The 60,339-nt window shown below is 31.6% G+C and overlaps 4 protein-coding genes and 1 long non-coding RNA gene across 9 annotated transcripts; 1 reads left to right on the top strand and 4 right to left on the bottom strand.

Moving 5' to 3' along the window:
• The first annotated feature begins 5,421 nt into the window (after positions 1 to 5,421).
• LOC146923909 (uncharacterized) lies at positions 5,422 to 7,781 on the top strand. The gene is made up of 2 exons (XR_015009924.1): positions 5,422 to 6,392; positions 7,306 to 7,781. It is a non-coding gene; the product is annotated as an uncharacterized LOC146923909 (long non-coding RNA).
• A 14,626-nt stretch (positions 7,782 to 22,407) lies between these two features.
• LOC146923908 (uncharacterized) lies at positions 22,408 to 27,886 on the bottom strand. 3 transcript variants are annotated; one of them, XM_085708999.1, is made up of 7 exons: positions 25,595 to 27,886; positions 25,048 to 25,123; positions 24,512 to 24,683; positions 24,235 to 24,345; positions 23,467 to 23,684; positions 23,135 to 23,359; positions 22,408 to 23,024 (listed from the first exon to the last, which is right to left on the bottom strand). In XM_085708999.1, exons 1-7 carry the CDS (start codon positions 25,774 to 25,776, stop codon positions 22,749 to 22,751), a joined length of 1,260 nt encoding a protein of 419 aa, XP_085565125.1. In that variant the 5' UTR covers positions 25,777 to 27,886; the 3' UTR covers positions 22,408 to 22,748. The 3 variants fall into 3 exon arrangements, with proteins under 3 accessions (XP_085565125.1, XP_085565126.1, XP_085565127.1); XM_085709000.1 differs by having other exon boundaries at positions 24,235 to 24,339; XM_085709001.1 differs by lacking the exon at positions 24,235 to 24,345.
• Positions 27,887 to 28,030: 144 nt separating this feature from the next.
• On the bottom strand, positions 28,031 to 30,512 carry LOC146923907 (FtsJ-like methyltransferase family protein). The gene is made up of 3 exons (XM_085709002.1): positions 30,090 to 30,512; positions 28,620 to 28,881; positions 28,031 to 28,521 (listed from the first exon to the last, which is right to left on the bottom strand). Exons 1-3 carry the CDS (start codon positions 30,417 to 30,419, stop codon positions 28,397 to 28,399), a joined length of 717 nt encoding a protein of 238 aa, XP_085565128.1. The 5' UTR covers positions 30,420 to 30,512; the 3' UTR covers positions 28,031 to 28,396.
• A 2,967-nt stretch (positions 30,513 to 33,479) lies between these two features.
• LOC146923906 (telomere repeat-binding protein 4-like) lies at positions 33,480 to 38,417 on the bottom strand. 2 transcript variants are annotated; one of them, XM_085708998.1, is made up of 9 exons: positions 38,370 to 38,417; positions 37,233 to 37,376; positions 36,501 to 37,149; positions 36,031 to 36,246; positions 35,865 to 35,944; positions 35,483 to 35,712; positions 34,703 to 35,044; positions 34,565 to 34,628; positions 33,480 to 33,941 (listed from the first exon to the last, which is right to left on the bottom strand). In XM_085708998.1, the coding sequence occupies exons 2-9, from the start codon at positions 37,311 to 37,313 to the stop codon at positions 33,762 to 33,764; spliced, it is 1,842 nt and encodes a 613-aa protein (XP_085565124.1). In that variant the 5' UTR covers positions 37,314 to 37,376; positions 38,370 to 38,417; the 3' UTR covers positions 33,480 to 33,761. The 2 variants fall into 2 exon arrangements, with proteins under 2 accessions (XP_085565124.1, XP_085565123.1); XM_085708997.1 differs by lacking the exon at positions 38,370 to 38,417 and adding an exon at positions 38,091 to 38,306.
• A 10,912-nt stretch (positions 38,418 to 49,329) lies between these two features.
• Positions 49,330 to 52,430, bottom strand: LOC146923905 (receptor-like protein 7). Of its 2 annotated transcripts, XM_085708985.1 has the most exons (2): positions 49,574 to 52,430; positions 49,330 to 49,504 (listed from the first exon to the last, which is right to left on the bottom strand). In XM_085708985.1, exons 1-2 carry the CDS (start codon positions 52,411 to 52,413, stop codon positions 49,468 to 49,470), a joined length of 2,877 nt encoding a protein of 958 aa, XP_085565111.1. In that variant the 5' UTR covers positions 52,414 to 52,430; the 3' UTR covers positions 49,330 to 49,467. The 2 variants fall into 2 exon arrangements, with proteins under 2 accessions (XP_085565111.1, XP_085565112.1); XM_085708986.1 differs by having other exon boundaries at positions 49,465 to 52,430.
• Between the last annotated feature and the right edge of the window lie 7,909 nt (positions 52,431 to 60,339).

Here is a 60,339-nt window from a genome sequence, read left to right as displayed (position 1 = left end):
GCTGTATATGTTATATAGATTTAATTTTTTTTGAGGGATTATATTATAAGAATTTAATTTGTTACATTAATGTCGACGTAAACTATTTTTATACATGTATCTGATTATATTTCAACATATAGAGGTTGTAGATATGAGAAATTAAACATGATCAAGTGATATCATATTTTAATTTAATTAATTGAATATATGTGCATAAAAAAGTTATATTGTTTAATTTTGGGGAACTTTTTTTTTGTTTACATAGTCAAAATATAGAAATTAACTTGGGTTTATAATTTGATTTTCATTTTGACAAGTCATTGTAAAAAAATATGATATTGTAAAAAATGACAACACAAGGAATTCTAGTATCACACTCTTTAACATACATTCAAATACACTCTCTTTTTTTGGTTAAAATTCATATAAGTTTCACTAATTTTTTTTGGGACCGACGTAACTTGATGGGACTTATATGAATTTCAAGCAATAAAAAGAGTGTGGTAAAGGGTGTCTTCTTAGCATTATTCATCACAACAATTCATATATCTGACTTTCAAATTAGATAAAATAAAAATCAAATATTTTTTATAATTCGAAGGTTATGATTGATTGGCAGTCTATTTTTTTTAACACGTTGGATATTAATTAAATTCTATATTTTATCTGCCTTTTGAAAAAAATAAAATAAGACATTGGACTTTATTGTTGTTTATATTGCAGATTTTTGAACCGGTGTTCCCCATTATTCCAGAAAAATATTGGATTCATACCATAGAAACTTACAAATGTGTGAAATCACATCTAAAGAAGGTGGAGATTACGGACTTCAAGGGAACTAGAAATGAGCTTAATGTGATTACTTACTTCCTCCTTATAGTGGGGAGACCTTAAGAAAGATGAGCAACAATTTACTTATAAATAACGAGTTTGCGACACCCTAAACCTCAAAATAATATTTCTAAAATTTTTAATTTTGGCGTCCTTTACTAATAAAAATCCGAGTTTTCAAAAAAAAAATTCACTATAGCAAATTGTCTTGTTTTCTTTGCACTACTTAATTAGAAAAAGAGAGGGAAATCAAATCATGAAAGATATAAATACAGGGGAGATTCTTTTTTACCTGGAGAACAACTCAACTTATAGTGCAATGCATGCTACTACTCAGATTCCGCATAAGTATTTTATGGCTAAAATTTGCCTCAAATGCATGAGGGTGATGTGATTTCTTTTGGCATGAACACGATTACCTAAAAATTCTTATTCATCCATCATATTCACAAAGGAAGGTTAACGTCTAGAAGCCAAAATCCTGTTTGAAGAATAAATATTTTATCATGAACACTATCCATAACATGTTTCACATTTTTAGACAAAATTTGTTCAGTGTCAAAATTAATTGAAATAACTTTTGTTTGCTTTTGGACGAGTAATTTTCTAACAAATAACATGCATATCATGTAACTTAATATCATGCTATTATTTTGGTAATATTAAATGAAAATGTCATGTCCTGTTTAGTAACTAAATCTAAGATTGTTCTCGTGAGCTTAACTCAGTTGATAGAAATAATGCATAATATATGTATATGGTCCAAGGTTCGAACCCGAACCCCGGCCACACAAAAAAAATAGTAACTGAATCTAGATTCTATTTTTATCGATACCTAACCAACATCTCGAAAGTTGTTGATAAACATTTATAAACCAAATCACTATTTGTTCGGTGTGGTAAAGTTTATGAAGAGAATTCTCTCTCGTATAATGAACTTCTCATGTGTTTGGTAATTTAAACAGCCTTATTACCATATTTTAATATTTTAATGCAATGAATATGCTTTATGACTCTTGATAACATTCATTTTTTTTTTTTTTTATGCGTTTGATTCGCTAAAAGCTAAGTACTTAGATAGAACAACACATCTTAAGACAAACTTTTATTATATTGATTTTTTTTTGTCTTGTATAAAAAAAAATTTGTCAGATAGTTTAGTGGCTATTGTCTTATATAAAAAAAAAAAATTTGTCAGATAGTTTAGTGGCTAGAATTCTCCTTTTTCAAGATTCAAGAAAAATAAGTGGAGTGTCCGGGATTCGAACCCCGGCCCCTGCATATAACAATGCATGTCCCTGCCAACTAAGCTATGCTCACAGGGACGTCTTATAGTCCCTGCCAACTAAGCTATGCTCACAGGGACGTCTTATATGATATTTAGTGGACAAAATACTATTTTGGTATTTTAACAACTTGTATTTGAGACAAAAAGTTGTGGTGTTGTTTAGCGAGGGACAAAAATTTAAGTTATTGTTGTGTCCTTTGCCCTCCAAGTTTGACATGCCCGTGAAACAATTTTACAATCAAACATATGGTACGAGTGAAGTTGTCATATCCTGTCATTTATTTTTTAGCAGATGAAATATATCTTGTAATTTTTTTTTTTGGTCATAAATCTTTCTACTTCGTGTTCTTGTGTTGGGTTCAAATTTGAATGGTTAGTAATTTTTTTAAATACTGCTAAATTTATTAATCAAACCATTTACCATAAGAGGTGCTGCATGTTGGGAAAAAGAATACACTTAGTAATCATTCAAAACTTTGGAGCAACCATAAGCTATATAACACCCTACGAATAACAAGACATTCATATAAATGGTATTCAAAAATCATTCATAGAAAAGAGTGGTCATGACTTCGTTGGTGGCCCTGAATCATCTAGCATTTGACTCAAAATTCATCTATAGCATTGTTTTTCAGGTGTTTTTCACATTTCCAACATGCATCTCAAATTCGTTTCGTGGTTTCTTCAAATAGTGCTCACCTTTAGCTACCGACACTAAATTTGATGAAGTGTTATCCTCACTTTTCAATCTTCTTTCTCCAAAAATTAATGATTTTCCTGACAACTAGTTAAAAACTAAAAAATTTCTTTTCGTATATCAAAACATGTTTGATATGTCTATTAATGCAACTCTTTCTTGATAAAGTTCCCACACCCTAGAGTTTAAGGTGTTGTAATGTGACCCTTGTGGATATCAAAGATATGTGTGGGCTTTGTGGATCCCATCAGGAACCACCAGCTTGCCACATGTTTAAGGTTTGTGAGATCTCATCCCATATTTGGTATACTCCCTCCGTTTCAAAATGAGTGTCACTTTAGCCAAAAAAAATTGTTTCAAAATGGATGTCACTTTACATTTCCAATACAACTTTAATTTTTTTCTTCCAACTTTACCCTCAATAAATACTCCAACTTTTCTCTTACACAATTTTCAATGCAACTTTAAGTTTGTCTTTTTCTTATAAAATAAGGGCAGTTTAGTAAAAGTGTTATGTCTAATGATTATTTCATTTCATTCCTTAATCTGTGTGCAATTGGCTAAAGCGACACTCATTTTGAAACGGAGGGAGTAGAATTTTTAGGTGGCTCGGTGGGGAGTGGGTCATGTCTCCAAATCTGCGTCTCTCTTATTGATATTTACTCTTTAGGATAGAGTAACATTGATTTAACATTCAATGGTATGGGTGATATAGATACTGCAGAATGAAGTTGTGTTCTAAAACTTGGTCTTGAGTGTTTATCACACCCTTTTCTCTTATGCTAGTGTATGTTTGTGTGAAATTGTGCTAATATATGAATATGTAATTAGTTGTAAGATTTTGTTAAGTGATTTTGAATGTGTTAATTGTGTTTAAGTTAGTTGTGAGACTATTAAAATCGTTGCCTAATTATGAGAAATTGATCTTGGGAGTTTTGAGAAGGTGGAGAGTGACTTAGATTTGAGAAAAAAATGTGTTTTTGAGTCTGTCGCTTAGGCGAGGCTATAGCTTGCGCGAAGTTAATGTATTTATTCATTTAAATTTCTATAAATTTGTGTGCGCGAACGTCTTGTGCACATCCAAGGTGTTGGGGAATACAAAATAAAAGCTTAGGTCATTCTATTGCTCTCATACTCTATAGTCTAAAGCTTTAATTCAATTCAAACATTTCAATTGTTGAGCGTTAGAGACTTTACTAAACTGTTGGATTGATTGATTCCTCTTTTTAAGTAAACTTTTTGTCACATCCTTTGTCAATTGGTTTATAGAGATACTCATTATATTACGATTCTTATCCTATATTTGTTGTAAAATATGACATTATGTGTCCATGTAATTATTTTTTTGAGTTTGCTATATTTGTTATTGTAAACTATGGAACTTTTATTTATGGTATAAACTATTGTAACTTAAACACTCATCTCTTTGCTTGTGTTTGCACGCTTTTGATCGCGCAAACACTTTCACATGAAATATGTGAAGAGTAGTGATGCTTTGAGAAGTTATCTTTTGTGAGACTTTTTGATTGATCTATAGTGCCAAATACTTTTTCTTTTTGGATTTTGTTTATTGTCGCTCTAATAGTGATGGCAAAGGAATTTTTTTTTTTTAAGGAGCAGAGGAATTTGTTATCATGTACATCTTTGCTACTTTGCTATTTTTGTACTTTGATTATGTTTATTTTTGAAACAATTACACGTGATACTCTAGTTTATAAGAAAAATGTAGCACGTTAACACACATCAATAATCGAGTTTAATTTAATTTATCATAAAAAAGAAATAAATTAACCACCAATGTATTCTTTAAACTATCACTTTCCTTTTAATTTGGCATCTAAATTATATAAATATAACAAGTGGCTTCATAAGATAGTAAATATTAAATTAACATATTTTATAATAAACTACTTATTATATTTATATAATTTAGAGTAAATTATTGCCGGGCCGAGATTTTTGGTTAGAGACACTTCACATTCTCTCTATGTTCTCTTTCTACTTCACTCATCGAGGAAAGGTGGTTATATGTCATTTTTTGACTTAGAATCACCCCTCTGCATTTTTTTTCTCTTTCTTTCAATCTAAATAAGTAGTTTACACATATATCAAGTTTTTTCTTTTGTGTTTTTTCGTGATTTCGTCGTCTAAGTGTGGTGTTGTGTTGTTCATCGTCTTGTGCGACATTGTTTGATTTTGGTTCTTGTTGCGTTGTTCGTTTGGTTCCTACTGAAAGACTGGAAGCATGAGTATTCTGGTGACTTGGATTTTATCATCATATTATTTGTAGGTATTTTGTTGTTTTATGCTATTAACGTGAGTGTTGTGAGTTTGTTCACATATTCACATTTTATGTTTTTAGCGATGTTTAACATGTTATTATATCTGATGTACTCTGAAATGAATGAATATCGTTTTTTTTTTTTAAAAAAAATAGAAATTAAATCGATGATATATTCTAAAAAAAATAAAAAATTTACTAGTTAAATGGTGGAAGAGCATAGAGAGGCTAACCCAATTAACAAATGTTGAATGAGTCTATCCATGCTCCATTAACCTTTAAAAGTACAATAATATTGGAATATAAAAGAGTCCATAAAAGGTTAATAGAGGGGTAAACAAGTAAACTACAAAACTAACCAATCAAATTACAATAAAGTTGGGAGTTGAGTTGAAACCCTAGTTGAAGGACCTGTCTGTCTTTGTCTGTCAGTTCTCCCTTTGAAAATGCTTATTGAGAACGCAATATACATTCTCCAATTCTAAACGCCAACCCATTTCCTTAAAATAGATAACTTTTGTTTTCCCAAATCTCACACATCATGTGATACTATTATTCTCTTCCATCTGAGGTATCAGATCTGGCTCAGACAGGTTTTAAGTTTAAGGTTGTTTTTGGTACCTAGGATTACGATGTGTAACTGTACCTCTCTCTCTCTCTCTTACTGGCAGATCTTTAAGCACCAACCAATATCGATCTTCACTTATTATTACTAACAACCACACACTCATCTCGTTTCTACTTCTATATATACATCATTTTTCAACCTTCTTCATATCACTCACATCTCTCAACCCCTTCTTCTCTCTAATTTATGATTTTCTCATCATTTTTTATGTTTGTAATTTTTTCCTTTCAAGTTTTTTAGCAATTATTTTCTATCCTTACATGCTTTAGGTTTTAAATTTTTTTTTTTTTGTAAGAAAAGTTTATTGATGAGAGAACTATTAGGGTTAGGGTTCCTCTACCTAATTACCTTTTTCTCTTCAACTTCCTCCTCTCTTTTTTTCCGATCTTGTTTGATCTTGTCTTATATAGCATGAATGGTGACCTAGCATGACAATCATGGAGAGATCTGATGATGAGATGATGAAACCAGTCGTTGATCGCTGGTGGAGCATCATCAGGATTCACAAGGTTTTAAGGGGTTTAATTTGTTTTGATTGTTTCAAATATATTAACCCTTTGACATATGAGAATCCTGATGATGCTGCAGCTGCAATTAATGACTAATACTGCTACAAGGCTCTTGATCTGAAGGATTTTCAGCACACATGGGTGGTACTATGTCAGTTTGGAGCAAAAAATAAAAGGTGAAGCCAAATAATTATGTCAATTTTAATTTGTTTTCGTAACAGGTTGATATTTTTAATTTGTTTTCATAATAGGTTTATTTTTAATTTGTTTTCATAATAGGTTGATATATTGAGGTGAAAAAATCATAATAGATTGATGTTTAGATTTTTTGTTGAATTTGACCGAATCACAAAAGTCATTTCGGTAAAAACTATACTTTAAAACTTCAACAACATCACGATGTCACCATTATTTTGTTAAACTCCCTGTAAATCCAAACATCCACTATATGTATAGAGGAATTTGCAATGTTATAAACAGTGGTTGCGGTATGGTCCTTCATATTGTGGAGAGTTGTCGTCAAGTATACGATCTTCTTAGTTACATTGTGATTTGATGTCCCCTCACTTTAAAAAAAAAAAACTTGAGATTTTGCATATCATCTAATTAATAGTTAAATCATTTTTCAATTACTTGTATTCTCAATTTTAATTAGATAGTAAGAGATGCTAATGTAACCTAGTCATGGTAATTCATGAATATAGTTAATTAACTCATAAGCATTCTTTAGTTAGTGTAAATAATAATGATAATGATGTCAATGGTGTATCTGATAATGAACTGTAATCCCTGATAGTCAGGCATTTGTATGTACTGCAAGACACACTACCCTGTGTAGCTCATCAGCTATGTCTGTACCATGGTTGAACTTTTGTGTACTATCATAAATCATTAAATATGCTTTAGTTTACTTCTTGGATATTTGGGGTCACATGATTATATTTCTCCTTTATCTCAGATGTTTGTACATGACCCGTTTTAACTTTTACATGATGTATGTCTTCTGTCATATGCATAATGCATTATGCAATATATGTTGCTCATGTCAGTCATTTTGATTTTGATACTTGTGTGTGCTGGAAAATCTAGTACTTAACCAAGTGGTGTATGTGCCGGTTCCTATTTGATGCTAGTGGTGTATATGAACATCAGTTCCACTGCTTCTTTTGTTGTAAACCGAGTATCGAGGGTTCATAACTGGCTTAGTCACACACGGTCCTCGGGTATGATCACGTGGACCGGCAAAAATGTCTTCAAGAGTTTCAACTTTGCTTCGATCCAAAATTCAAACTCAAGACATCTGGTTAAATTTGTGTAATCTCATCACTACAAGTAAAATGGGTGTCATCGACACGTCCAAAGGTGGTCAATAATGAAGGAAAATCGTTGGTAATGAAAGTACTGTTGGATGAAATCAGTTCCACTTGGTACCTCCAAAAGTGGTCAATAATGAAGGAATATGCTTTATATTTTTCATAGGTTAAAGAACAGAACAGTGTATCAAATTATAATCAAGGAAATTAAGATTGTGTTTTACTTTTACTGTCTTGGAATTGTTTGGTTAATTTTACAAGAGGAACTGTAATCTGCTGTTGCTTTTTTTTTTTTTGGTGGTGTAGTTCTACCAAAATATATAGATGATTTAATAATGTTAATATGTGTTATTCAAAAAAAATATAATGTTAATATGTTATACGTTCATCTTATGAAAACTAATTCGTTCCATTTGATTTCAACTTTTTTTCAATAATATAAACATCTCTTCAAAGAGCTCAACTCTTCTTAATATGCCACTATATCCATGTATGCATCTTATGTCATATATTATACTCCATTTGTTATATTTCAATTGATGATTAATAGGAAAAATTGTTTCTATATAGATCGTCTCAAAAAATATTATTGATTGTACCATAAAACTAATATTATTGTTAGATACATAGTTACATCATAATTCCTTCAAAAAAAAAAAAAAGTTACATCATAATTCCTATTTATCTTACACATTGTCATGGGACTAATTAACTAATAATTCAATAAAGTCTTAAATTAAAACGAAATCTCGTGTTGTTTTTTTTTAATGGCAAAATGAATTTATCAAAAGAGTGATAGTACAAAAGGGTTCTCGAACTGTTACATGGTAGAAAACAAACCGAAAAGAAAGAATAAGAAAAAAAAAACAACCAATAAGAACACAATCAACAGTAAAATAGACACAACCAGATATACTTTTTTTTTTTCTTTTCTGTTTTTCAAGAACAACCAGATATACTATCAAGATTTTTAACAGATATTTTTATTTTATTTTTAAGACATACAACCAAGATATTAAATCAGTAACAAATAGCCATTTATTCCCCCTGAAAAAAGCCATTTATTCGTTTAATAGCCATTTAAAAATTTAAGTGACGAAATTACTCTACCCAATTTCAAGGATCAAAATATTAGTTTTCTTCAAAAATATTTAGGGCATAATTGAATTAACTAATGAGAAAGATAATTGTAAATGGACAATAAATAAAATAGATATTTGATACATTAAGAAATAATAAGTATGATATAAATATCTATAAAAAATGATATAAATATGGGTTTTGACTGTATTTTTGTCAGCGATTTTTTTTCTGTGTAAAATTACTTTAAATAATACATAAAGAGGAATACATTTTTGTTATTCTTCTTAGTCATATTCTTTTTCTTCTCTTTTGGGAGAGATTATAAAAAAGTGAGAAGTAAAAGTTTTTTCGAGTTCTACAAATGAAAAAAAAAATGTTATCATAACAATTACTAACATATTTACATTTATTTATAACAAAAAGAAAAACAACTTAAATGCAACTTTGACCCCAAGTCCCACAAGATTGTTCAATTTTACCATCCTCAGTTTCAATTGCTCAATTTAAGCCTCACATCGCACATTTCATAATTGTTTGATTTTGATCCCAAGTTTTAATTGCTCGATTTTAACCCTCCAAATCTACTCCCTTTGCATTTGCTAGTCCCAATTGATTTTATCCATAAGTATAACTTCTCTCTCTTATGAAAAGAAATGAAGATGCTAGAGGTGTGGCAAATATTATTATTTTTAGGGTACGTGCAAATTTACAAATTATTATAGTGTACAGATAACTTTATTAAAATGCAAAAAATGTACGGATACCATTATTGGTATGCTAGTGTTTCCCCTTTTTATTTTACTTCCGTATATTTCACCATCATATTGTTTTTCTATAGGAGCACCATTCAATAATTTTGGTTCAAGAGAAGAAATCGTACACGGGGAACTTATATGAAAGGAACAGTGAAAATATTTGATAGGGCGAGTTTTAGCATGGGCAAATTGATAAATTTCCCCATCTTAAATCAATTTTGTCTTACCTGTTATCAACTTTACTCTTTGTTATTTGTATTCCAACTTATTTGTTTTATAATATCTATTCCCAGCCTCATTCTCAATAATTGTTTTAAAATGAAAACATTCCCTTCTAAATTGAAATTTAAAATCATTTCCGAAAAATAAAAAATTCAAAAAATGTTCGTTTTATATTAAAATAATATTAATTTTTCAGAAAAAATAACATCCCTGTTTTTAGTAAAACACGTTCTTTGAAAATAAGCAGTATCCCTTTGGTTCATTTTCTGTTGAAATAAATATCACTTGGTTCATAAAAAATATTAAATGTACATCATTGAAATTCATGATATTTGTAATATAGTTATTAAAGTCGTCATTATTAATTGATTAATTCCATTTATCATTATTGATAGTTTAACTGGTTTGAGTTTTTTTTTTTTGGTTACAAGGCTAAACTGGTTTGAGTTAAATATTAAATGAGTTAGAGACTCTGAATTTAAACTCAAACAAATGAGTAAATATTGATCTAATAACGTTTGTTGATTTTTTTTAAAAAAAAAATTATAAAGAAACATGAAATATTTATTTTAATAAAAAAACCAATTTTGTAACGAAAACTAAAACAACCCACTTTTCTACTTGGTCCAAATCTATAAATCTATCAAAAGTAGGTGATTTGTACAATTTTAAAAAATAGCACATTAGTTTTTTAATATTAATATCCATCCAAGTTATAGGTAAATCATCCAAGTTATAGGTAAATATTTGAGAGCAATCCTATCCATTGGTATTTATTAATATTAAATCAATGGCCATTGTTAAATTGACCTAAGATGGGGAAATATGCCAATTTCCCCATGCTAAACGCTGCCATTTGATAGACATTCAAAACTAAATTGTCATCTTAAGAGAAAGAAATAGAGAGAATGATGTGATTAATGTAATATATTAATGATGTAACGGAAGGAGTAAGATGAAGATAAAATAGGAGGTCCATGTTTGTATTATGAATGTACTCAAACTCTCTTCTTTATTTAAAATTAAGGTTGAGTTTGGTTTTTTGCGGGGCCAAGTACCCCTTGTACTTTTCCCGAGTTGTGGGTTAAGTATTACTCTTTGTACTTCTCTCCTTTCCAATAAAATTGGTTGTTCAAAAAAAAGATGAAGAGAAAATAAAGTGTTAAATGAGTGCATGAGAAATGACAAAACATATTCATAAGTACAAATCAAGCACAATGTGTGCAAGAAACTAGGAAAGAAAATACAAAGTTGGGAAATACACGGGCACAAGGTGTTTTTTATTTCCTTAAAAAAAAAAGGTGTTTTTTATTATCATGATAAAATAATTGTAATTTGATTTTAAAACTCAGGTTTGTTATAATTTTTTGGTCAAATGTTGAACTTAGAGCAACATTAGTATAGATTGCATCGCATCTATTCATAAAAAGCTATGATAACCTTGTGTTTATGTTCTTGTTGGTGAATGTGGATATCTATTTTAATTTCTATGTTATATTTATGTTCATTTCCTAATACCTATATTAGATTCTGAAATCTAACATGCGATTGGTTTCAAGATTGTCGATCACCGTCAAGTATAAACTTTATGGATTCTACTCCATAAAGTGGGTACTTAGTAAAGTAAAAAAAATCAATGGTTAATATAGTAACCACCTATGATTAATTATGCATGTTCATAAAATTTTAATCATTTTTTATAAGCAGATGAATTAAGGGAAGTACAAGGGGTATTCAATCTCATTATAAAATAGTGTTAACTTCTTTGAAGAGAAGACAAAGGGTTAGAGCACATTGAAACAATCTTTAGCTCTAGCTCTGGTTACAAACCAAGACCAATATAAAATTTTAATACTATCTTTTTTTTCGACAGAAAATTTTTAATACTATCTAGAACAGGGTCATTCTTAACATTTTATGGGTTTTAGGCCAAATTTGAAAAAAGAGTGATCTTATATAGTATCATTTCTTTTATAAATGATAAATAAAACATACATTAATCATGTCGGTTGACATCGCAGCTATGTTGCCACCTCAAGTCATTGTAATGTTTTGAAATACCAACTATGCTGACACCTCAAAACATTGTGTGTTAAATACACATCGTCCTATATATTATTAATAAAAAATAACAACAAAATAAAAAAAATTTGGAGGGTTGAACCAAACCCAACAAAGCTAAGTAAAATACGCTTCCTTCACACTTAGTAACATGAAAAACTTTTATCATTTATCAATAGAATATGATGTTACTTAAATAAAAGAGCAAATAATCACTTTAGTCCCTGACTCTGCACCTCGCTGTCACATAGGTCCCTGACTCATGATTAAATACAAACAAGTCCCTGACTCTACACTTCCGTTATCACTTTAGTCCCTGCCGTTAAAAAAATCTGTTAAGTGATGATGTGGCACGTTGACAAGGAGTATGACGTGTCACAAGGACTAAAGTGAAAGTAAAAAATGGTCACTTTGGTCCCTGAATCGAAAATCAATATCCTCAATTTACTGTTAGATCCCTGACTGTGTATACTTACTGTTAGTTAGGTCACTGAATCGAAAATCAATATCCTCAACTTACTGTTAGGTCCTTGACTGTGTATATTTGCTGTCAGTTAGGTCCTTGACAGTATAAACACGAAATTTCACTAAGATCCTTAGCAAGTTGTTAGTTTAATCTCATGTTAAACTAACATGAGATATTGATTTCACTAAGGTCCTTGTCAGTAGCATGTTAAACTAACAACTTGCTAAGGATCTTAATGAATTTCGTGTTTACTGTCAGGGACCTAACTGACAGCAAATATACACAGTCAGGGACCTAACAGTAAGTTGAGGATATTGATTTTCGATTCAGGGACCTAACTGACAATAAGTATACACAGTCAGGGATTTAACAGTAAATTGATGATATTGATTTTCGATTCAGGGACCAAAGTGACCATTTTTTACTTTCACTTTAGTCCCTGTGACATGTCATACTCCCTGTCAGCATGTCACATCATCACTTAACAGATTTTTTAACGGCAGGGACTAAAGTGATAACGGAAGTGTAGAGTCAGGGGCTTGTTTGTATCTAATCCTGAGTCAGGGACCTATGTGACAGCGAGGGGCAGAGTCAGGGACTAAAGTGACTATTTACTCTTAAAAAAATCACACAAGACCAAATTTAATGTCTCAAGCATGAAACTTCATTATGAAAGTCATATTATTATATTATGAAATCTAAATACAAATTCAAGTTCAATTCAATTTGAAACACCAAAAAGCATCCTCAAATTATAAAGCAAATTTAGTCTTTAGTAAGGAGTAGAGATTTTGTGATTTACGTGTTGCTTCTGCGTTTTACGTTTTACTTATAAGTTTTGCATTTTCGCCGATGAAATGATAAGGAGATTGAAATTGAAAGCGATGGGTTGGGGGTGTGAAAATGAAATGTTGCTAACTTGTAAAATAAAAAGGGTGAAGGGCTACTGGGCTGAAGTCTGATAAAATGTTGGGGCCTCTTTGTGAAATTTGCTATATATACCCCCTCTTAAAGAAGTATTGATATATACACCCCACCCTATAAAAAAATTAGGCCCCAAACGAGCATGGAACCTAGGTCGCCGCACCCCCGACCCTGTCTAGAATAACTGATATGTTACCCACAACACTCTTAAACAATATTTGGTTCATCATCAACCATAGACACCATAAAGGGGATAACCAAATCAAACATTTCCATTTTTTATGAATACTTTTGTAAGGGTTCTGAAATTGAGAATGCAAAATATAGATAATGGTAAGTTCATTATTAATTCAAAGATAAATTTGATAGATGAGAACCCAATTAGAGTTAGTGTTCTTAATACATTAAAAGAAATGGAAATAGAAAAGAGGATTAAGTCTAAGACTTAAGTCAATACTCTACTAGAGAGTACCAAAGAGTATCAAAGGGAGAGAGAAGAGATTTCATCAATTTTTTTCATACCTATTATTATTCATCATTTCCCTATATATGCACAATCCAAGCTTCCTTAATTTTATGATCATTAGTCACATGTCCATTTGCCTCAACCAATTGTGTTATGCCTAGTGTATTTTCTCATATGTTATTTTGAATCATAACATCTTCCTTTCACCATCTTTGTGTAAGAAGTGCAACTCTACTTCATTACATAAGGGCATTGTTACCCCTATCCACGAGCCTACCTTTTCTCAAACTCCATTTGAGCGATTGCATGAGAATCCAATGTGTGATAGATTTAGGCTCCATGAGACCGAGCGAACTACTAAGTTGTGGTTGCCGTGTAAATGCCTCTTATGTGTACGTTAGACACTCCGATGCTCAAGTCAATGCTTGAGCAAGAAAGAAGTTAAGAGATAGAATAATGTGTACATCGGGAGATTGTCTAAGTCTCCTTATATAATGGAGGCTCATGTTGTCAATTACTTATGGATGAGAATCGTTGCTCGACGTTAATGGATGGCGAGATCCGTAATCGTCGAGCTTTACATAATGGTGGTGATGGGAGCGGTTACTATTCAGTGTTTGAATCGTCGCAGTGTTTGCTTCGAACACACCTTGTTGTGATGGGAGGGTGTGAAAAGTGTAATGGGTTCAAAGTGAATTGGGCCTAGTTGTTGGGTCCTGGACTGCGAGTGGACGCCTTTGGGCAATCCATAAAACCTATTATGGTGTTTCTTTTGAATAATTTAATGAATCAAGATAATGTTCACAATGTGTAAAGTTCTCATTGAAAACATATTTGAATTTTCATTTGTTTCTCTCTTTGTTGGTATGATGATTCATCTACTTGATTGATTCTTCTTTGCCCTCTCTGTGTTGATATATTGGTTCCTCTCTTTAATTGTCTTCTTTTGTTTGATTGTTATTCTCCTTATTGGTTAATTTTTTTATTGTTCTCGTTCTTATTGGTTTTTTATGTTTGATTAATTCTTTCTCTATTGCTTTATTCTCTTTGATTTATCATATCCTTATTATTTCTCCTGGTTGGTTAATCACCTCCCTATTGGTTTCTTATGTTTGATTGTTATTCTCTTTATTGGTTCTTTTGTTTGATTGCCCCTCTCTTATAGGCTTTTTTGTTTGGCTACTTCTCTCTTATGGTATGATTTGGTTCTTCTCTATGATGATTTTCTCTCTTTGGCTGTTGCTCCTCTCTATGATGGTTATTCACTTTGGTTGCTCCTTCCAGTTGATTATTACATTAGTTGGTTTGGTTTGATCTCTTATGTTCAAGGGGAAATTCGTAACAAGCTTAAACCTTATTAAGTATTTTTTTTTTAACAAACTCTCGATGCTTGATGTTGTTGCGTCGTGAGTTTGAGGGGAGATGTTAGATATTATGTTATTGTGCTCTTGTTGTTAGGACTTTTAGGTTAAGTTTAGTCTAGGTTTTTCTATATATTCGATTGTAACCCTTATTTTGTTAATGAAAATCCATCATGCCTCCTTTGTTATTCTCTCAACTTTTTATATTTGGGGATCCTAAGCTATTTAGAATGTTAAAATGATGGAGCGATGTTGGAGTTAACCAAAAAGTGGTGGAGGATTTGTGTAGGAACATGAAAGGGGAAGCGTGAGGACCTTTGTGCTGAAAGAGAAGAGTTGAAAAAGGGAGTCATGAGTTATTTTGAAGATCAACGTTCAAATGCAGAGAAGGGATTAAGACCAACGTTGAACAAATTAAGATTTAAACATATTGATGTTGACAATAAATGTTAACAATGTTTGTTATAATATATGGTATGAATTTATCTTGATTTTTTGTTGCTATTGCAAGTAACAATTGACAATTGAAATTCATGGTAAATAATGTAGTGAAAGGTTTAGGGTTAGAATAAAAGTATAATTTGATTGATGATGATATGAGACTTAAGAATTGCATTGTTCCTAGATACTGTTTAGAAATGTTGCGTGTGACTACAAAAACTGGTAGATAAATCTGTCTAATTACGATTATTCCAACAACAGTTCAAATAATGCAATGAATTAAAGCAAAAATCATCGATTTATAATTGCTATGGTAAAATCTCAATCATATAAACTTGCATAAATACAAATATACAACCACACCTACCACGCTGTCAATGAAAAGAAAAACTAAGATACCATTTCATACTTCAATTACATGAGAGCAACTAAGTAAGTTAAATTTGTGAAGTTCTAAAAACTACAATTAAAAATGAAAAACACTATTTCATAAGTATAGAGTTAAAACTTAGATTCCCTTTCCCTTATAGGCAAAACTTTAAAAATCAGCTCCAGATCATCCAGATCAGGGTGCTGGAAGTAACCATTCTTGGGTGGGACCTTCTTCTTCGTTGAATAAACCACCGGCTTCTTTTTCGGTGCCGAGGGACACATCGTCACAACCGGTATCCGACAACCACTGTGTTTTGGTGTCCGGCAACCTTCTTCAATCTCCAATCTCATAACCATTTTTTGAAGTGTTTTTTTTTTTTTCTCTTTTGTCTCTGAAAATATAAAAATATGAGTTTGTAACTTGCTTGTTATTTATAGGTACGCGGTTTAGGAGTTCCTTGCTATGGAAGTCGTAGAAAAAACCGCGTAAAAAGCTTCTATTGGAATCTAAAGAGAATCCACGTGGCAAAAGAACCGTGTTTCTGGTAGTGTATATGGGGTGTGGGACCCAAAGTGTTAAAGACATAAGATTCTGCTTGATTCTAGTTGTTTCCGAATTGATCAAAAGTGTACTAGAAAAGTTTTGTGTTGTGTTTCAAATTTAGGCCACATGTTTTGTTTTGGCGGGAATAATTTAGATTAATGGGTTTGGTTGTACCCATTTTGTAGTGTATGCAGTTATATGAACACACATTTTTCACAACATACGGTCACACTATAGTGTATGCCATATAAATATGATTATATGATGAACAATGTTTTTTTCTTTGTGATCTTTTTTTTTTTTAATATGGAAATAACAATTTGTAATACAAAATTTGAATTGTGTCGTTAACTAATTCTACAACTTTGTTAAACACAAAATTGTATGTTTTTAACATAAATTTTAATAATCACTTTGACTATCTCATTAATCACAAAAATACACGTCATTAATAAATTATTTTACATAGTTTCAAGAAAATGACAAGTACATATATTTATGTAAAATAAGTGGTTAATACTTTGCATATTTGTAGTTAATTAAGCAGTAAAAGTGGTTAATGAAATTCATGTTATAAAAGTGATTAACAACTAATATATACTCCTAACCTTAATCAAATATATACTCCTAATGTTTCGGTTATACCTCCACCAATCACATTCTATATAGCTGGATGTCTTGTAGATAACGGAGATCTATTTTATCCTTTAACTTTTGATGTCTCGCTCTATTGGCTGATGAAATATCATTACGTTCTGATAGTGTGCGTGATTATAAACATAGCTCTTGCCTCTCAACTAGAATCTATGTATGTTCCTATTCGATGTCTCGTAGATGAAAAGTCTATGCCTAGCTTTTTCTAAATCAAAATACTGATTTTGGAGTGCACGTCGGAAAAACATTAAGTATGAGAACAGAATCATCGATCTAATGAAACAAAATTTATATATAACCATCCAAATCAAGTATTTACATTGGAATCATAGCTTACTACACCTAATCCCAACACAATGAGATGAAAAAGAGATGGTGTTACATCAAATGACTTTAATCTTCAAGTCTCCAATGATCCACCTTGCTATGACCAATTGTTCCTCTTCTTCCCCTGTGGTTTTTCTTTGCCCTCTAATGGAAAAAGAAGAAACTCACTATGATCTGAACTACGCTCACCTTGAAAAAGATGAATTCCAGAAATGAAAGAGAAAAAAATCTTATATTTAGCTTATTTATTACTTTTTATTTAGCTTTTAGGACAAGTTATCATGTTTTATGTAACTTAGTTTACATTTGTACAATACAACCTGTTTTACAGTAATATGTGATCCTTGGCTGCATCAACCAGACTCTTCATTACTCCTCAAGACCTTTTTGTTTTCTTGCTCAGTGGTGGCTGCAACTCTTTATGTGTATCCCTCCTCAATGTCTTTCCTTCCCTCTCATTGTTCCATATCATATAATTTTTAATTTGGCTGTTACTCCTCCTTACTTACATTAATTGTTTTCTAACAGCATCCAAAAAATTTACTCTTTAATTTGTTCAATATATCACAAACACCATATTTGCTTCATCCCCCCAACTATTATCCAGTAACCATTACATCAACATAATCCTTTTGTCTTTGTGTTTTATAACTATAGTTCAACAGAAAAATAACATTTCTCAAAAGAAAATTGACAACCATGGCAACAAAATTTTGCATTGCATAGTTTATACACATATTTCACAACACAAGCCTTTATAGATTATATACATAATTCACTAGAGCAATGCTTGTTGCTATTTCAAAACCATAGACAAAAAGCAGCTTAGCTAAAGTTTGAGTCACAAAAAATAGGGATAACCATTGGATGTGTGGGCAATAGCATTGCTTCATAAACCACAAAAAGACTTACCCAACAACAAGTCTAGTCATTAATTTACGTTCTTCAGTTAGCAAATCGACCGAACGACAAGCATTCAAATCACCTGGGAAAAAGGGATACTCGGATGTTTTTTCAGTCATTTCAAAAGCTAAGTCCACTGCTGCATTGTTGACAAAAGAGTAGTTTGATAGAGGTTCTGAATTTACACAGTAGTAGTCACCACACACATTAGGTCTCTCTTCATCCCTCTTCAGTGCTCTTTTGGATCATTGTTTCTTTAATTTTTTCCTTTATCTCCTTGCTTTCCTTTTCATATGGCTACATGAAAAGTAATTAGAAATGGCAAATTTCAAACATCATTTGTTGCAAATATATGAACTTTCGACTTTTAATCGATATTATTATGTCCAATTCATTTACTGTACCTGTTTCTCCTTGTCTGACAACTTGTTCCAAGCATCAATAGCCATGTCTACAACTTCTCTGCCACATATGTCCTGATGATCAGCTTTTAGACGAGCACATTCCTGCTTGAGGAATATATTATATCCACTCTGACCTATTGGAGCACGTCTCCGTTTCTTCTTTTCTTTGTTATTTGTGGGTGCTTGTTGAAACACTTGATGTTCTTCATATCCAACTCCTGCTTTAAGTAAGAATCCAAAGTATTGCAGCATAAGCACCTCTGAATTCACACGAGCTACTTTTAATCTGAATTTGGATTGCCAGAAGTCACACTCCCGTGACTGTACGCAGTCAAGCACATCGGGGGTCGTTCGATCAAGATGGGCTGGTCCATACTTCAAACTCGTGTTTTAGATTTATAAAAAGAAATCAAAATCTGCAAAGAAATTGGACCACGGATCTTGTTCGAATCACCAACGATATGGTTGATTTTGGTTTCACATAATCCAAATCCCGTTAAACTCTTTCAACAAATCATTGAGTTACTAAAGTATACTCATGTCTACAGTGCAGCTAATAAATACATAAAGTAGCAAACGGTTTTGGAACTTTAGTAAATTCAGTAACCAAAGTGAATCGATCGGTTGTGTTCAGTTACCAAATTTGTATTCTGTTATGATACTTATTTTGAGTCGGTATAGTTTGCTAATTACTAATTAATTAGTGTATACAGACACTTGAGTGCATTCTTTTTCATTCAATCAGTGAATTCAGTTTCCCTCGTAAAAATTGTATCTTTATAACCAGTAATTTGATTAGAGTAGTCCTCGGATATCTTTGCCACCTTTGCATAATCTTCATTGTCCACTAATTGAGATAAACTAAGGGTTGAGTTCTGCTTCCTTTCACCTGAACCTTAGAAAGGAGAATTTAAGGTTAATCAAAACATATTCAACTTAAGATAATGAAGTTACTGAAATGAAATGTATTTTGTTATGTCCAATTAGTCAAGTAAAATTATAAACTAAAACTTTATATCGAGAAAACCTATATAAAACTGTATATCCTTGCAATGGTAATAAGATCAAATGTAAAGTGTTTAGTCACACACACAAAGAGACACATATCCTTAGTGTAGGTATTACTCAAGTGACACTCTAATAACCTAACAGGTAGAAGAATTTGATTATCTATCGTAACCTATATAAACCGACACTTCAAATTAAATACCCAGGGTCTAACACATACATATCTTTTTTTTGTTACTAACACATACATATCAAAATCATATCTTTTTTTTGTTACTAACACATACATATCAAAATCATATAATTACGATTATTACGTGAACAACAGTTCAAATAATGCAATGAATTAAAGCAAAAATTATTGGTTTATAATTGCTGTGGTATATCAATAAAATAAACTTGTATAAATACAAATATACAACCACACCTACCACGCTTTTTTTTTTTGTCAATGAAAAAGAAAACTTAAAAACAAAATATAAAGATACCATTTCATATTTCAATTACATGAGAGCAACTAAAAATTTGTGGAGTTCTAAAAACTACAATTGAAAAAGAAAAACGCTATTTCATAAGTATAGACTATAGAGTTAAAACTTAGATTCCCTTTCCTTTATAGGCAAAACTCTAAAAATAAGCTCCAAATCAGGGGGATTGAAGTAACCATCCTTCGGTGGGGCCTTCTTCTTCGTTGAATAAACCACAGGCTTCTTTTTCGGTGCCGAGGGACACATAGTCGCGGGCGGTATCCGACAACCGCTGTGTTTTGGTGTCCGGCAACCTTCTTCAATCTCCAATTTCATAACAATTTTTCAAAAGTGGTTTTTTCTTGTCTCTTTGAAAGTATACAAATATGAATTGTTACTTGTTATTTATAGCCACTTGAGTCCCTTTCTGAGGAAGTCGTACGTAAAAAGCTTGTGTTGGAATCTAAAGAGAATGCACGTAAAGACCGTATATTTTGCAGTGTATGGGGTGTGGGACCCAAACTGTAAAAGACATTAACATTCTCTTAATTCTATTTCTAGTTGTTTCCAAATTTATCAAAAGTGTGCTAAGAAAGTCTTTGTGCATGTTTCAAATTTAGGAAACAAGTTTGGTTTTGGACATAAGACAATATTTTTTTGTTTGATGGACGCGTGTTTAAAGTTAAGTGGTCTGGAAAGACAATGTACGGTTGAATTACATTGTTCTCCTTTTGTTTTGTACACCACTGTCTAGGCTGGCAACAAAACCCATACTCGTAGGTAGCCGCTCGAACCAAACCCATTTTAACGGGTTTTCCCCGCTTTAACCGAGTTTGGGTATGGGTTTGGGTTTTTCCCAATTTCAAAACATGGTTACGAGACGAGTTACGGGAATATAGATACCCACCCTGAACCCATACCCAAACCCGTCTTGAAAATCAATTTATTACCCCTTTTATATAAGTATAAACCGAAATTTTACATCATTTCACTCATACAGTCAGAGTCTCAGTCTTTTAGAAATCATTATAACCCCCTCCCTCCAAAAAAAAATTCTAAAAACACAAATTTCTATCCACCGCCTCATTCTTAACTTCTTGAAGAGCTAAGAAATCAACCTTATTAGCCAACCTTCTAATATTTAGAGTACAAACAATCATTGATCCAGCTTTTCAACCCCCTCCTCATCCTCCGGAGCCTTCTCCTTTCTTCATTGCTAGTAACACCAAGATTCATCCATACATTGTATAATCTATCCGCTTCAGCTCTATATAACAAGGTATTATTTAGGCAATCAAATTGATCCTCATCTTCAGTTTGCATCACTTCTAGAGAGGAGATGGGCACCAGAGAATGGTTCTTTCTCGTCAACTTTTTCAGGGTAGCCTCCTTCTTGATCAAATTAACACACTTCAAAAAAAGGGAGATAGAACCTTCGTGCTTGAAACTAACCAATGATATTGAGCTTAAGTCTTGGAAATATTCATTTTTTTATATAGATGAAATGATAATAGTGATTAGAAACTCATACACACAAGTGGAGAATTTAGGATTCGAACTCCGGTCAGTATCCAGCCTACTAGTTTTACCGGTTGATTTAGAACTAGTGGACAATTAAAGGGTGCGTTTGTTTCAGCTTTTAAAAAAATAGATTTCGTGTTAAAAGAATCTAGAGATTTTAAAAAAAAAAATCTGAAGTTATTTTTGTTTGCCTACTACTACCCATAAAAATCTATTTTTTTGAAAAAAAAAAAAAAAAGAGTTTTGACTTGTACATGTGTTGTCTCCTTGTTTTTTTTTTAAAAAAAAAATAGATTTTGAGAAAAGATAATCCTAATAGCTTTTCATTTTAGGGTCAAAATAGATTTTTTTTGATAAAATGATTTTTCTAAAAATCCTAAACAAACACTTAAAAATGAAAAAAGTGATTTTTTTAAGGGAAAAAATCTGAAACAAACAGGCCCAAAGTCGTGGAAATGTTAGTTCAAGTCTTGGAAGTATTAGCTCAAACGATATTCCAACTCTCTTAGATATATAGGGTCCAATTTATTATTTTAACAATTGATATAAAACATTGTGAAATTGGTATCTTGTTGCTATCATTGTTGATAATATACATCTTTAAATATATTAATTGATGTATCTCCTTGTGTGTACACAGATAAAAAGAAAAGTGGTATATACTTCAAGAGGCCATCAATAATGTGAATCAACTTCAAGAACGTGCAAGGGAATTAGAAATTCAAGAGACCAGACCTATCAGTTTCATTTTCCAAATACAGGTTTCATCCAAATTTCTATCCAAAAATAATTTGTGCAAATGTACAATTTCAATCCCCATCTGTTTTCTAGAATAACATCAACATACTCATTTTATCTGTTTTATAATTATAGTTCGAAAGAAAAATAAGATTTCTCAATAGAAGAAAATTGACAACCATGCCAATAAAATTTTGCATTACATAATTTATACACATATTTCACATCAAAAGCCTTTATAGTTATATACATAATTCACCAAAGCAATGCTTGTTGCTATTTCAAAACCATAGACACAAAGCAGCTTAGCTAAGGTTGAGTCACTTATATACATTGTTTATATACATAATTCACTAGACCAATGCTTGTTGCTCTTTCAAAACCATAAACACAAAGCAGCTAAGCTAACTTTGAGTTACAAAAAAACGGGATAACAGTAGGATGCGTAGGCAGTAGCATTGCTTCAAAAACCACAAAAAGACTTACCCGACAACAAGTATAGTCACTCGGGTTCCCCAGTTGGCAAATCTAACGAACGATAATCATTCAAATCACCTGGGAAAAAGGGATCCTCAGATGTTTTTTCTGTCAGTTTAAAATCCAAGTCGACCGCTGCGTTGTTGCCAAAAGAGTAGTTTGATAGAGGTTGTGAAGTTACAGAGTAGTAGTCACCACACACAATAGGTCTCTCTTCATCCCTCTCAAGATCTTCAGTGCTCTTTTGGATCATTGCTTCTTTAATTTCTTCCTTTATCTTCATGCTTTCCTCTTCATATGGCTACATGAAATGTAATTACAAGTGGCAAATTTCAAACGTCATTCATTGCAAAATATAAATCTTTCGACTTCTTCTATTCGATATTATTATGTCAATTTCATTTATCGTACCAGTTTTTCCATGGGGGACATCATCTTCCAAGCATCAATAGCCGTGATTTTTCGGTCACCTTTAAACTGATGATCAGCTTTAAGTCTAGCGCATTCATGCTTGAGGAATATTTGATATGCACTCTTCTGTCCCCTTGGAACACCTCTATGTTTCTTCTTTTCTTTGTTATTGGTGGGTGCTTCTTTAATTTCTTCCTTTATCTTCACGCTTGCCTCTTCATATGGCTACATGAAAAGTAATTAGAAATGGCAAATTTCAAACATCATTTGTAGCAAAAATATAATCTTTCGACTTTTAATCGATATTATTATGTCAAATTCATTTACTGTACCTGTTTCTCCTTGTCCGACAACTTATTCCAAGCATCAATAGCCATCTCTATGATTTTTCTTCCACCTACGTCCTGATGATAAGCTTTAAGTCGAGCACACTCCTGCTTGAGGAATATATTATATCCACTCTGTCCTATTGGAGCACCTCTCCGTTTCTTCTTTTCTTTGTTCTTTGCGGGTGCTTGTTGAACCACTTGAAATTCTTGATATCCAACTCCTGCATAAGCACCTCTGACTTCATATGAGCCACCTTTAAACTAAATTTGGATTGTGTGAAGTCACACTCCCGTGACTCTACGTAGTCAACCACATCGGTGGTGGTTCGATCAAGATGGGTTGGTCCATATTTAAAACTCTTATTTTAGATTTATAAAAAAAGTCAAAATCTGCAAAGAAATCTGGACTGCGGATCTCTTTCAAACCACCAACGATATGGTTGATTTTGGCATCACAGAATCCAAATCCCTTTAAACTCTTCCAACAAATCATTGAGTTACTAAAGTAAACTCATGTCCATAGTGCAGATAATAAATACATATAGTAGCAAACAGGTTTTGGAACTTTAGTAAATTCAGTTGCCATAGACCATAGTGAATTGATCAATTGTGTTCAGTTACCAAAGTTGTATTTTTTTTATGATACTTATTTTGAATCAGGTATAGTTAGCTTGTTACTTATCAATTAGTGTATACAGACACTTGAGTGCATTCTTTTTCATTCAATGAATGGATTCAGTTTTCCTCATTAAAATTGTATATCTTTATAACCTGTAATTTGACTAGAGTAGTCCTCGGATATCTTTGCTGCCTTCTGATAATCTTGCTCGTCCATTAATTGAGATAAACTAGTGGTTGAGTTTTGATTCCTTTCAACTGGACCTTATAAAGAAGAATTTAAGGTTAAACAAAACATATTCAACTTAATACCAAAATGCAACATAAAAATAATACAATGAAGTTACTGAAATGAAATGTATTATGCTATGTCCAACCAGTCAAGTAAAATTATAAACTAAAACTGTATATGTAGAAACTGCCAATTAACCTGTATTGCTGCCAGTTGCAGTTTGAGTTGCAGGAGACCTGTAGAAGTACAATGTCTCAAATTTGTACAGAAGCTCTTTATATAGCTTTTCAAGTTGATCACATAAGGTTGCATTGTTTCCTTCCAGTTTTAGAGCAGAAACAACTTCACCCCATTTCTTTTCTTGATCAACCTGCAGCAATCATTCAAGAGAATGCATAATAACATATTCGAAAATTCATACAAGGATATAGTAAATTGAACAAATAAAACATATTTGGATGGATAAGCTTGATCTGCAAATGGAAGCTACATATTTTTTGGTTTCCCACATACAGGAGGAAACCTTGTTTGAGGCTACGTCGAAAACTAAATGTGGACACCACTCTCAGAGGAGATTCGAGCTTTAGTTTGCCGAGACTAACTTTTTTGCTAGATTCAAACCTTGTTGGTTAGAAGCTACATATATAATATGTACACATGCATTTCTAAAAAAATAACATATAAAAGATACAACAATACCATGTCAACAATGTGGATATAACCAAACAATATACCTGGTGATAACCTCCTCTTTTCGTGACCTCCAAGTAAAACAGGTACAAGTCAAGGGATGTTTTTCGAACATCAAATCTGCCAAATAGAATTGGAAAAAGAGGTGCATGAATCATGATGATTCATACATTTTATATATCCATAAAAAAAAATTAGTTTAATTAGCATACACCGAAAGTATAAGGTTGTTTTACACATACATTGCCACGTCAATTAATGAATATGACAAGTCGTGTTTTCATATTCATTAATTGACGTGGAAATAGAATAATTATTAAATTCTTTTATTTTTCAATAATTTCATGAAAAATTACATATAATAACATTTCATGTTTCATATTTGACATCATTTCTACAACACATGAGAAAACCAATAGACTAGAAAAAGACATTTGAATGCATGAATACTTTTAGCAACAAAAACAGAACAGTAAAGAGAATGACATGCAAACGGAAAAAAAGAGTGCCAAAACAGAACATGAAAACCAAAAAAATTGCAAAACATAAAAATGAGAAAGAGATTAAAGAAGGAGTAATGAAGAAACTAACATGAGATTGAATCCAGAAGGGTCCAAAAGCTCAGTGAGCTTACGATGGAAGCTCTCAGTGAGGATATAATATGGAATCATCTCCATCTCTAATTCCTTTGCTTCTTCCATTGATGAAAAAATCTCATTTTCATTTTCATAAGGAACCATCTCCATCACTACTAATTCCTTTCCTTCTTCCATTAATGAAATTAACTAAACTTACTTATTGGAATGGAGAGTTGAGCTTTCTTTATGTGTATGGACTTATATATATAATATATTATACAATCAAAAAGTTGACAGCTACACCAAATATGTGTCACACTTCTGATTTTTCTCCTCTTTTATTTCTTTTCTTCAACTATTATTATTATTATTACTAATAATTACTATTCTTAATAATTTTTTTAAAGGATTATTATTATGATTATCATGTGAAAATACATTACAATACAATATATGCTCCCTCAATTTTAAGTGTCGTTTTAACATAATTTTTATGTTTCTATTCCCAATGTGTTAGAATATCGAACCTAGGACGTCACAATTGAAGAGCTAATGGTCAACCAACTGATTATAGGGTAACTGAATTTTTTGTTCCTATTTAAGTGTTGTTTTGATAGTTTAATAGTACAACTTGTCAATTATATCATTTCTCAATTAGTCTTGCGTCTTTTCAATAAAAACTAGTTTTCTAAACAAAGTTTTGTTTTGTTCTTTGCAAATTTAATCTTTCTTGAAACTAAATTATGTTTCCTATAATAATGGTTCCATCATATTCAAAAAAGATTTAATAACCAATAAATTTATTTAATACGTTAAAAAAAATTGATAAATTGAATAGTTGAATTTTGCTGAAATAAAGAATAAAGAAAAATTAATGTGAAGTTTATTTTGCTTTATAATTGTTAAAAAAAAAAAAAAAGGTGCAATTTTAGACTATCAATTACGAACTTTAAATTTACAATCTTTTGTTATGAAAAAGAGATGACGTATCAATTTTTATTGAAGAGATGGAATGTGTGAAAGAAGGGAAAAAAAATGAATTTATTAGAAAGAGAGAAAAAAAGGATATTTTTGAGGATGGTGGAGAGCTTAAAAGAAGGGATAAGATGCTAATCAATGTATATTAAATTGGGTTGCGACTTTCTTCACATCAATCTAATATTTGTTGGTAGTAACAAGTAAACTGTGAAGGCTTTGTTAAGATTTTGAATATAACTACAGAGAAATGGGTAACTTGGAATACACTCCTCAAGTCTCCAATGCATTTCACTGGCACATGACCTCTTTTTGTTATTTTGGCTGTGCAGATCCTGAATCACATTTATTGACTTGAATGACATTGTTTGATATTTGGAGAAATTGTATTGTAGTAATTCACATAATTGGACATCATTTAAGGCTAAGAACAAAGACTAAGGACCAAACTAAATGATATGATAAGTAATTTTTCATAGGATAGACATGGGAAAAGTTAACTTAAGTGCTTTTTGAACTAGTTATAAGAACTTTCTCCATTGGACCTAGCATGTAGTTTGGCACACAAGTAATACCATAAGTGCTTAAATACGCTTCCTGTCGTTCACAACCAAGACTATTGCTGTACAGCAGATGCACAAACAAGAAATCTAGGAACTATTGCAAATGCACGATGCGACAGAAAATAAAATAAATAATAAACGAGAGTGCATTGCTAGCATAATTCTTAGAAACATTGAGTTAGGACTACTTCAATGTAAAGCTAAGATGGGAATCTAAATTCAGATTATAAAGAAACAAAAAGTTTCAAATCATTGTTAAATAACTAAACTAGCTAAAAAAATTGTAAGTTTTTGACGAATCAATTTCAGGCCCAAATGCAGCAGATTTGAAGGAAGGACACTTATATCACAAGAGAGAGACACAAAAATTCAGATTTGTTAAGCTTTGGAAATGGGATTATGAACTGTAGCTTGTAAAGAATCTAGAAGAGAGCCAAAAATTCAGAAGAAACATGCATCATTGGAAAATAGAGCAACAAAGATGATTGAGAGATGTAAGCTAGTGTTTCAACCTCATCAGATTTAGCAATATACAATAAAATGTTATTTTCCAACATAAATACATATTGTCTTACCAGTTACCACCCTTAACAAAACAGAAGGCATTGAAGAGTTAAAGTTCGAGAATTATATCAGCATCAAAACTTAGATGTAAATTAATGAATTTCCCAATTGTACATTTCACATTAAGCAGTGTTGTCAAATGCAGATTTGCAGAAAATGACAGTTTGCTCAATTTATGCCCTATCGTGCTATTTGACAACACTGCATTCCAAAGTTAAAAAAAACATCGAACTATGGTTATAAATTGCAGAATTTGTAACATGCTCATGCCAAAAATTCACCAGGACAAACCTCATGAAACAACCTCTCTCTTTTGATTTGGAAAAGAGAGCAAAAGAGATGTAAGCTAGAGTTTAAATCTCATCAGATTTTGATTGAGCAAGAGCAATAAACAATAAAAATGGTATTTTCCAATATTAATACATAATCTCTTACAATCCATTACAAATCAAAAGGCAGTGGAAAGTAAGAGTTCTAGAATAATGTTAGCATCAAAACTTGGATGTAAACTCATGAATTTCCTAATTACATGTTTCACATTACAGCAGTGTGGTCAATCCTAGATTGCGAAAAATAGGGGGTTGTTTAAATTTTTCTATGCCAACCTGCTATAGCTGCTACAGTATAGTGCTATAACACTGCTATAGCCATTATCTGACAAAACTGCATTATAGAGTAAAAAACCATCGCCAGGACATACCTCATAAAACAACCTATATCTTTATTTCTGGCTTTAAACCTTGGCATATCAAATAGATCTCTCTCGACGAAGGTCTTGTGGCTTTAGGTCTCAGCCACACCGACTTTGTAAACAATGGTTTACAAATCTGGTTGATTTCTGCAGCAAAGATATTAAAATAAAATTTATTAAATAACATATACGCAACCAAATCAATGGACATACGCTTGTTTTTATTCGACAAAAAATGAAACCACCTTTAGCATCTTCACTCTCCAAAAGCTTGACTACAAGATGGCCACCAACTCTTAACAATCCCCCATCATCTGAACCAGACGGATCACATCGCTCCTTGACCTCGTCCAGATTATCACCATCAGAATTGCAAACAGAAGCAACCTTGCCAACAGCCAAGTCTAGCGCTCGCATCCCTAGCTCAAATGACAAAGCTGCATCTTTAGTCGTGATTCCAGAAACCAACGGACACATGTCTGAAAGTATTACAGAAAACCCTTTTTGCTGCACAAAGACAAATCAAAGATGCAATGTAAGGATTCAAACATTCTTAATGAAATGGGGAGAGGAATCTCTTGAACAGAAAATGAGAAAGAAAGAATACATTTGCATAACTGCTTGCATGCATATGTTCTACTTGTATGTAGCATTTAACTCCTCTAAAACTGCAATTCACTCTAGACTAGATGATAAAGTAATCTTTGAAGCATAAATCAATTATTGATGTCAAACATACATTATTAAAAAAGTGATTAAGGGAAATACTGTCAACGTAAATTTGTTTTGCACTGAATCCGATCATAACTCGCCAAGATAATAAACATGTAAAAACTTTTATTTAAAAATGTATGATATGATATGGCAAATTACAGAATTGTGATTGGATGTTAATGTAAAAACTTTACACTTACGGTGCATATCCCTTAATCCCATGAAAAGAAAATATTGAAATATCAAACTTTGACCTATTCATCAACAGCTAAGAACTTAGGATGACTTCTTTTCCTGTCTCTAAAGTGAATTGCTCACATAAGATTGGTCAAATTCTAAAATTTAGCTTCTCTTAAGTAAATAACAAAGTGAAAAAATTATGGGCCAATGTGCATGTTGGTCAAGTTCTAGAAATTCAACACAATTATGATTAGTTACGCATCAAAATATAATATCAGTCATTAATTCATATCAATAGTTGATAGATAAAACATCTAAGTTGATTTTTGAAATTGTATGATTGGAGGGAGTCATAACGTGGCTTGGTGGTACAGGGCCAACCCAATAATTTTTCCTTAACAGTCTATAAGTGGAACCTAAAGCAAGGTTGAATATACAAGGCCTTTTTTTGTTAGAATATGAGGCCGTTTTGCTTGTAAAATCTAATGAAAAATAATATTTTGTTATTGGGCCTAAAGTGAGGGCTTTAGTGGCCTTACCCTTGAGCCAGCCATGTGGTGGTACTGGTTGTGGGGATTCAGGGATTGAGACGTATAAGCCATATCCACTAATGTATGTTTGGTTCCACTTTTGAAGGAGTTATAATTGATTCTAGATGTGCAGAATTGTTTTTGACATGTTTGGTTTCTCTAGAGTAGAATTGATTATGCCTCTAGAATTGATTCGACTCATGGCAACGTGTCAGTATCGTGTCAGGTGTTTGCGTCTCAAAAACAAAATCACTAACTAATACAGTTAAAAGAACGGTCTAACTGACTAACCTTAGGAGAAAGGTCTCTAAGATGTTGTTTAGGAAGAGTCATAACATCCGCCGCAACGGTTTTGACCCTGGAATCACAATGAGTTGTCGGAACCTTAACTTTCTTATGATCAATGCCGAGAACGAAGCCACCGTTATGGAATGGACCCAAGCTTTGACAAGCTACCTGAAGCCATGAACCGGGAGCACAACCCAAGTCGAGAACGGATGAACCGGGTTTGATTAATTTGTGCTGTTTTTGGATTTGAACTAATTTGAAAGCCGAGCGAGCTACGTAGCCGAGTCGTTGAGCTTCTTTGTAGAAGAAATCTGGTGCTCCGCTCTTAGCCATCTCTCCATTCACTGTTTCCGCCCTTCCTCCGCCGTGGCTCGCCTGAGGTTTAAGGTTTTAATTTTAAAGAATTGGAAATGTTCAAATTCCTCATTCTTAGAGATTAAAAAAAATATTTTTTTAATTAAAAAAAATGTTATTTTGTGTCTTTTTGAGAGGATGTTATCTGCTGTCTTATTTTTTTTGGTACAATTGTGTCTATTTATCATAATAAAATTATATATTTTTTTGAATATTAATATATGCTGGGGTCGGGGTTCGAACTCTGGACACTCCACTTCTCCACAATTAAATTGTGTGAGCTCTAACCACTAGGCTATTTGACAAAAAAAAAAGGTCTTTTTAAATTAAGAAGAGGTCTTAACTTTAAATACAGTTTTGAAAATGAAAGAGAGTTAAATCTCTTAAAGAGTGTTTTGTTGTCTATTATGATTATGATTTTATTTAGGGGGATATTGGATTAGGATTCTAAGGGATTTTAAAAGACTTTTTAATTATGAAAAAGTCTTGTGGTATTCAATTAAGACTCTTTGCAATTTAAAAAAAGTCTTGTGGTATTCAATCAAGATTCTTTGTCATTTTAAAAAAGTCTTGAGGTATTCAATCAAGACTTTTCATCACTTAAAAAAAGTCTCATGGTATTCAAAATCATTCAAATTTCAAAGGATTGTTTAATAAATTAGATTTTGATGGATTTTGTGAGATTGTCTAGTGAAATTTTAACAAAAAAAGTCTTTCATGAAGACATAAGATTTCTTGGGATTGTTTTTCTTTAAAAGTTTTTACTATCCCTTTCTTATCCTTTCTTCCTTCTCTCTTCTCCCTTCCCTCTCTCCTCTCTTTTCTCCCTCCTCTCTCTCTCCCTTCTCTCTTCGTCTCTCTCTCTCCCTTCTCCCTTCTCTCTCTCTCTCCTCTCTTTTCTCCCCTCTCTCTCCCTTCTCTCTCTCTCTCTCTCTCTCTCTCTCTCTCTCTCTCTCTCTCTCTCTCTCTCTCTCTCTCTCTCTCTCTCTCTCTCTCTCTATATATATATATATATATCTTCCTCTATCTCCTCTCTTTTCTCCCTTCTCTCCCTCCTCTCTTCCCCCTCTCTCTATCTCTCATAAAAATAAAATAAAAAATAAGAGTATGTATTCAAAATATTATGATAGAGAGTGTGTTGTAATCATTTCTTTTCAATTAGTCCTTAAAATTCATAAAATCTTTTGAAATCTTATAAATCCATAAAACCCTTTAAAATCCTTTAAAATCTTATGATGTAAATCCATTGAAATCCAAATTGAAAATCCTGATTGTCTTTTAAAATCATGAAAGTCATTAAAATCCTACAAAATCTTTTAAAATCTTTGAGACTTTTTTAAGCAAAAATTATCCTTCAAAATCCTAATCCAATACACCCTCTTAGTTTGAGATATTAGTTTTATAGTTGTGTGTAAACCGCAAAGAACGCTTTATAGTCAACAAAACTATTAAGAATGTTTTTGAAAGAATTAAGGTGTGCTTATTGAAAAATCACTTTTTATCTATAGGGAACATTCAGGTTTATTTCTAATTACTACTTCTGATTTAAGGTTGATTTGAAATTATATTTATAAAAATGTCTAATTAAACCTTACAAGTTACATTGGCCTAAAGATATTAGGGAAGTCTTCACCATACCATTCATTCTCAGGTTTACAAATTAAGAGTTTTCTTTTTTAAGTTAAGAGATTTTGATTTTACAATTCCTGAATTTAAAGATCTTCATATTTTTGAATTTGGAGAAAAGAATGGAAAAATAAAATGGTCCCTAATTTAAATTATTTAAGCAGTGCCCTCAGGACAATGGTTAAGAAATCTACAAATATCCCTCAAAAAAAAAAAAATCTACAAATATAAATTTTGTTTTGGACATATAAGATGTTACCTTTATTCAAGTAATAATTACACAACTTTTTCATAAAAACTTACTTATTTTGTATGCTTAGACAATGTCATCTGAACATTGGTTAGCATTCTCCATTATTTAAAGGTAAAATGCCCCTTAAAATTGCAACTCGTAGGCAAAATACTCCTTGAAATCTGTAACTTATATAAGCAAAGTTTGCTCCATATGCTATGTCATCAACATGAACAAACCATTATCATTTAATGTAACACATCAACAACCTCAATAGAGGTCTTTGACATAAGCAACATTTTGATTGACATACATTATTCAATTTATTTTTTTAAAGACCAAAAATCTATATTCATGAAAAACTAACCAATGCGATAGGTGCACCAACGATAAATAATACAATTGCAAAGTATGAAGCATACGACCAAAGTTAAAGCTAAAACTAAGACAAAAACAAACTATCACCACCTAATTCAAAACAAACCCAGAGAATAAAAAATAGCATTCAAGTTAAGGATCTCCAACAAATATTAGGATGTGTCCACAATAATAAAGTTCAAATTTGAACATGTTAACATGAATTGAACATGTTAACATGAATTTTGAACCAACACCAAAACCACAATTTAATAGTTTCTGCAATGTTACCCAAGACATACTCTTTATGTTGAAAGATAATGTTATTTTGAGCTTTCTAGATAGTTCACACTTCACAGAGGAGTCACTTAAACCACATGCAACACTTCGTGATGCACCTTCAAAACACAATTCACCAAAAGACTTGGCATGTTCCAAGCATAACCAAAAAAGTTCACTCTACATATAAATATTGAGAATATCAAATAACCACAACTACTAACACAGTGTAACTCTAGAGATTTCTCCACAGCTTACAAGATTATCCATTGTCGGAAAATCACATTAACCTCTGCATAGAGAAACCTCCAATTGAACAATTTTGTTTCATGCAAAATCATGCATTTATTTGATAGAGGAATTTGGAGTCCCAAGTTGACTATATTTACAATTTCAGGACCCAATTTGATGGTTTACTCAAATTTCAATCTATAAAATAGTGTATATTGAAAATAGTTTTTTTAAAGGGAAAATAGTGTATTGTGAATTCGTATGTCAAATACTAGTAATAAAATAATGCAGCAAATGAAAAGAAAGTATCCAACTGAAGAAAAGCAAGGAGATTATTTTCCTTTTTCTTCATTATGCTGTCATGATCTTTTGACAATTCTAAATACATACATTCATGAAATTTGTTAATTACAAAAATAAAAGAACACAAACTCCAGTTACATTACAGCCATCTAGTTCCTTATTTAGTTACAAGTTGCCAACCTGTTTAAATTTAAGGCCAGCAAAGAATTTGGTAAGGAAGGAAATTACATGAATATGAAACAAATGTACAAGTTTGTTAACCATAGTTACAAGTCAACAACGTTAAAGTCTTTCTACATAATCACAAGTGGTTGGACAACATTGTTTTGATGCTTGACATGCTGCTTGGATTGGTGGATAGACCAGTAAGCATGTGCAGCCAAAACCCTATCCAATAGCTCCTGAGGAACTGGCTGTCCTCTCCTTTGTTGAGGAGAGATTTTTGCAGTGTGCACTAAAGTTTTCCATTTATCCTGCACACAAACCAAAAGTTCAAGTCATCAAGAATTAAACAATGTTACCATTACAAGGTATAGCTAATGGCCGGTGTGCAGGGTGTGTGAATGTTGTAAACCGCAAGTACCGAGTCTGATATTTATGATAAAAAAAAATTACAACATAGCTAATGATGTGATAACCAAAAACAACTGCATAATTCTATTTATTCTACAAGATATTCAATATAAAATGCGACAAACTTTGTAAAAATGCAATGCAACTACGATCAAAATAAGGAAAATGTTATGGATGTTTAGATACATTGACGTGAAAGAACAATAAATTTAAGGCTAGAATTGTTTTCTTTTCATAGAAACTATAAATCTTAGTTTTAAGTTAGATTTGGCGATAAAAGCATTTCTGCTTGAGAAGACCTAAGCATGTCAAATAATGATCAAAATCATTTGTTTCTAAATTCATTTTTACCTGTAACAAAAGTGAATCCAACCTTAAACTAAAATGTCCCGTCAAAACCTCTAAAGGCAATATTGTACCACTTTTCCATTATAGGTGTTACCTCATCTTTCTCTTTAAATTTACAATGTAAAGTAAATAACTGTTTCAGTCAAAAGAATTAAGATATGATAGAAGGGAGTACCTTCAAGTCTACATAAGTCCTATGGTCTGCATTCTCAAAACATCGCAGCTTTACATCACGCCACCTGCATAGTTTAAAAAAATGTCAGCAACCCACTTTCGCTGCCTAAAAAGACGGTGAAGCTGATAACCATATTACCTGCCAGTTCCAACTTCCTCAACTGCATGAACAAGTGCTTCAACTTCAGACACAGAAAATGGTCTCCTGGTTCGACGCTGTACAAGCTCGGATGGTCCAGTGTTCTGATTCACGGGAACAACAGTTAATGCCTCAGTACTATGAGCTGGAACAGAAACTAGCGCTCCGGAATCTTGTGTTAGTTTATCAGATATAGTGTCAAGTTTATCAGATATAGTGTCAGCAAGGGAAGAAGCTGATTCATGGTTCATGTCAACAAGGTCACCGCCAGTATTTGTAAGCAAGGAGGAACCCTGTTTGGCAACAGAAATCCCTGAATCTATGGAGGGAGTTCCTAGAGACCTAGACAAATCCAATTGCAAAAATTAGATAAAGATATAAGAATTATTCAATTGAATGGAGCTGAACCGTAATCAAATTTCTTCAGGATGAACACTGACCAAAACCACAAGCCACTTAGTTTATTGCCATTAAAGGCCTGTTCGGATTGCCTTATTTGAGTTCATGTACTAGCATAAGTACTTGTTACTTTGTGAGACTGTTTATGACATGTCTATAATTTGTGATTTTGTTCTCAGCTTTTTTCATCAGCTCTCCATGATAGCTTATAAAAACAACTTATAGCTTATATTAAAACAGTTGGAATTTGTTTTATCTTTAGTTATAGAAAAAGATTATACATAAACACTTATAAGATAAACACTTATGTTATATGCGCATAACTATGTTGTTTATCCAAACAGAGTCTAAGCTAAGAGAAACTGTTCAACTTTCGCTCACCTGGTAGGCTGAGATGCTACATGGTGAGAAGGATCACCAGCACAAACAACTGGAGAAGCTTGAGAAGAGCTAGGCTCCAACACGAAACCGAGTTTATCTATATTTTCTTTACAAGATATACCAGTCTGACGAAGAGTTCTGTTATCGTCTCCAACTTTTTTCCCCTTAACAAGAACACCGACATGCACTCCACCTCCTATTATAGTCATCACCGCCTCCATAACTGTCCTCTATAAAAAAGTTAAACAATAAAAATAAAGTGATGAAAATAATGCATCGCATTGCAACCCCTCCAAACTATTGATGAAACTAAATGAAAACAGTAGTAAACATATTAAACTTAATATAATAAAATAAAATTAAAACCATTCAATCATCATACCTTTAATGAAGCAACAGTTGCAGTTTCGGGAACGTCAACGTAAAGTTCTGGAATCCTGAATGACTCGATGCGAAACTTTACTGTACGCAAGGACAAATCATCAATGCCAGTAGGATGCAAAGAACATATGCTAACCAAAACTAATGAACTCCACGCAATAAATTACCATTAGAATCCTTAGAAACGCGAACTTTTGCAGATGAGCCACGGTTATTTCCTCCAATTACTTTCTTAGGGGAATTGGATACACTGAATCCTCCACCATGAGTTAGCATCGAACCCCTGTCTGATAATTTCTTCCTCTTCAACAGAGTGTGACACTGAGATCTTTCGAAATTGTAATAAGTCTTCCTCTTATGACTCGAGGGTCGCATTCCATTATCTACAAATTACACATTCTTTTCAGTTCAAAAAAAAAAAGGAAAAAACTTGGGAACAATGTTCTAGACACTGAGAGTAAAATTGTCACCAACTAAAAGGGTGCAAAGAAAAGCTGTCTTGGTGAGAGGAACGGTAAGAACAGGACTTGCGGTACTGCATTTAAGTTTAGTCCAAAAAAAGAACAGCCTAACTCATAGACATATATGTGAAAGATAACAAAGCATGACATTGCAGACAATTTGCTAAACACCTTACCATAGCGAGAATGTTCACAATCTTTCAACTTTGGAGCAACCTTCCAGTGTTTGGAATTGGAAGTCCACCGCTTCCTAATTATTTTGCGTGCAATGTATCGTGAAGGTCTAAAAGCCTTCGGTTTGGTGCAAACTTTGTTGCACCTAATAAAGTTTTCGTCATCATCAATAAAACCTAACTTACTAGCATTCCTCCCATTCCTTGAAAAGGAAGCATTGGGAAACAATTCCCCACAAAATGGGGATTTAATGTTACCGCTCAAGTTGGCTAAAGAAGGAGAATGAACAGCAGATAATCGCTTGAAGCCTGAACTGTCAGCCTCGTGATGGTTTGAAACTTCTACTAATCTATTAGTATTAGAATGATTTCCAAACCTATTCTCCAATTTGAAAATTTCAGACTTCACATTATTGTTGGCAGAAATACATTCTAGTATACAATCAGTCCCAGCACTCTCAAGATGTTTCTCACTGTTCTTTTCTTCACAACTTCCATTTCGAAATCGCTCTTCTGTTAACGGTTTAACATCAGATGCATTGCTAGAAGTGGAACTTTCACTCTCCTTCAGCAACTCGCCGGCTAAAGATGCAAGTAGTTCAAAAGCACAAGAGTGGCCATCCTCGACTGGTTTTTTGAACGCAACCGTCCTCTGAAGAATTTCAAACTCAAGTAAAACACCATCCAAACAAAAACAGGTAAAAATCAATTGCAAGAATTGCAGCGATTACTTACTCTTACAGATCTTGGACATCTAGGTACCTTAGGGACCTGATAGCCCCTGAATCCATTACCGAGTCTCTTCTTCAACACCATCGCATGAACATTTATCACTCGTCAATTCATCAAAAGCACAAGTGTATCAGATCCTATCTATCTCTGTCATAAAATTGAAGATTCATATATCAAGTCAAGGTTCACAAATTGGCAGACCAATCATCCACATCATTTTTTTCGATAATACAAGTAATACAAGTAGGAATAACATCAACACTTAAATGTAACCAACATCTTAGCAAATAGAGAAATCGGCAAATTGATCGCAAAGAAGCACTATCCTAACACAGGTTGAGATGAATTACAACGAAACAAATCAGATTCCATCCAAAATTAGTACACAATGAGCCAATTTCAAACTAATTAATTAAAATAAATCAGACACAAATCAACTAATAGATGAACCATATGATTAAAAAGTCAACACAAGCAAAAGTACAAAGAATTATAAGGCTGCATAAAGTAGATGCACAATAATTAATTTGCAAGACAAAAAGTAGATGCACATTAATTAATTTGCAAGACAAAATATCAAAAACACTAAACATCTCAATTATGATCTTAAAGTTAGTAAAGTACTCACTAAACCTTGAATTTCAAGGCAAACTAACAACATGAAGAAAAAACCTCAAAATTCAACACCCCACAAAATAAAAATCAAAACTTTACAATAGAAAAATCAGTTTCACAACAAACATGGTCTAATTTCCACGATCGGATCTCAAATTCCAAATCTTTCCATCATGGGTACCCAATTACATAAAAAACATAACCGAAATTGATAATCCAGAATCCTTAAAATAACAAGAAACTAACCTATCACCCTTTGTTTGGTTGAATTTACGATCAAGTAACAGAATTTACAAGAAAAAACATTTGGGTTGGAGAATGCAAATCAAAACATAGAAAGTAACGAAAAAATGCAAAAGAAATCTATGGATGCAAATCCCAAAAATCCTCTTTTTCTCTTTCTTTCAAGTTATCAATTTTATATTGTAAATATTAAATAATTTGTTTTTTTCTTATGAGAATGATTGATAGATAAACATAAAAGGAATAGTAGAATTTTTGGAAAGAGAAAAACAAAACCCTTACCTTACCCTACCAAAGAAAATATTAATAAACCACGCAAACGCAACAGTTACAACCTCTGAAAGCTTAAACCCTTTTTTAATGTTCTTTTCTTTTTCTTTCTAATTTCTTTGTTACTTTTTGACCGAACAACTTGAACGACCTGTTGCAAGATTTGTTATATTTCCACAATCGTATGTACACGTGGAGTTTTCTTACTCTTTTAATCACTTCATATTAAATGCCACGTCTGAAATGAAGTTTTCTTACTCTTTTAATGACGTCATATTAAATTCCACGTCGGAAATACAAGTGTTTAAAAAATATAGTATAAATCAAAATTGATTCAGTATAGATCCTTTTAAAGTTTAATTTTTGTTTTTGGGATAATAGTCATTTTAGTACTTAAATGTCTAATAAGTAGCAAACATTAATCTTTATTATATCAAAATTTTAAAATAGTCTGCAATTCGTTAGTCGAAATAGTCTCTCACGTTAAATTAGTTCATCAATGATGACATTAACTCTTTTCATACTAGTTTAGAGACCCGGCGTTGCCCGGGTTAGATATTAAATCAATAGTATATACATAAAGTAAGGTTTTTTATGCCACATGTCACTTCCACATTCATTCTCAATATTTTTATTATTTTTTCTATATTATTTAACATAAATATCTCAACAAACTTTTGATCTTATGCACTCAGTATTTTTTATCTCAACAAACTACACATCAATCAATCAATAGTATATATATAAAGTAAGGTTTTTTATGCCACATGTCACTTCCACATTCATTCTCAATATTTTTATTATTTTTTCTATTTTATTTAACTTAAATATCTCAACAAACTTTTGATCTTATGCACTCAGTATTTTTTATCTCAACAAACTACACATCAATCAATCAATCAATCAATCAATAGTATATATATAAAGTAAGGTTTTTTATGCCACATGTCACTTCCACATTCATTCTCAATATTTTTATTATTTTTTCTATTTTATTTAACATAAATATCTCAACAAACTTTTGATCTTATGCACTCAGTATTTTTTATCTCAACAAACTACACATCAATCAATCAATCAATAGTATATATATAAAGTAAGGTTTTTTATGCCACATGTCACTTCCACATTCATTCTCAATATTTTTATTATTTTTTCTATTTTATTTAACATAAATATCTCGACAAACTTTTGATCTTATGCACTCAGTATTTTTTATCTCAACAAACTACAAATCAATCAATCAATCAATCAATAGAATATATATAAAGTAAGGTTTTTTATGCCACATGTCACTTCCACATTCATTCTCAATATTTTTATTATTTTTTCTATTTTATTTAACATAAATATCTCAACAAACTTTTGATCTTATGCACTCAGTATTTTTTTTTCAACAAACTACACATCAATCAATCAATCAATCAATAGTATATACATAAAGTAAGGTTTTTTATGCCACATGTCACTTCCACATTCATTCTCAATATTTTTATTATTTTTTCTATATTATTTAACATAAATATCTCAACAAACTTTTGATCTTATGCACTCAGTATTTTTTATCTCAACAAACTACACATCAATCAATCAATCAATCAATAATATATATATAAAGTAAGGTTTTTTATGCCACATGTCACTTCCACATTCATTTTCAATATTTTTATTATTTTTTCTATTTTATTTAACATAAATATCTCAACAAACTTTTGATCTTATGCACTCAGTATTTTTTATCTCAACAAACTACACATCAATCAATCAATCAATCAATAGTATATACATAAAGTAAGGTTTTTTATGCCACATGTCACTTCCACATTCATTCTCAATATTTTTATTATTTTTTCTATATTATTTAACATAAATATCTCAACAAACTTTTGATCTTATGCACTCAGTATTTTTTATCTCAACAAACTACACATCAATCAATCAATAGTATATATATAAAGTAAGGTTTTTTATGCCACATGTCACTTCCACATTCATTCTCAATATTTTTATTATTTTTTCTATTTTATTTAACTTAAATATCTCAACAAACTTTTGATCTTATGCACTCAGTATTTTTTATCTCAACAAACTACACATCAATCAATCAATCAATCAATAGTATATATATAAAGTAAGGTTTTTTATGCCACATGTCACTTCCACATTCATTCTCAATATTTTTATTATTTTTTCTATTTTATTTAACATTAATATCTCAACAAACTTTTGATCTTATGCACTCAGTATTTTTTATCTCAACAAACTACACATCAATCAATCAATCAATAGTATATATATAAAGTAAGGTTTTTTATGCCACATGTCACTTCCACATTCATTCTCAATATTTTTATTATTTTTTCTATTTTATTGAACATAAATATCTCGACAAACTTTTGATCTTATGCACTCAGTATTTTTTATCTCAACAAACTACAAATCAATCAATCAATCAATCAATAGAATATATATAAAGTAAGGTTTTTTATGCCACATGTCACTTCCACATTCATTCTCAATATTTTTATTATTTTTTCTATTTTATTTAACATAAATATCTCAACAAACTTTTGATCTTATGCACTCAGTATTTTTTATTTCAACAAACTACACATCAATCAATCAATCAATCAATAGTATATACATAAAGTAAGGTTTTTTATGCCACATGTCACTTCCACATTCATTCTCAATATTTTTATTATTTTTTCTATATTATTTAACATAAATATCTCAACAAACTTTTGATCTTATGCACTCAGTATTTTTTATCTCAACAAACTACACATCAATCAATCAATAGTATATATATAAAGTAAGGTTTTTTATGCCACATGTCACTTCCACATTCATTCTCAATATTTTTATTATTTTTTCTATTTTATTTAACTTAAATATCTCAACAAACTTTTGATCTTATGCACTCAGTATTTTTTATCTCAACAAACTACACATCAATCAATCAATCAATCAATAGTATATATATAAAGTAAGGTTTTTTATGCCACATGTCACTTCCACATTCATTCTCAATATTTTTATTATTTTTTCTATTTTATTTAACATAAATATCTCAACAAACTTTTGATCTTATGCACTCAGTATTTTTTATCTCAACAAACTACACATCAATCAATCAATCAATAGTATATATATAAAGTAAGGTTTTTTATGCCACATGTCACTTCCACATTCATTCTCAATATTTTTATTATTTTTTCTATTTTATTTAACATAAATATCTCAACAAACTTTTGATCTTATGCACTCAGTATTTTTTATCTCAACAAACTACACATCAATCAATCAATCAATAGTATATATATAAAGTAAGGTTTTTTATGCCACATGTCACTTCCACATTCATTCTCAATATTTTTATTATTTTTTCTATTTTATTTAACATAAATATCTCAACAAACTTTTGATCTTATGCACTCAGTATTTTTTATTTCAACAAACTACACATCAATCAATCAATCAATCAATAGTATATACATAAAGTAAGGTTTTTTATGCCACATGTCACTTCCACATTCATTCTCAATATTTTTATTATTTTTTCTATATTATTTAACATAAATATCTCAACAAACTTTTGATCTTATGCACTCAGTATTTTTTATCTCAACAAACTACACATCAATCAATCAATCAATCAATAATATATATATAAAGTAAGGTTTTTTATGCCACATGTCACTTCCACATTCATTTTCAATATTTTTATTATTTTTTCTATTTTATTTAACATAAATATCTCAACAAACTTTTGATCTTATGCACTCAGTATTTTTTATCTCAACAAACTACACATCAATCAATCAATCAATCAATAGTATATACATAAAGTAAGGTTTTTTATGCCACATGTCACTTCCACATTCATTCTCAATATTTTTATTATTTTTTCTATATTATTTAACATAAATATCTCAACAAACTTTTGATCTTATGCACTCAGTATTTTTTATCTCAACAAACTACACATCAATCAATCAATAGTATATATATAAAGTAAGGTTTTTTATGCCACATGTCACTTCCACATTCATTCTCAATATTTTTATTATTTTTTCTATTTTATTTAACTTAAATATCTCAACAAACTTTTGATCTTATGCACTCAGTATTTTTTATCTCAACAAACTACACATCAATCAATCAATCAATCAATAGTATATATATAAAGTAAGGTTTTTTATGCCACATGTCACTTCCACATTCATTCTCAATATTTTTATTATTTTTTCTATTTTATTTAACATTAATATCTCAACAAACTTTTGATCTTATGCACTCAGTATTTTTTATCTCAACAAACTACACATCAATCAATCAATCAATAGTATATATATAAAGTAAGGTTTTTTATGCCACATGTCACTTCCACATTCATTCTCAATATTTTTATTATTTTTTCTATTTTATTGAACATAAATATCTCGACAAACTTTTGATCTTATGCACTCAGTATTTTTTATCTCAACAAACTACAAATCAATCAATCAATCAATCAATAGAATATATATAAAGTAAGGTTTTTTATGCCACATGTCACTTCCACATTCATTCTCAATATTTTTATTATTTTTTCTATTTTATTTAACATAAATATCTCAACAAACTTTTGATCTTATGCACTCAGTATTTTTTATTTCAACAAACTACACATCAATCAATCAATCAATCAATAGTATATACATAAAGTAAGGTTTTTTATGCCACATGTCACTTCCACATTCATTCTCAATATTTTTATTATTTTTTCTATATTATTTAACATAAATATCTCAACAAACTTTTGATCTTATGCACTCAGTATTTTTTATCTCAACAAACTACACATCAATCAATCAATAGTATATATATAAAGTAAGGTTTTTTATGCCACATGTCACTTCCACATTCATTCTCAATATTTTTATTATTTTTTCTATTTTATTTAACTTAAATATCTCAACAAACTTTTGATCTTATGCACTCAGTATTTTTTATCTCAACAAACTACACATCAATCAATCAATCAATCAATAGTATATATATAAAGTAAGGTTTTTTATGCCACATGTCACTTCCACATTCATTCTCAATATTTTTATTATTTTTTCTATTTTATTTAACATAAATATCTCAACAAACTTTTGATCTTATGCACTCAGTATTTTTTATCTCAACAAACTACACATCAATCAATCAATCAATAGTATATATATAAAGTAAGGTTTTTTATGCCACATGTCACTTCCACATTCATTCTCAATATTTTTATTATTTTTTCTATTTTATTTAACATAAATATCTCGACAAACTTTTGATCTTATGCACTCAGTATTTTTTATCTCAACAAACTACAAATCAATCAATCAATCAATCAATAGAATATATATAAAGTAAGGTTTTTTATGCCACATGTCACTTCCACATTCATTCTCAATATTTTTATTATTTTTTCTATTTTATTTAACATAAATATCTCAACAAACTTTTGATCTTACGCACTCAGTATTTTTTATTTCAACAAACTACACATCAATCAATCAATCAATCAATAGTATATACATAAAGTAAGGTTTTTTATGCCACATGTCACTTCCACATTCATTCTCAATATTTTTATTATTTTTTCTATATTATTTAACATAAATATCTCAACAAACTTTTGATCTTATGCACTCAGTATTTTTTATCTCAACAAACTACACATCAATCAATCAATCAATCAATAATATATATATATATATATATATATAAAGTAATGTTTTTTATGCCACATGTCACTTCCACATTCATTCTCAATATTTTTATTATTTTTTCTATTTTATTTAACATAAATATCTCAACAAACTTTTGATCTTATGCACTCAGTATTTTTTATCTCAACAAACTACACATCAATCAATCAATCAATCAATAGTATATATATAAAGTAAGGTTTTTTATGCCACATGTCACTTCCACATTCATTCTCAATATTTTTATTATTTTTTCTATTTTTAAAAACCAATATTTTATTTAACAAAAATCGGGTTTTCGGGCTACTTGATCGGATTGCTCCGAAACATCCCCAGAAAATCAGAAAAAATTCAAGGACCATGACTCCCATAGAAGGAACTTCTTACGGGACTGCGCCCCTCAAAATCCAAAATTCCATCGTTTAGACCCATTTTTTATTTTTATTAATTTTTCATATTCTCATAAAAATCCAAAAAAATTTCGATTAGTTTTATTTGATTTTTAGAATTTTCCGGTACTATTTTTATATTTTTATGATTTTATTTGACAGGTTTTTAGCATTTTTTTACTTAGTTTTTTTGTTGTTTTTAAAAGGAAAACTCAAAACTGTTGAAATGTGAGAGAGTCTGATGACTGATTATACATAAGAATTGTCCGGATTAAAGGCAATAGGGTGGGAAAGTAATAGTCCATGTTTAAAGGACCCAAAACTATTACCACTTGGACTAATTCATTATTGATTTTGTTACACTTTTTATTCTTGCATTGGACATTCATCTCATCATTTATATTTATTTTTAATTTTTTTTGAAATATTTATATTTATTTTTATGATATTATTATAATTGTAAATTTAAATAAATTCAATCTAATATACTGACACGTGTATTCGTGGACACAAACTTATAAAAATTATTTAATATCTAACCCGGGCAACGCCGGGTCTCTAAACTAGTAAGTTTTATAAATTTGTGTGCACGAATACACGTGTCAGTATATTAGATTGAATTTATTTAAATTTACAATTATAATAATATCATAAAAAAAATATAAATATTTCAAAAAAATTTAAAATAAATATAAATGATGAGATGAATGTCCAATGCAAGAATAAAAAGTGTAACAAAATCAATAATGAATTAGTCCAAGTGGTAATAGTTTTGGGTCCCTTTAAACATGGACTATTACTTTCCCACCCTATTGCCTTCTCCCGCGCCCTGCGAAATTTTCAAAAATGCCCTTGTGCATTCCGGATTTTAAAATTCGAATTCATGTTTACTATTTCGAATTTTATAATCCGGACAATTCTTCTGTATAATCAGCCATCAGACTCTCTCACATTTCAACAGTTTTGAGTTTTGCTTTTAAAAACAACAAAAAAACTAAGTAAAAAATGCTAAAAATGTAAAAATAGTACCAAAAAATTCTAAAAATCAAATAAAACTAATGCAAATTTTTTCAGATTTTTCTGAGAATATGAAAAATTAATAAAAATGAAAAATGGATCTAAACGATGGAATTTTGGATTTTGAGGGGCGGAGTCCCGTAAGAAGTCCCTTCTATGGGAGAGATGGTCCTTGAATTTTTTCTGATTTTCTGGGGAAGTTTCGGAGCAACCGATCAAGTAGCCCGAAAACCCGATTTTTGACTAAGAACAGGTAACAATGACCCAAAAACAAAAGGATGAGAGTTAGGAAGATTAATATTGTACCTAAAATGACTATCCATGTTACAAACATGTTTAGAATTTGTGCTGATACAGTTCGGATTATATATATTGAGAATGAATGTGGAAGTGACACGTGGCATAAAAACCTTACTTTATATATATACTATTGATTGATTAATGTGTAGTTTGTTGAGATAAAAAATATTGGGTGCATAAGATCAAAAGTTTGTTGAGATATTTATGTTAAATAAAATATTGGTTTTTAAAAATAGAAAAAATAACAAAAATATTGAGAATGGATGTGGAAGTGACACGTGGCATAAAAAACCTTACTTTATATATATACTATTGATTGATTGATGTACAGTTTGTTGAGATAAAAAATACTGAGTGCATAAGATCAAAAGTTTGTTGAGATATTTATGTTAAATAAAATATTGGTTTTTAAAAATAGAAAAAATAATAAAAATATTGAGAATGAATGTAGAAGTGACACGTGGCATAAAAAACCTTACTTTATATATATACTATTGATTGATTGATGTGTAGTTTGTTGAGATAAAAAATACTGGGTGCATAAGATCAAAAGTTTGTTGAGATATTTATGTTAAATAAAATATTGGTTTTTAAAAATAGAAAAAATAACAAAAATATTGAGAATGGATGTGGAAGTGACACGTGGCATAAAAAACCTTACTTTATATATATACTATTGATTGATTGATGTATAGTTTGTTGAGATAAAAAATACTGAGTGCATAAGATCAAACGTTTGTTGAGATATTTATGTTAAATAAAATATTGGTTTTTAAAAATAGAAAAAATAATAAAAATATTGAGAATGAATGTGAAAGTGACACGTGGCATAAAAAACCGTACTTTATATATATACTATTGATTGATTGATGTGTAGTTTGTTGAGATAAAAAATACTGAGTGCATAATATCAAAAGTTTGTTGAGATATTTATGTTAAATAAAATATTGGTTTTTAAAAATAGAAAAAATAATAAAAATATTGAGAATGAATGTGGAAGTGACACGTGGCATAAAAAACCTTACTTTATATATATACTATTGATTGATTGATTGATGTGTAGTTTGTTGAGATAAAAAATACTGAGTGCATAAGATCAAAAGTTTGTTGAGACATTTATGTTAAATAAAATATTGGTTTTTAAAAATAGAAAAAATAATAAAAATATTGAGAACGAATGTGGAAGTGACACGTGGCATAAAAAACCTTACTTTATATATATACTATTGATTGATCGATTGATGTGTAGTTTGTTGAGATAAAAAATACTGAGTGCATAAGATCAAAAGTTTGTTGAGATATTTATGTTAAATAAAATATTGGTTTTTAAAAATAGAAAAAATAACAAAAATATTGAGAATGAATGTGGAAGTGACACGTGGCATAAAAAACCTTACTTTATATATATACTATTGATTGATTGATGTGTAGTTTGTTGAGATAAAAAATATTGAGCGCATAAGATCAAAAGTTTGTTGAGATATTTATGTTAAATAAAATATTGGTTTTTAAAAATAGAAAAAATAAGAAAAATATTGAGAATGAATGTGGATATGACACGTGGCATAAAAAACCTTACTTTATATATATACTATTGATAATGATTCATATGATAGTAAATAAGTATTTATAAAGACTAATATGACGATAAGTAAGTATATTGAGAAACTAGTATAACAATATTAACGATATATTTTAACGTAAAAGACTATTTTGGCTAATATAATGCACAATCAAAGACTATTTAAAAATTCTGATGCATCGAAGAATTATTATTGTGACTACCCGTTATATATTTACAGGGACCAAAATGACTATTGTCCCATTTTTTTATCAAACCTTCATTTTTTTTTATACATAGCAAATCACCATTAAAACTCGTAAATAAAAGTGGAAAGGTCAGAGTTTAAATCTTGGTCATTGCATTCGGTCTGACAATTTTGACATTTTTACCGTTTAAATTTTAACTTTTGGAAAATTAAATTTAACAAAAAAAAAACAATAATACGAGAATTCGCATCTAGCTGAGGTATATCCATCCATCCTTACCTTAGTTGTTGTTCTAATTCTCTGAGTTTCTGTGGTCTAACTATTTCCGTGGTTGATAAACTTTTTTCTTTGCGATAATATAGTCAATAAGAATTCTTAAATTATTTATTATTGTTAAAATATGACTTTCAAAATCATACTTGACATTGGGTCTAGTATTTTATTATCAATTCAATCAGGTTAATATTCAAATGATTTTTTTTTATATATATTTGTAACTTTTAGTTGAATTTATATACACTGTCAGTGTAAAAAAGTTTCAAAATGATGTATTATCACATAAATTAATGAGATATGACAAATCATAATTGTGTTTTGTTAGGACTACTTTGGTGGAAATCTTCAACCAATAGATAAACTCAACTCAGAGATTAGGAAAAAGGTAGTTTCCATGTTATAGTTTTTCACTTGTTACAAGACTCAGTTTCTAGGTTCTCTTTGGATAAACAACTGAATTAGTTGCTTTTGTATTAAAAAACTTCTATAACAAAAGATACAGTAAAGTTAAACTACCTCAATATAAGTTCTAAATTGTTTTCATAAACTATATATTCTCGAGAACTTATGAAAATAAGTTAAAAACAACTTATAGACATGTATAAGATGTTTGATAAGTCCTTCACTGTAAAGTACTCTTCATTTCCGCATTCTCAAGAAATTATTCAAGCCTACTACCATTATATCGAAAATGATCAAGTATAATAACACAGAGAATCAAAAACTCTAACTCCATTTTCATCCTGGAAAATCCAAAACATGAATGAAATGCTATAATAAAGGCCAGGGGCCAAAGCAAAAGTAAATGTCAGCTCTAAGTTGCACATTGAGTAAATGATGATATGATTTCTGTGTGTTTATGCATTTGGTATCTGAGATATTTTGTTTAATCTGAATTTTTATTACTTGAGTGGTTTAGTTATTTATTTGCTGCCACTTGGTACTTATTATGATTTACAATGTGATATTCACATCCTACTGCAAAGAAATTATAAACTATTAATGTTATTCGTTTTTTACTGCAAAGAAATTATAAACTATTAATGTTATTCATTTAACAGATGTTACCAGTGCCTAACATTTAATCCTGGTATGCAATTATGGCAGCAGATCAATCTGCAAAAAGGAATGAGTTGCTCATGCTGCTGCCTGCTAGTGTTGGTCTAGGATTAATTTAAGAGCATAACAGTGTCAATACATTATCTTATCACTGCTATGGATTAGATTAGCCGAGAAACAAAAATGCATGGCATAATAGGAAACAAGTTTCAGTGATCGAACATTGCATCTTCCGACTCTGTGATGACTGTGGATAATCCAGAAGTTCTTACCTCACTTTCTGGCTCAAAAACTTCTTCAAATCGGAGTTATAAACAATGTTATGTAATGTAGTACTAATGTACTATGCGCGCGAGTGTATCTGGTGAACATCCACCAAAAGAACAATAGGCTCACAAACATTCAGACAGTAGCTAGATAAAAACATAAAAATAAACTTGGAATTTTATTACATAACACATGTTGATGCATGCACATATAAATCAGAACAAGTTTAGAGTACAAACTTATAAGTTAACTAAAAATCAAACTAGCTAGATCAAATAAGAATGACTAGATAGATTGTCACACATCAAAACTTATTTTAAACAGAAAGTAAAAACTAACACACAATAGAGAATGCTTCTTCAAAAAAAACACACAATAGAGAAAATAACCACAATAATAAAACTATGACATTTGCACCATCTGATTCATGGTTGGACCATTGTTTCTCCTCACTCTTGTTCTCCTATTCACTCTTCTCTTAGGATGACCACCAAATATCATCACAAGCCATCTAGGCTTTCCAATTAAAAACATCCAATATCCAAGGCCTATTCCAAACACAAATCCACATCCATATCCAACTGCCACTGGTTTCCATCCAAATCTAAATTTCTCGTCACTCCAAATGTTGCTGGCTGATGGTGGAGAATGTTGTTCCGGTCCACATTTCTTTGACAAGGGTAATCCACATAACCCCAAGTTCCCTTCATAGGAATCATTTGTAAATGTATTGAATTGCTTTCCTTGAGGTATTTCACCCACAAGATGGTTATTGGAAAGATCCAAGACTTCAAGACTGTTCAAATTGGTTAATTCTTCAGGAATCATACCGGTGAGAATATTTGACGAGAGATCAAAAGATTCTAAGTTTGTCAATTTTCCTATGGACTGCGGAATATGACCGGTGAGTCTGTTATGGGAAAGGTTAAGTCCTATGACTGCATCAAGCTCTCCAATAACATCTGGAATCTCTCCTTCAAATTTGTTTCTTGATAAATCAATACTTACAAACATTGTTGGAATTTTTGTCAATGTCATTTTGATGCCTTTTGTCGTCACAGTCACAGAATCATAGTAACTCGCATTACCTTTAGTATTGTCTACATGATAACTCAATGTCATTCCCATATAATACAAACTGTCATCATCCTTAACTTGGGTAACTTTCTTCATGGCTTCAAAATATTTTAAATAGGCTTTTGGTAGCGGACCAGTAAAGTTATTGCCTGAGATATCAAAAATAACTAAACTAGGAAATGGATGCTTGATCTTTAAATTGGCAATGTGACCATGCAACTTATTGTCTCGCAAAACCAGCACTTTCAAGTATTGGAGAGTTTGAAGCCAGACAGGAAATTTGTCTTCCATTTTGTTGTTGCGAAGATTTAAAACTTGCAGGTTTTCGCAGTGGGACAAAGATTTAGGAAAGTACCCTTCTAATTGGTTGTCATTGAGATTCAGAGTAATAAGTTCACAGGACTTTGAAAAGTTATAAGGCAAAGTGCCACAAAAGTTGTTCATTTGTAAATCCAAAAGTTGAAGGGATGATAAATTAGCAAGACATTGTGGAATGTTACCAGTCAAATTGTTGTGTCCCAAGTTGAGAAATTCAAGTGAACTGACATTGCAAATTGACACAGAGAGGTTACCAACAAGTAAGTTAAAACTAAGATCAAGGTCACCGAGCTGGTCATTATTCCTTGAGATTTGGTCTATTGATGTGAACAAGTTTTGAGAGAGGTTCAAAGATCTTGATGTTTCAAGTAACCAATTGGACACTGTTCCATTAAGTTTGTTATTGGACAAATCCAGTGATTCCAGTTTTCCTAGTAATTTGGGAAATTCAGTCAAACTCAAGGAAGACAAATCCAATTTTGTTAGTTGAGAAAAATGGTAAGTAACATTGTATTCAAAGTTTAGTGATAATTGGCTATTATGTGAAAGGGACAGAGAATCCAATTTTTGAAGTTTTGAAAAATCTTGAAAATTGACAACACCGCTCAAGTTGTTTGATGATAGACATAGTGTAGTTAGGTTTGCAAGGTTGAAAATTGAATTTGGAATATCACCCTGCAGCTTGTTGTTGCATAGAGATAAATACTCTAAGGAATATGAAGAGATTTCATGGATAGGCCCTGTAAGTCGATTGTTTGATAAATCTAAAACTTCCAAAGAAGGCAAAGATAACAAGGAGGAGGGAATTGTTCCATTTAGCAAGTTGTCATTTAAACTCAAATCAGTTAGCTTTTGAAAGCCTGTAATTTTATTAGGTAGTGGACCCTCTAATTTATTATAAGAACAATCTAATCTAACAAGTTGAGTCAAGTTAAATAAGGAAAGTGGAATTTGTCCTACTAAATTGTTTGAATGTAGACTGAGTTCTTGCAGTTTAGTCATCCTACCAAATACATCTGGGATTTGACCGCTAAGTGAATTGAATGAAAGATACAAGTGGATGAGATGTTGAAGGTTTGAAAATGAGGATGGGATTGAACCGGTCAAGCTGTTTCCTGCAAGACTTAGGAAAGTAAGACGTGTGAGGTTGGAGAAAGATGGAGGAATAGGCCCTTGGAGTTCACAATCTGCGAGATCCAAGGAAATGAGAGAAGATTGATTGAAGATCGCATCCATGGAGTTTGGTCTTAAAGAAGACATATCTGTATAATCCAAAAACAGCTCCCTTAAACTTGTTGCGTTTTGCACAAGTCTCTTTAAGGTGGTCTCTTTCCAAACTAACTCAAAAAATAACTCAGAAAGATGAAGTGATTGTAATTTGGAAAGGTGTGAGATTTGAGAAGGAATTTCACCTCCAAAATTAGAATTAGACAAGTCAAGATGTGTAAGACTCATAAACCTGCCAAACTTAGAATGAAAATGGGAGCCATAGAAATCATTGTTAGAAAGGTTGAGTGTTTGGAGATGAACAATATTGAAAAGGGTACTATTAGGATGGAGTATACCTTCAAAGCCTTCACAGCCAAGGTTAAGGCCAATGACGTGACCAGAGACGGTGTCACACGTGACACCATGCCATGAGCAGCAATCAGTCCCATTTTTCCATGTTGCTGTTTTCATAGGAGATTCAACACAAGGAGTATCTATAGTGAAGGAGGACTTGAACTGAAGCAAAGCAAAGCTCTCATCATGATGACATAAAGAGTTGAAAGAAGATGAAGAAGAAGAAGAGAATGATGGAAAATGTAAGAACAAAAGAATTAAAGAGAGAAGCAACCACTTCTCCATGGATGATTTTGTGGAAAGTAGTTTGTTTGGCTGAAAGAATGAAAAACCAAACCAATATAGTGACATAGTCAACTTAAGCAAGTGTTAGAAAAACACGGTTAGGACTAGTGAAAAGTGAGAATAATCTGCTTTGAACTTTCTATGATGTTTGGGACGTAGAATACTTCTGGCTTGACTTTGCAGATATTGTTTACTTTTAGGTACCTAACAGAAGCCCTTATAATTGTTCACTCTATATTAATTTTTTATCATTTTAAAAGAATAAAAAACCATAACAAAATTAATATTCATAAAATTATTTTTCTAATTTTATATATACAGTGATATCATTTTGTCAGTTATATACAGACATGTACAAACTAAAAACCAAATAATGAAAAAAAAAAAAAGATAACTTATTGTCATTTTCTTATATAAAAAAGGTAACATTCTTTATTTAAAAAATAAATAAAATATCTTATAATTGAATGTTAAGTAGAACTGATTTTTCCCTATTCCATGCATGTTTTATTGGGACTTGCTAATCTATTCATACTCTTTTTTTAGTCGGTGAAGTTAGCAAACTTAACTTGTATCATTAATTGAAAAGAGTTCAATACAAGGAGGTATAATCTCAACAATACGGCAACTGGCAATTAGTCTAAGAAATGGCCGCCATTGTCAAGGTAGAGCAATCATATTTGTTTGTTAACAAACTTCACCTCAAAGTTAGAATGCAAAGACAGACTATTAATAATACTATAGATAATTGAACTAAACTTTGAATCACCTTGTGAACTAGAATTAATAGAGTTTAGTACTACTTGAGAGTCGAGTTCAAACACTACTCTCTCGAGCCCCTTGTTGATGGCCATTTGAATTGCTTCAAGAAGCGTTTTTGCTTCCCCTTTGATTGTTGACATCTCGCAGATTTCCAGTTTGTTTGAGCAAGAAAAAGTTGCAATGAAGGTCGCATTAACGTTACACTTAATCCAACCTTCCCTTGGTCTTTCTTCTCTGGATATGTCCACGGGTCTGATATTGGTACAATGGAAAAATATGTGGAATTCCTCTTCGAGATCATGATCGCACAGTGGACAACCAGAGGTACATTGAACTCATCGAGTTAACAAACGTGGACGAGTCGGAAAGCAACCTCGACAAGCTCTCCATAACAAATGACGAGCCTTCGGTGGGGCCTAAACACTCCACAAATCATTTCAGTCGACATCAACATGAAGTTGGACAACCAAACCAACTTATCAGATTATACCCCGACTTAATCAAATAACAACTATTTTGATCCTCATCCCAAACCAACTTATCCTCATACAGCAAATGAATTAAAGGGACGACTAAAATAGAGTATAGAGTTTGTAGTTTCATCTGTGAAAATTATGAACTTTGTCAATATCCCAATGTCTCTCCCCAATTACTATCAATTGATTAACATGCATGTTAAACACACCTTGGTTTTTGTAACACCCTATTTCTAATAAGCGGTAAAACGCGCGAATATACAACCATATCCTAGAAATAGATGCTACGTCGCCAAATAAACCACAATTGATACATGCATAACGATCATGTCACATCACATAGCAGCGGAACATATACATATAATTCATAGACATATCTGGATCTCCAATAAAATACATATGTATTCTCCAAACTCCAAATAACAAAATAGCTCAACAATTTCAAAACATAAAGTCAAATAACAACATGCAAAGACTATCCTAGATCAGAGCCCTAATCTAGACACTTGCATGAAAAAGAGGACTCCACTCCTCGGCATCAACAAGCAACACTAAGCATCCTGCACGCCGTCTACCCATCCATACAGAGAGGTAGGCGGTCCACCACAGACCACTGAGGGTTAGCATTACATCATCATAATCCGTAAAAGATTTAAACAAGAACATTGGAAATGAAAGATATATTCAAGAATACAAAATAACAAATCATACATGTATTCACAGTATTCATGATTCTCATACCATTCAAACCATTCCATACAATCATTCCAAGTTCATATCAACAAGTGTATCATACACGTATCACATATACATAACCCTCCCTCCTAGAACACTAGCATCACATGATCATTATTATCCCCCATCACTTACATTTCAAGCTATCACATTATTATCATAGCATAGCATGCATATTCAACCTCTAATCAAGTCATCAACAAAAGCTCATCATTTATCAACATCAATCAACATTACTCACTTCATTACTCATCTAGCATGCTTATCTCAACAAGTACAATTCGTCATATCGAAGTTATAAGCAAGCCATCATCATTATCAAAGAACATCACCACATCATATATGTATATATACATATACAAATCTCACCTCATCATTATTATTAAAATAACCATCATCAATTGATTCACCAAGTGTATAAGCACAAACAATTAAGACATGCAATTAGAGCATAATACAATTAGTCACAACCATCCACAAAATTCACCAATGTACATATACACCAATCCACACAATCACAACATTCACCAAATTTCACCGATACACAAATTCACCAAGTCATATATTCAATTATGACACAACTCATCAATTATTCAAATGCATGCAATGTTCTAGACTCTTCTCTAGATGCATGTGGTACCAAAACACCTCAAGGTCGTCACCTTCGATGCAACAAAAACATCGTACTCACCTCAATTGGATATAAAATCCGCCACCATCAGTCTTGGATATAAAATCCACCACCATCCGTCATGAATGCATGAACATATGACTCGACTCAATGCATATGTTCACACAAACGATAATCACCTCAACATCACCAATATTTGTATATATGCAATCATCAACAATTCACCTCCACATAACATATATACAATCACCGACAACATTCAAAAATTCCACAACATGTAGTTGTCACATAAATACACCACCAATCATCTTTACATAACATATAATAACTCTCCATAAAGGATTCACAATCAATTGATTCTCAAAAGTCATCTTTAGTCAAATTCGTCTCTCAAAATCACAACATTAAATTAATTGAACATTTGAGTCAAAACCAAGTAAACAAGCTCAATTGACTATGCCTTGTATTCTCACAATTCACATATTTGTGCAGGAGAGGTTACATAAGCATTTCATCGGCCAAATACGATGAATTCATAAAAATCACAAAGTTCGTCTCATTTTATCACTTTTCACAAAATTTTCCATTTTCAAAGCAAAACAAGTTCAAACTTGATGGAACCAATCACAACCATTTTTAGAAATCATATAAACATTATACAACTCTAATCCCACTTCAATTTCCGAAGAAAACGGGTTTTTGGAAAAATCAACGTTTGGACCGTTTTTACAAAAGTTAGACGATTTTCACGAATTCAAGTCCAAACCAAATCAAATCGTGTTCCAGTAGGATTAAAGGTGTAAACAGAGGTTAATTATGTCCAAAGAAACATTTTAGAAGTATCGGATTGGTCCCCAAGTGCTCGAAAACAAGAATCAAAAATTGCTGAACTGAGGCTAGGACGCGAAAGCGTCCTCTGCACGCTTAAGCGTCCCTGCTCCAGTAGCTCCTGGAACAGCACGCTTTTGGCACGCTTCTGGGACGCTGATGGGATGCTTAAGCGTCCTAAGCACGCGAAAGCGTCCTACATCAGATTCCCAGAACTCAGTTACGGGTTCTAACCCAAATTCATCCCAAAATCTCATTTTCAATCCCCCAAATCACCAAAACAAGTTCCAGAAAGTGTTTATAGGTCAAAATAGGTTCAATACACTTAAACACATACAAGTTTTGGAATTAAATCATCAACATAACCAAATTCACCAATTTCTCAATTCATTCTCAACTTTCAACAACAATATCAAATCTCATCATTAATTCACCAATTCTTGATACCCAAAGTACCAATTCAACAACAACATGTTCCAAATCAATAACAACAACTAATGAACACAAATTCATGCATAATTCAACATCACAACATCAATTCTCATCAAACTTGCTCAAGAACACAAAACACCAACAACTATGCATTTGAACATGTTAATTCACATACTAACATGCAATTATCACATAAATCATGTTCTCAAACATAACAACAACAATTATGCACGAATTTGACAACAATTAGGTTCAATTAATCAATTCAACAAAAATGGGTAAAGAGAAAAAATAAATGAATTATGGTTGAAACCTAACCCTCTTACCTCTAGCACCAAGAATCTCTAACCCAAGCTTCAATTGAGCTCCTAGATGATGAATCCCCTCTTCAATCTCTAACCCTTGTTCTTCCCTCTAGCCTCTTTCTCTTCACTTCTCAAATGAAATGAAAATGTTTGTAAAACCTAGTTTTACCAACAACTAGAGTTTATATACTAGCTCTACTCAATTGGGCTTATTTTTTAAACCTTAATGGGCCTAACCCATTTCTATTCTAACACTCAAAATGTCACTACTCACTTACCGGTAAAATATAACACTAACGGTCACTTAACGGTAAATAAAATAATTACTACACCCTCTAGCACTTAGTAAAATAAAATCCTCACTAAGCACTAAAAATAACTTTCTGCAAAATTACAAAATTGCCACTGCCCTCAAAATGACCAAAATGCCCCTAAGCCCAAAATGACTAAAATACCCTTCTAACACCGAACTCTACGAATCCCAACCAAAAATACACACAGAGACAATTAATCACATAAGAGCACATAGAACACACATAAATAAATAATAAAATAAAACTAGCGAAAATCGGGCTGTTACAGTTTTGGGGTGATTGCAACCATTTTCCTTGATCTCCAAAGAGCAATGAATCCATCATGATTCTAACGTAACTACCATCACCAATCCGCCATCTACAACCATGTAAAATCACATATCTAGTATTCCAAATACTACGCTAGGCATAACTAAGGGTTGTGAACAATGTCAGCTTCAAGAAAATATGTGAGAAGAAAATATCTTGCTTTGAGAATTATTGCCACCGAAGAGTCCAGTTTCTGCAAGATACGCCACTCCACCCTTGTGTCGCCCTCCACCCTTTTCAAGGCATGAATTACTTCAATAGCAATAAGATCATTATCCATGATAGACCTCCCCTCCACGAAAGCATATTCTTCATGAGAAATACACTTGTCAAGGCAGCATTTCAATTTGTTAGCAAGAAGTTTGGAAATCATTTTATACAAGATGTTACACAACGAGATGGGACACAAACCCCTCATGGAAATAGGATTTTCACACTTCAGAATAAGGCAGATATTCATCTCATTAAGGTTGTTTGGGAAAAATTCATAATCTAGCCAAGATGTAGCGGCTGCAAAAATAACATCACCGCAAAGATTCCAAAAATATTAGGAAGAAAGCTGGATTGAAACCGTCTGGACCTAGATACTTATCCTGATGAATTTGAAACAAATCTTGCTTAAGCTCTTCCTTTGTAATAGGTGTCATGAGACTCTCGTTATATTCCAAAGTAACTCTACTATGAATGAGTTCCAAGACAGGTACGTGGACACCATCATTAGGCCTGAATAACTTATCAAAATACTTCTTGGCTACATCACACAACTCCTCTTGGCTAGTAACCTCCTTGTGTTTACCGTTAACCAATTTACTTACCTTCTTCTTCTTGATCCTCGTCATTGCTGACATATGAAAAAATTTAGTATTCAAGTCACCCGCTTGATCCGGTGCATTTTAGCTCTCTGTTTCCAAAACAATTCCTTTGAATAAGAATATTAGCAAGTTTTTCTTTCAACTCTAAGAACCTCTTATTATCGTCAGCTTTGGTATGGTACCTCAGTACATCAAATTCACGAGAAGAATGAACGGTTTCCTCTTTAAACCTCATGTGTTTCCTTCTTCCCACCCTTTTAAATTTTTTGAACAGCTAGACACATGGTCCACCACATCCCCCACTCCACCCATTCCCCAACCCTCACCCACCACCTCTTCCACATCAAGCTCCTACAACCAACTATTCTCAAACTGAAATGTATATTTTTTTTCCCTCAAATTTATCACAATACTCTGTAACAAAATAGGACTGTGATCCGAGTGTGATGCCATAAGATTGGTAGGCATCACATTTGGAAAAAACTGAAGCCAATCTGAGGTGACCGTAGCACGGTCCAATGTTCCTTCCACCAGTCGAGGAGTACCTCGGCTTTTAGCCCAGGTAAAAGGGTACCCATCAAGTTTAATATCAGATAAATCACAATCATTCACAGCTTGACGAAAGCCCGTACACAGCCTGGGATGAGGATGAATACCAAGCTTGGCTTTACATAGCATCCATGATCCATCCATATCAGCAGCATCAGTATCAATGTTCACAAAAAAATGACAGTCTTGTAATAATGCCTACTCTTAATGATACATTACAAAGATTTGTTGGTGCTTCCACCAGCAGCATATCACGATTTCAAATTTATGCCTCTTTGTACCGCATTCGCCAACCAATCCTATGCATATGTTCGGCATAATTATGCAGCCAAATTTTCATGACAGCGCAATTCCATTTCTGATGCACTGGAAAGTTTTAGTTTGATGCCGTCCATCCAATAAAGTAGAGGCAAAAACTTAATTTCAAGTGAAGCACAAGTTCTACTACCAATTAGTGATTCTTATAAAAATGTGAAAGCAAGCATGATAACTTTTGATGGCACAATAGATATTGTTTATATATCTAATTTACAAAGCCACTTACAAGTTGAACATCGTCTTCCATAAGCTCTGGAATTTACAACTCAATCATTTCAATACATTTATAGACATTAAGTCTTTCATTCGACCCTATATATAAATATTAGCTGTGATCAAAACCAGAGAGAGAATTTTACAAAGCAGATAACTGAGGTAAGACAAGTTCAACATAAGAGTAAAGAAAAATAGAATTGAAAGTAATAAAACATGTCATATTTAAGCAGAATTTAGGACTTGGCCCATTGAATCTCCTTCTATAGCTTTAATATTTTCATACTGCAAAGTTATCACAATCATACAATACAAACAAACTATACACCACAAAAACAAATACAAGTAAAACAATCTTTGAAGTTTTCAATGATAAAATGAACTATAGAATGTTTATGTTTCTCAGCTTCACAAAAAACAAACAAGAAAATAAAATGTCCCTAACTGCTACAGAATTCATCAGTTTAAAACAAATAATTTGCTGAAAATGACAATAAATTCGAAACATATAATTTTAAGAATTGTCCCTAACTTTGCGCATTTGAGATAACCAATGTGGCACCCTACATAACATGTTCAATGACATGTTTGCAAACGAGGTACTTAATGTAATACTGACATCAACATTAAGTTAAGTTCAATATATATTGATTGATGCATTTGGAAATCAAAATTTAAAATGCATACACTGCGAGTTTCAATATTTAAGTTCTAGAATCTTTAAAAAAATAAATAAATAATTAAGTTCCATAAAGTAAAACATAAAGAGGAAAGCAAAATTAAAAAAAGGATTAAGAGATTGAGAGAAGAGATAGAGTGCAGTGATACATTCAAAACGGATAAGGTGGTTGATAAATGTTTGCTTACGAAAGGGCCTGCTGAATTATTCTTTTTTATATTTCTTTCTTGTAAAGCTTAAAATAGTCCCACATTAACAAACACCAGCAGTATGTTAAGTTTTATAAGCTTCAAAAGTGCATTTCATATACAAGAATTTCAGATGTGGTTATTAATTATTGTAGTTTATCTAAAGTTATTAATTATTAATTGTCACATTAATTGTCACTTCTGCTTTTTTTTATTATTACTATTCGATTTTGCATGTTTTTATTGAAAACTCAAAATTCAATTTCTAGGTTCCGTTTTTTTGTTTATTTTTGGTCAAAAATATTTGTTTACACGTAAAAATAGTTAGCATGTTAGACGATTAAGGTTTAGGCGACGAAACCCCACAACAGATGG

The sequence above is a fragment of the Medicago sativa genome, chromosome 5, assembly GCF_051527215.1.
Source record: "Medicago sativa cultivar Bolivia chromosome 5, Bolivia_mono, whole genome shotgun sequence".
NCBI classification, from domain to species: Eukaryota; Viridiplantae; Streptophyta; class Magnoliopsida; order Fabales; family Fabaceae; genus Medicago; species Medicago sativa.
This window is presented reverse-complemented; position numbering and strand designations above follow the sequence as displayed.

Bases quoted from the DNA above. Each gene is read 5' to 3' on its own strand.
- LOC146923906 (XM_085708998.1), bottom strand. From the start codon at position 37,313: ATGGTGTTGAAGAAGAGACTCGGTAATGGATTCAGGGGCTATCAGGTC. The intron at 37,150-37,232 runs GTAAGTAATCGC...GAAATTCTTCAG, and splicing joins GATGTCCAAGATCTGTAAGA to AGGACGGTTGCGTTCAAAAA. The intron at 36,247-36,500 runs GTAAGGTGTTTA...TGTAATTTGTAG, and splicing joins TTGTGAACATTCTCGCTATG to ATAATGGAATGCGACCCTCG.
- LOC146923907 (XM_085709002.1), bottom strand. From the start codon at position 30,419: ATGGCTAAGAGCGGAGCACCAGATTTCTTCTACAAAGAAGCTCAACGA. The intron at 28,882-30,089 runs GTTAGTCAGTTA...GTCTTTGTGCAG, and splicing joins TTAGAGACCTTTCTCCTAAG to CAAAAAGGGTTTTCTGTAAT. The intron at 28,522-28,619 runs GTGGTTTCATTT...TCTTTGCTGCAG, and splicing joins GGAGAGTGAAGATGCTAAAG to AAATCAACCAGATTTGTAAA.
- LOC146923905 (XM_085708985.1), bottom strand. From the start codon at position 52,413: ATGGAGAAGTGGTTGCTTCTCTCTTTAATTCTTTTGTTCTTACATTTT. The intron at 49,505-49,573 runs GTTTTATTATTG...ATTGTGTGTTAG, and splicing joins CAGATGGTGCAAATGTCATA to TTTTTACTTTCTGTTTAAAA.
- LOC146923908 (XM_085708999.1), bottom strand. From the start codon at position 25,776: ATGGAAGAAGGAAAGGAATTAGTAGTGATGGAGATGGTTCCTTATGAA. The intron at 25,124-25,594 runs GTTAGTTTCTTC...TCTATTTGGCAG, and splicing joins CCTTCTGGATTCAATCTCAT to ATTTGATGTTCGAAAAACAT. The intron at 23,360-23,466 runs GTACAGTAAATG...CTTTTCATGTAG, and splicing joins TGTCGGACAAGGAGAAACAG to CCATATGAAGAGGCAAGCGT.